This window comes from Pinus tabuliformis, chromosome X, assembly GCF_031772625.1.
Source record: "Pinus tabuliformis cultivar Carrire ecotype Pingquan chromosome X, CPIR1, whole genome shotgun sequence".
In the NCBI taxonomy this organism is placed as follows: domain Eukaryota; kingdom Viridiplantae; phylum Streptophyta; class Pinopsida; order Pinales; family Pinaceae; genus Pinus; species Pinus tabuliformis.
Window position 1 is genome coordinate 471851095 of NC_142308.1, and position 72089 is coordinate 471923183.

General features: G+C 38.5%; 1 pseudogene; it reads left to right on the forward strand.

The window, feature by feature from the left end:
• Positions 1–5228: 5228 nt before the first annotated feature.
• Positions 5229–42042, forward strand: LOC149140725 (amino-acid permease BAT1 homolog; annotated as a pseudogene).
• Positions 42043–72089: the final 30047 nt, after the last annotated feature.

The window sequence follows — 72089 nt, forward strand, 5'->3', positions numbered from 1 at the left end:
TAAAGGACTGCACCAGTACATTGTAAAAAGAAGTTTCTAATTAAAAGAAGATAGAGACGAATTGCAGCAGGTGGTTTTCACCCACATTGGGTTTCCACCTTATATCTTGTGTTCTTGTGTGTGTGATTGTCTTCAGATCTGTTTTACTGTTTCTGGTTACTGTTTATTTGATCCTAATACACAGATTAATGATTAACATCAGTAAGATAAACTAAATTATAAGTTTGCATTGCATATGCGGGTTTCCTTCTCTGTAGTTGCGTATATACGCAGTTTTATCTAACTGAAGTAGCGTATATGATCTGGGTTTGAAAAAGAAAATAAGTGACTTGATAATACTAATTCACCCCCCCCCCCCCCCCGCTCAGTATTATTTCCAACAGTTCCTGCATGACTCTGTCGGGGTACTGTCCAGGCCTGCTGGTAGCAGAGCAACATTAGAGATGAAAACTTATACTCTGAAAATATTCAACTCGTGAGCTAAACTACCCTTCTCAAATTCGAAACACTGTGATCAAGATGAACTTTTGATTGTGTTTGACTGAGTTGGCAAAAAGGTGAACCATGTATGTCCATGAGGTAAGTGGGGAAGTTGGAGTAACCAAAACAGAGAAGTTGGAGTTCTACTAGTGTGTCACCAACTGTTGTAGCGACTACAACCACCCTCCAAAATTTTGGCCTGCACCCATTTCGGAGCATCCCTTCAGAGTTTAACTTGATGGTTGCACACATTCAGGTTCACTCATTGAGCTCGTGTGAGTCTTCACACCCACCTTGCTTGATCATTTCACCCATGTTTTTGCATGTTTATGTCAAAGTCATGCTTGCGACCATGTTCTGGTTATACTCAAAGTCTTCGCTTCGTGTGTACTTGTTGTGTTTGCTATGAAAAAATTTGTCACACTCACACATGGAGTCACATTCATTGTCGCGCAAGTGTTATCACGACCGACCAATGATCAATCACAAGTGTCGCGCTTGTCGCTTACACCGTTGGTCAGTCATGTTGAGCATGTGTGTCTGGATGGTTTGAGTCCCATCGTTGTCAAGTCATGTAAGTGTGTGTTTGCAATATCACGTATTCATCTTTCGCTTGTTCACACACTAAGTCACTTTGTTGAAATTCTGACGACCGGATTCCCCTTTGACAGCCAGAACATCACCCCGCCATTGACTCGATCGAATGTCACCCAAAACAACACAAAAGCATCAAGCAAGCCATTTCAAGCTATAGTGTCTGTAAGCAAATCAATCAACCTTCATGCTAGTCAACCAAAGAGTTTGACCTAGCAGCCACCCTGGCACTGATTCCCTTAAAAAATTGCGTAGAGGTTGCAGACCTTACCCGCTTCGCTGATTGAGAAAATTGCACAGATAGGCCATATAGACACCCAGTGCCTATCCCTGTCTCCCTCAGAAAATTGCAGAGTTTTTCCAGCCAGCCCTCCCGACAATCAACCAGCTACTCACCCAAAAAATTGCGCAATTTTCATGAGAAAGTCCTCTGCTGCCCAACAGTCCACTCAACTCAAAAATTGCACAGAGGTGACCAGTGGGCTAGCCTCCCAACATCAACATAGTTTTTCCCACCTGCAGCTCCCGACAAGCAACTGATAGTTCCCCTAAGGAATTGTGTAGTTTTTGCTGCCAAGCTCCAACAACTGATTGCTAGTTCCCTCCTGGAATTGCACAGTTTTTGCTGCCAAGCTCCCGACAGCTGATTGCTAGTTCCCCTCAGGAATTGCGCAGGTTTTGCTGCCAGTGACCCAGCAGCTGACTACCAGTTCCCCTTAGGAATTGCAAAGTTTTTGCTGCCAAGCTCCCGCTGCCTGCTCATTCCAGAAATTGTACAGATTTTGCCTACCCAACCTTTCCACAACCCAGACTGTTCCTCTAAAAACCTGCGCAGTTTTGTCCTCTAGCTGAGCCAGACCCTGTAGATAGTCACTATCGATCCAGATTTCCCATATTCATCACTTAGTGACTCATGCACAATTTTCATCAGTAGTGCCTGAAGCCTCCATCCCACCTCGCAAACTTGTCACCTCTCTCGGTCACCTGCATCTGAAATGATCTTCCATTATGGTAGAATAGGAGGTTTATGGATTTGATGTCATCTTGTCATGAGTGACTGTAGACACAGGTCCATAAACAAACATGGTGTGACGACGGATGGGATGAACAAAGGGAGCACATGCAGAAAGACAGGTTCACCAATGGACGAATAGACGATGCATGCAAATAGATTTTCTCGTGAATGGATTATCATGAAAAGATGTGTTCGTGGATGGACAAACGAGCAAACATGAAAGATGTGTTCACGAATGGACAAACCTGACAAGCTTACCAACATACAAGAAAGGAGCAATGTGTGAATGCAACATCAAGCGAACCAATGACCATTGAAGACTCCACACACTTTGCCATGTGGAGGTGAAGCTGTGACACACCATGAGGAGATCCATCACCCAGCAGCACTGCAGCTCGACATGCGCACTAGCAGCAACATGAATGTACCAACACTGTCATGTCGAGTCATGTCATGAGTCATGTCGTCCACATATCTACTGTTGGCCATACTGTCAATCAATGTAATGTAACGTGGAAGTCCATGCGACCCACTTGTTGTACGAAGAGTCATGTAAAGTTGAAAAGTCATGGAAGTCAAACAGTCATGAGGGTAGTTGAACAACCACAAGGGTCAGTTTCACCCTTGGCTATAATGAGATAATTTTAAGGATGGAAGTTTATCTTAAAGTTTAGAAACCTTGGCGAATCTTATAGTCCCCAATATGTAAATTGTAAATCTTTTGATGATATTTTTGTAAAAATATTTAGGTTTCTAATTATTTATATTAGAATATAGAAAATTTAAGTGATTTTTTAGGTAAAATAAATTTATACTATAAAATTTGGGCAAATCAATTTAAAAAAAAATGGAAATTAGCGAATCTTTTTTTTCCAAAAGCATGGAAAATTAGCCCACCTGCGAATATTAGCCCCTAAAATTTTCCCTGGAGCCTATAAATATCCCCTCATTTGTACATGCAAAGAACTTTTTCACTTTAGCTCCTCCCGCATAGTCTTGAGAGTTTGTAATCTTTTCTTTGAGGAGTAAGTAGTGGCTCCAACGCCCCACCCACGGGGTTAGTGATGTATGGTGTAATGATGTGTCTTGGAATTTTCGCTTAATTTAGAAGCCTGATAACATGCTAGCACGTTTTCACACATGTACTGTAAGTGTTGTAAGACTAACCTTAAACACTTGTAATGCATGTGGCTTTAATCTGTGTTTAACACTTGAACTTATTCACTCGTTGTAATACATATCTATTAATGAAAATGTGTTGTATATGTTGTTAACATTGTTTCTCCCGTGTTGGTTACCTTCCCGAACATTAGACCGACCTTTCACATAAAACTTTCTATAACAACTATTGCACTCATGTGGACTCATCCGCTGAGTGTTGTACATGTTTTCTTCCCTTGTGTGTTGAGACTGCCGCATCCGTGTGAACTGTTCTTTCGGAAGCTATGCACGTCCTGTTGTGTTGTGTGTTCCTACCAGAGTTGGGACTTCTCCCAACCAACTTGGGACTCACTCTCACCCTCTTCCTCTACGGTGAAAGAACCATTGACACAAGAGACACTTACAATCACCAAGCACGCGAAACTCACTTCTTGCAAGACCAAACAGACCACTCCCCTATGCTGACAAGTAAGAGTTGAGGCAAATCTTTAAGATAATGGCAACCGGGCCATCGTACCAGATGGGACTACCACACCAAATGGTGTGAGGTCTAGTTGGGACTTCATACCGGGGTGATCCCCTGATGTTGGCGGGTCTAACACCGTCAACAAGTTCCAAGGGAAAAGGCATCATGACTGTTCACTAAGGATACACTTTGTGCTTGGGAGAGAGAGAGCTAGGTCCATAAGGAGGTTGCAAGGCACATGAACGAGGAACAAGGGAAGGCATCACTACCCACTAAGAGTGTGTAGTACACTCAATTGGGAGATAAAAGCTAAGGCTAGTGTAGGGCACAAAGACAAGAATCAAGAAGAGGGTCTGATGACTAAGGATGAATTGGAGAGAAGCTTTTGGGCACAGGGTGCAATCTCAACTGACAAGGAGGATCTCCACTAGGCCTTAGAAGTTCATTATGCACTCTTCCTTTTCTTGAGGGAAGGTTTGCAGAGTAAGAAAATTGTCTAAGTCTGGAAGGGTGAAAACCTTGAAAAAAACACTGAGTTAGGCGAAAAATCAAGTCTGACGCAACTCAACTTATCGGTAAAACTTAGATAGGACCTAATCCAAATGGAAATTAACCCCATGGTGTTTACCCATGGTAATGTAACTAAAACTCTCATATCGTATTTTCCCACCCATGGTAATGTAACCAAAAAAAGTTATAAATAACCAACACAATGTAGTTGAAATTATCATTATGATGTAATAGCAATTAGTTTTCTAATCTATTTTTTGTTTGGTTTATTTTTTTATATGTTTCTTCTTTATCTTCGTGCAACAATTACTCAGATATTGCCCCCCAAAGATCCGGACCAGTGGTATTAGAGCCAAGTGTGCCAATCAAGGTTCTATGAAAGTTTCAGATGCTCTCTGCCATAAATTGTTTCAATATGCAATGTTGTTGATATCCTTTGCTGAGAATACCTTTAGTCGATGCATCTAGCCATCACATGACCTACTTCAAAAACTAGAGTTGCATTTTTTTCCCATTTTCTATTTCGTTGGGTTTCAAATCCAGTCTCTTTGGATTTCAGCATTCTTTGGCACTTGTTCGTATTGTGGGTTTGTGTGTTGTATTCTCATTTTATGGAAAAATGTATTGTTAAGAGGAGAATTCGTATAGCTTTGCACAATGTACCTTTTCGAGGGTGTTGCAAACACATGATAACATTGTTGTTGTATTTTTGGTTTGTTTAGATAAATGACATTATCTTCAACAATTATTTCTTTCTAGATTTATAAATCTCTTATGGGCCATGTCAGTCTATAATCAAGATCTTAGAGACATGTGTTTTACGCTATCGTGAGTTCCATTTATCTGCAAGCATCATCGAAATTTTAATTTTATCATTCATGTGGAATGATTGAGTTAAGAATTAAAAGCAAAAGTTTAGTGTTGATGAGTAAATTAAAGGATCCAACTGCTAATGGGAAGTTTTGAGATTTTTAATTTTACTTCCCCATTTTCTAGTGTGATATGGGTGATAAGATTAATCAAATCATAGAGGAGCAGAAATTTGAGCGATTTGCATTCCTTTTGGGAGTCGTAGAGAACGGGAAATTTGAGCTACTTGCAAAGCTCTTCAATGGTGGATGATCAACAAGTTTATCTACTGTAGCATATTCGAATGGAAATGCGAATGTCACCGCTCGGGAAAAGGGCCCACACCCTTATATTGTGAAACTCCCAAAGGACCAGGTATACATGTGTGTCGTCCCGCCACAACAACATTACACTCCTTCTCAACCTCCCCACTGTCATCAGAATCCTTGCTACTGTTGCCTCGCTTGGATTTTCTGCCCACTCATTCTTCTCACGGTGCTGATATCCATCACCGCTGGTGTCTTATGCATAGTTTTCTGGCCTTAGATTGTGAGCTTATCATTGAATTGTATTTACGTTGATTGAATACCATCCTTACGCAGATAAAGTTGGCGGCTTCCACAATCCCATTCTTTATGGCTCTGAAGTCTACCCTGGTCCAGATGCGGGATCAATCTTTCGTCTTGACTACTAATGGTGTGCCGAGGCTAGCTCAGTCTAAGATGCTGAATCCATAGACGATGGGATCAATGTTGTTGAGCTACGCTTTAACGAGCTTAGATATAAGAAGGAGCTCAGAAAATAAATGACATTGTTCAAGACTCTAGCAATTTCATGTTACTCATGGGAATATCACCCCTGTATGGGTCAGGCCTTCAGTATGTCGGGCCCGTGCCTCAAGTTTGGGGATGGGTTGTGGTCTCATTTTTCATGGCATTCGTTGACATTTCCATGTTTGATATTTTCTCCTCATTTTTTACCACTGGCTCATTTTACTTTCGGGCTGCTCATTTCGCTGGGCATAGGTGGGATCGATTTGCATCTGTGTGTTGTGATTCACTGGAAACCATTGGTTTGATTGCAGGTATTGGAACTTAGGCTTATGCTGGATCACTAACCATGTAGATTATTATCTTGCTGAGATTTGGGACAAGTAAAGGAGGAGGGTATTTTGCTCCACGTAGAGTCTTTCTAGCCATGTACATGGGGCTTACAGTTATATGAGCATTTTTTTCTTTGAATGTGATTGCTTCCATCGATACCATCTCAATTTGGTGGTAGGTCATTGGAGGAGCACTTATTGTTGTGATGCTTCCATTAGTTGCACAAAACACTCAATTTGCATCATATGTATTCACATACTTTGATACATCTCTTGATTCGATTGAAATACACAACAAGGCATATGCTATAATTCTTTCTCTCCTTGTTAGTCAGTACTCTCTCTATGGTTATGAATCTACAACACATCTAACACAAGAAACAAAAGGTGCAGAAATCAATGGTCCACTTTCCATACTCATGAGTCTAGGAGTTATATTAGCTTTTGGATGGGCCTACATCTTATCTCTTACTTTTAGCATCTGAAGCGAACACAGTTCCTTCTTAAGATTAATTACTCCAAAATACTTGGAATATCAAGAGATCCATGAAGATATAAATATTATATTAAATAAAATGAATAAGAATGAATGATGATCAATTACAAATGAGGACGAGAGACTTGCTTATATACCAAGCAAGTGTCTCTTCATGAAGAGTCATGTCCTATTAGACATGCCTCTTCAACCTAATTACTAGCTTAACTAACTATTATTTATGATTATTATCTTTTACATAATATTTATATTATTTATATATTTTATTCATTACATTTATTCCTTCCTCAAAAAGCTTTGTCCTCAAAGCTTGTCGATGAAAAAGGCTTGATCTATTTTTCGGCTTTGAAAGTCTTTCTCTCTTGGAACAGTCATCTTTGTTGATACAAGCTGATATGATCTTCTTAGTGACAAACATAATTGTTGCACTGAGAAGGGATTAGACCATCCTAGATTAATCTTCTGTATAGTATTCTGATCACTAAAATTTTGTAACGACTTGTCAGCATAAGACGGAATTGATGTTACGTCATTATTTTCTGAAACATTAATTTTTTGTCTTGGTACTGACTGGTTCAAATATGTAGCATGGTTGATTCGTGATCTGTTCTCATGATTCGGATGCCGATATAGAACTTTTCTGGTTTGATTTCTCCTTACTGGGTATGTGCCAATTTTTATATTTTCTTCTGGCAAAGATGTTGTTGAGACGGTTATGGAACTTTCACTTGGGATATCCATTGTCTGAACTGCAACATCTACGTGTGTCATTTCTTCAACTGACTTGTCTTCTTGAGTTGTCATACTCACTCGATTGGTATTTGTTGTTTTGTCATCAACTTGAATTCCTACATTTGATGCTTCTTTCTTGATAAGTTGTTGTACTTTGTTTTCTAATGACTTCTTATCCTTCTTAAGTTTCTTAATTTGCGACAGTAATTTTTCGCTATGGTTTTTAAATCGAGAAAATTCTTCATTTTTGTCAACATTGATTTTGTCAATTTCTTTTTGCATATTTTTTAATACCTCTTTACCTTCTTGAGACATTACTTTTGAAATATCTGAGATATCTTCAGGTGTTACTGAATTTGGTTTTAGTGTAAAATCTTGGAGCGTTATTTTCTTCTTCTTGTAATAAAATGTTAAAAACTTCTTCTTTGTATTTAGAATAAAGGAACCTAGTGTTTCCATCCAAGGTAACCCCAAAACAATGTCACTATCGTAAAAACGTAAGGTTTTCATGGCGAATTTTGAGGTAAAAGTATAATATCCAATATTTAGGTGTAAATTGCTTATATTGTATTGTTTGCCACAAATATTTGTTTCAACTATATTTGATTCAGGAATCACCAATTGGTTAGCACATTTAGGACTAACATAATTACTTCTTTCAACAGGACAGATAGAGATTATGATGTCTCTTCCTGCAAGTGATCCTTTGATTTGAAATAATGTATCAACATATTTACCAAAGGTTTCAGGAAACCTTTCATTACTAGTCTCCATTTTACTCTTTAAATATTAAATACCTTTTTAAATCACTCTCTTTTTATATATATATATATATATATATATAAAACTTATTTATTTTTTTTATTTTATATATTCTCTTAATTTATAAAATATATTTCCACTTCTCTCTTATAAAAATTATAATATATATATATATATATATTTCAAATATTCTCTTCTTCTTCTTCTTTTTTTCACTCTTTTAATAAAAAAAATTGTATATATATATATATATATTATTTATTATAAATTATATAATTTTAACTTATATATATATTATAAAATTATAATTATATAAAATTTATATATATATTTTTGAGACCCACTTTTCCTTTTATATGTAACTATATAAGGCTTATATAGTATCCTTTTTTATAATTATAATAATATTTTTTTTTCTCAAAAAATTTGGATGAGACGTGACTCTTGGTACGGTCACAATCTTTAGATTTGAACGATTAAAATTATTTAGATCACACCCTTTTTCTCCAATGTTATCAAAATATCTTTTACTTTTAAAATGCCACGGGATATTACCATGGGTTGTTTTTAAAACCTCCTGTAAAAAGTAATATTTACCTTTCACGTAAGAGCTTTTGTATCCTTGTTTTTTCTTTAACTTTTAAAATACCATGGGCTATTACCATGGGTTGTTTTTAAAACCTCCATTAAAATGTTCTCCACGTAAAAAGTAAACCGTATTCCTTTTGTTTTTTGTTTTTTTTTTTTTGTTCCTTTAATTTTTTAAAATGCCATGGGTTGTTTTTAAAACCACAGGTTTCTCCACGTAAAAAGTTTTAAATATACTTGGTATGAGATTTTGTATCCGTTTTGTTTTTTTTCTTTTACTTTTTTTTCTTCTTCTTTTTTTAATTAATTTACTTATATATATATATATATATATATATATATATATATATATATATATATATATATATATAGATATATTTGGTTAATTTTTTTTATGGCCAAAGGCCTAGAAAAACAGAGAAAAGGAGAAACTCTTAAATATTGAGCAAAATGCTTCAATTATACGACAACAAGGTTGAAGAATTTCGATAGTCAAAGACTTGGATAGGAGAACGAGTTCTGTGCACCGGTTAAGCAACCTAGAGGACCGAACTGCTCTGATACCAAATGAAGCGAACAAAGTTCCTTCTTAAGATTAATTACTCCAAAATACTTGGAATATCAAGAGATCCATGAAGATATAAATATTATATTAAATAAAATGAATAAGAATGAATGATGATCAATTACAAATGAGGACGAGAGGCTTGCTTATATACCAAGCAAGTGTCTCTTCATGAAGAGTCATGTCCTATTAGACATGCCTCTTCAACCTAATTACTAGTTTAACTAACTATTATTTATGATTATTATCTTTTACATTATATTTATATTATTTATATTTTATTCGTTATAACATCCAAGACTTCAAATATCTATATGATACAAACAATGAAACAACTAGCTAATTTGTACCCGCACAGGTTCTATATGATGCATTTCATGGGCAATATCATAGTTCCAGTAGTGCAATAATTCTGTGCTTTGCTGAGGGCCTTTCAATAACAACCATTGTTACAAAATTGGTTTATGCTTTGTCTTCAGATGGAGGCATTCCCTTTTCAAGGATTTGGCGTAAAGTACATCTAAAGTACAAGGTTCCTACAAATGTTGTATAGTTGTGTGCAATTATTTGCATGTTGTTAGGCATTCCTATCTTGAAAGTAGAAGTGCTATTCATAGCTATCACTTCAGTCTGTACCATAGGATGGGTGTTAGGTATTGTATTTTTCGCCACCAAATTGGTTATTCAAGGATGTAATGACAAGCACAACCCCATGCCCAAATGGAGATGTAGGATCATGCTCATCACCTACATATGCTCTCATTGGATTCTATTTTTCTTCATGTATCACTAGATACAATGTTCTGGGAATCTTGCCTAAAAAGCATTAGTAATCAGAGTGGAACGAGCTTCAGATTATATGGTTGAGATGGATTGCTTAGAAAAGGAGTTTTTCTTATGCATGATAGAATAATGTGGATTTATTGATAGATTTATTTCTCTGGGCTATATGAGAATCTACAAAGATAAGTCACTAGATCTCTACTAGATAGATCGACAAGTGAAATCGAGGTTCATTATGGGGTATCTCTATTCTCGAACCCTCGTTCATCATGGTTACAGGTCAATCACCTAAAACCCTTATCTTCGAAGTCCATTTGCTAGGTTGCACATTGTCAGTATTGGTCACCAGCATTACAGGGTTTCTCTATCCTCGGATCTTTGATCGTCATGGTTATGAGCTATCCACAAACCCATGGTTCATCAACATCCATTTGCTAGGATGTAAATTGTTTATTTTTTTATGGGTTTCTTCTTTATCTTCCTGGTGCGGAAACCACTCAGAGCTTGGCCCCCCCCAAGGGTCTGGATCAGGACCCAAGACTAATAAATATACATCAAAAGTCCAGTTCAGAAACATTTTCCAAGTACAACAAATAAAATATATGCAGTTGCGATAGAAAGTGTCATCTTGTGGTTAGAAAGTGTACTATGACTCTTCGATTTCCACTTCTAATGATCCAATGACACTTAGGAAGGAACATGGACACTTGAAACATGTATGGAAATATGAAATGGCACTTGACGACCAAAAGCGGCACTTCACATGATAAGAGGTAGGTTCCAAAATTTCAGTATAGCAAAATTTTTGAGGGTGTTGTAGCAATGAAAACAATTAGCTTTGGTAATGTACTTGATTTTGATGATCTAGGGGGATGGGTATTGTGTTCATTGTGGCACATGATGTAACTATGGTGCTAGTCTCTAACATGGTAAAATTTGGTTTTGATGATCTAGGGGGATGGGTATTGTGTTCATTGTGGCACATGATGTAACTATGGTGCTAGTCTCTAACATGGTAAAATTTGGTCATTTTACGTTCTCTCGAAAGAAGGATAGTTTGATCATTTTTGTTGCAACTACTTAATCATTGTTGCATCATCACACACACACCCACCCACCCACCCACCCACACACACACACACACCCACCCACCCACCCACACACACACACACACACACACACATTTATTTATTTATTTTTACATGTTGTTTTTGGGAAAAATGAGGTCCCTTTGAGCCCATATAAAGACCCACTCCTAAGTAGCCACCTTGAAAATAAAAACTTAAAATGACTTAAAATAACCTAAGGCAAGCTAGGAACATATAACACTCTACTAAAAAATCCTATAGCAATAGAAAAGGAAACAACTCTCTATATTTCTTCTTTGGGTGATTATAACCATACACCAAAATATAGAAGATTGAATATCAGGGCCTTCTGAAGGCAAACTTGAGATGATTAGGGATATTTTCCTACTAGTGAAGGTATGAGAAGCAATTACCCAGACCTACTGATATATCCTTTACCGGTGCAAATACCCTTGGTTCGTGGGGCATCCTCTAAGAGCACTATAGCAATGGTACACCACCTGCTTCAGGTACGACAAGTATTCCGTCTTGTATTCACCTAGATGGTACCTAGAAAAGGAAGGTAAGTTTCTATCTCATATTAGAAGCCAAGGGGGATAGTCATGGGAAGGTGTTTATACAAGTTGGAGAGGGGGTATCTCTGTTCCCTTATATTGACATGGTCTAGTACTTAACTTCTATGTTAGATGAGCTTCCTTGACAACCTATATTACATTGGAATTTTCACTTGTTAATTAACTTCTATGATTTTTTTGAGTGGCATTAGAGAGTTAAGTATCCGCACCTATTTCAAGGCCCTAAATTAACCTAGACTAGTTGGTTTCCTATGACAGAAAATATTCCAGTATATTTTATATAAAGAATTGATTTTACTTGTTTTTTTATTACTCAACGATGATGGAAGTGAAACTTGCGATATTTTTAGAATCAATGAAAGGAAACCAAAGTAAGAAAATTCTAACTATATATGTGCACAAGTTCTCTTTATTTAAACAAAAATATTGATTGTGCACAAATTCTCTTTCTTTAATGAAAAGAATGATTGTGCACAATTTCTCTTTCTTTAAATGAAAATATTGATTTTCTTCAATAATACAACTTCTGTGAACTACAATTCAAATTTTGTTTTCCTTTTATTTCAATGCAAAATAGAGGAATCATTTGCAAACTTTCAAAATCAACAAACTAACGATATGATTCAACATGCTATACAATGCAACTTTCCTTAAATGCAACTAAGAAAGAAAAATGCAAGGCATGCAACATAATGCAATAGTTCCAACAATAATGCAAGAGTTTGGAAAATTATGTGGAGATTAAGCAAGATCTAACCACCAATATAATAAAAATGGTAAAAAATCACACAACCAAACAAAAGGAGTCATGATGCACATACAAAAGTATGAAAAGTACTAGCGCACTTTCGAATGCAATGGAATGCATAATGCTTACCAAGTTTTTAATTTTCTTTTCATTTCAAATGCAATGAACTAAATACAAGAAATAAACTACAAACAAAAAGAAATAAATATTTTTCTTTTTTCAAGTTGTAAATGAAACAACAACAAAAGAAAAGATAAAAAACACAAGTCAAGCCAATAACTAATTAAATGAAGGAAAAGATATGAGACCTCACCAACAGATCAATCAATAATCACGAGAGGAAAAAATGACTAACAATAGAGCCAAATCCACCAAAAATTAACCAATAAATCTAAGGAAGAAACAAAACCCTAAGGCCTACCAAAAGCCCAAAACTTAGGCTGGTATAGAAGTAACTTGTATAAACAAAGTCAACAAAAATACAAAATAGGTTCCCTTTATAGAAAAATATGCTATAAAATCACATAGAAAAAGACCAAATAAGACATAAGAATTTCTTAGGAAATTGTTGAATAGACTAGAAAGTGAATAATTGTTTCACCTTTAGGAGGGGTACGCAATTGTTGCCGAATCAAAGTGCATGCATATGCGACCATACTTGAACAAGATTTTGTATATACATGCCTGCATTCAAACAAGGTTGCATATACCTATTGTAAAAGGAAAAATAAAAAAGGTAAATCCCAAATATAAAAAATCAAGTTGTACCAAAGACTAAAGAAAATTGTAAATGACTCAGAATAAAAAAGAGAACAAAAAAAAGACCCCAAAACTGCTGTTGGGAATGGGTTACCCCAACGTCAGTTTTGGGGCTAAAAGCCCATGTTTTGGGACAATTTTGTAATAAAGTTGTAAATTCTCCGTATTTTGTGGTCGCGGAGTGTGAAGGTGTCAAGGGTCATAAAGGTTTGTCCGCCCTTATTTTGTAAAGTGTAAAGTTGGCTGTAAAGATCCACCCATGGTCCGCGGACCATGGGATTGTATAAAAAAGGAGCTAAGTAAGTAAGCTCTAAGTAGTTTTTGGTAGATAGCGAAGAATGAAGTAAGTAATTAAGTGTTCTTGGGTCTTAGTGTCGGTAGAGGCTCTAAAGCTAAATGTGCAGAGGCCTAGGGTGGAAGTCCGCAGCTAAGTGCACGGACCCTTGCAGTTGTGTGCGTAGGGTAGATAGAGTGTGTATTAATCAGAATATATCAATAAAGAGAAGTATTCTACAATTATATGTATTTATTTCTTGTTAATTCATATGGTTATATTGCGTTTTGGGTTTAATTTACAATGTTCATGTGATGCACGCATGTATGTGACTGTATTGGTTAATTAAACGCAAGTAAGAATATCTGTTTACGTGGCGCTAACTATGGTTAATTAGTAAGATAAGTAAAACACTTAAGGTAAATTGGGAACCTATGCAATACGTTATCATAGTAGCGCGGAAGTACTTGGATTGCGGGTTAAGGTTGTGCGAAGGTCAGTCGTACACCTTCGTGGAGGTATTGAAGGGCGGAATAAAGGGGAGACTAACAAAGCCCTAAATCTTAGTGACCTGCGTGAAAGTAGGAATAGAGGGTATAAACTGACATCACAACCATCTCAGGGTGCAAAAACTTGGTTCTAGCATCCCCCCATACTGTTGCGAGTGAGACTTCAGTCCGCGCTCCATGGGCTGATGCCGAAAGGACTAGTAGTGTAGGGATTTGTTTGGCTAACTAACGTTGAACCTGGGTCAAGCCCCACAAAGCCAAGAAATGGTTTCGTTGCTGGGACCAGAATCTGCATAAGAGATGTGTGATGTCATATCACTAGAATCCAACTAAGAAAGAGGTCGAAGACTGGTTGGATAGGAAGATCCATGAATTCGCAGCACAAGAGAATAGAAATCCGTGGCTGACAAAGGAATAATGGCTGGATAGGTACCTATATACAGATTCACACGAGATCATTTTCTGTTCCTTTCCAGTTGAGTTATACGAGTGGATCGCGAAGCTAGCAGATAGCCAAGGAAGGTGGAGACTTGACGGTCCTATTGTCTGGACCCCAGATTTAGTACAAAGACTGGAAGCCTCTGAGGATAAGATCACCCGTGCTATCAATCATTGGCTCAATCACATCATAGGAGGATTTGTGACTGAATTCACGGTCGATACCTCAGTTAGCTACAGTGAGGCGGAACGACGTGTTTTTAAAGGTCTGCGAGGTAAGTACTTGAAGTCTTTAAATACCTAGATTAAGATGTTATTTTGCAAAAAACGAGTTATGAAGCTACCTTGATGTTCGGAGCTATGTGAAGTGGAAAGACTTACAGAAACGAAGGAAGAAAGGGTGTTGAATATAGCCCACTGATTTCACCTTCGTTGGGTGGTGAAGGGGGAGTAGCGCAGGCTTCTCTGCGAAGTGTAGTCCAATTCAGAAAACATGGATTCCCGCAATTGCCACCTCCACCTACACCACCTCCAACTTCACCACCGTCACCTGTGACTTCACCCATACCACCACCACCTCCATCGCAGTTCAACATGGCGAATTTAGTAAAGCTGCCTTTGTTTAAGGGCTTGGGAAATGAGGACCTAGACCAGTTTTGGTTCGTCGTGAAAGCTATATAGGAAGCTGAGGGTGTCACAGATGATCACATGAAGAAGGAAACATTGGTTAGTGCTTTGCAAAATCACGCACTAACTTGGTACCTCAAGTACTCTAATGATAACCCAAACATTGGGTTGGCAGAAATCCAGACAACGTTGAATAAAGAGTTTAGTAGGCCTAATCCGAGGCATAGTTGATTGTGGGGTTCAAGGAAATCATGATGAAACCAAGGGAGACACCTTGGGAATTGGATCAGAGATTGAAGTGTAAAATTTGCGAAGCTAATATGATCTTAACAGATGGAAAATACCGCGAATGGTTCGTGGCTTTGCTCCTACCTCACCTAAGGGTTGCATTGTTACAACAGAAGATTACGACTCAGGCAGAGGCCTTGGAGATTGCCATAAGACTACATGAGACACCGATGCAAGATTCGAATATGGGGGTTTAGCAGATCCATGTGCAGTTGCAAAATCTTTTCCTTGAAATGCAAAGTTTGAAGTAGGACAGGGCAATTCGACCAAAGGTGTGTGAAGAAATATGGTGCTTGAAATGTAATGGTCAGGGGCATGATAAAGACCACTACTCGGTCTTTGCAAACTATATTGCATGAGGAGGATCGATGCCTTTGAGTCTAGAAGCCCAATCAGGACCAAGTGCAGGGCTTGCGTTGTGGTGCGCTATATGTCAAGTAGCAGGGAAATAGACAATTGATAATTTCCATTTGCTGCCGAAGTTTGTATAAACACTGCAACAACTATTCTGCGACTTATGCAGGTCGGTAGGGCATGATGAGTGCAACTGCCGAAGTTATGAATTGATGATGGATAGAACACCCGCCTATAGAGTTTAGGTAGAAACACGGCCTCCTGACCAAAGTTCTAGGATGGCACGAACAAGCTTTTAGGGGCACGGACGAGGGTGAGGCGGAGGAGGACCTGGCAGAGGTTGGGGACAACTGTTTGTTACAATTTTGGAGGACCAGGACACTATGCCCATGAATGCACTAACTCGACGCATCCGTCATGAAAATATTGTACTCAGTTTGATCATGAGACAGAGGACTATCCTACGATGATAGTGAGGACACGCGACAAAGGGGTGCTACCACCTTAGCTGACTCAGAACCTGCATATGATGAGGGCTGAGCCTCACGAGAAGGATCCAAATGTGAATATAGTGCTCTGAAGTGGAATTTCAATGGGCGATGATAAGGGGAAACAGCTCGAGGATAGCGCATGGGTTTGCAAAGCTCCGACAAAGGAGGCTGAATTTGATTTGGAGCGTGCACGCAAAATGTTCATGGAAGCAAAGAAGAGCTTCGCTGAGGCCTATACCTTAGGGAGCAAGGATAAGATTGATCAATAAATGGACCCTTCTATGCTTACGACCTTTCCAGAGACCTACATGAAGTTGCTACACGATAGCAAGGTTGTGAAGGGTTTACAAGAGCTTATAAATAGATGCGGCGGAAACACTTTGGGTGAACCGCGCATTGTACGGAAGATTGGTAAGCATAAAGAAAGGACATGACGAGAGATGAGACTAACCGCGCAGATAGGAGAATATGAAATGGATCAGGTTATTCTAGATCTGGGGTCAGACGCGAACGTTTTACCAAAGAAGACTTGGGAGCGGATGGGAAGGCCCGCGTTGCAGTGGTCTCTGATTCAGTTAATGATGCAAAATCAGCAGAAGATCATCCCTATGGGAAGGCTGCAAGGAGTAACTATAGATATTGAAGCCGTGAGCACATTGGCTGACTTTGAAGTGAAAGAAATTATGGATGACAACGACCCCTACCCTACGCTCCTTGGCATTGATTGGGCTACTGCCATGAATGGGGTAATCAACATAAAGAAGCGAAAGATGATATTTGAAAAGAAATCGCTTCATGTAATAGTACCCCTAGATCCTACTGAAGGATCTCTCTATACTGAACCAGTCCGTGATTATGAGAGCGATGACAATTTGGACTACATATATAAAATAACAACGCGAGACTAAGATTGGGTGAATTCAATAGTGGATGGATGAATTACATGGGATCACGAGAGTTCCTGCACCTCAGAATCTGATGAAGAATTAGAGCGTTGGCAGGATCGACTGCATGAAGTAACCATGCTAAGCTGTAACATGATGACCCGGTCGCTACGCTGTGTATCGTTAGAGGTAAGAAATCTTCCCACTTACAATGGCTTGAATGAGGTAGATGTATTTTTGGATGCATTTGAGAGGGAAGTACTAGAGAAGTAGCACTTCCAGGCTTTGGATTGGGTACTGCATGCTACACCTGCGAGATGGTGGGGTATGCACAAGGGTAGCTTTCACAATTAGCGTGAGTGTAGGAGGATGATGCAAACACACTTTTGGAAGCCAAAGGTACGAATGACAAATAAATATGACAGAAAGGATGATCTGTGTGCACACTTGGCCAAATGGGCTAAGGCTTATGGAGTGAAGCCCCAACCTAAATGGGTGCACTTGTTCTGTCATACCTTGGATGTTATCCCGATGAACTGGTACTTGGAGACAGAGCTCTTCCATGGCACAGGTGAATGGGATATTCTGCGTAAAGGATTCATAATGACGTTCAACTTCGAAGACGGGTTTGACTGTATTGACAAAGTGCTACAAGAAGTTAAAGCATCAATATTTAGGATACCGCGGGATCCTTTGGATCTAATTCAACACGATTGGACTACTCAGCGGAGCCATGCGTTGGAATGCTATAACGCGACTGCTGAAGGAGAAGACGAGGATCCACAGAATATTAATATCCCTAAAATTGAGGGTCACTGCGAGGTCGAGGGACCGCAGATTGAGAATCTTGATATAACTGCGCCACTGAAAACGAAATAGGAAAATATTAGTACAGAGGTGAGCCCAAATTCGTGAAGATTGGAGATTACTGGGATGACGCGACGATAGATTAGGTCGTTGAATTGCTCCGCGAATACCAGGATTTGTTCCCTACCAAGTTTATGGAGCTAAAGGGGATAATAGAAGACCTGGGCATTATGAAGATCACGTTAAAGCCCTATGCGAAGTTGGTTAAGCAAAGACCTTACCGTCTCAATTCGAAGTATAAGGAGAAGGTCCGCTCAGAGCTAGATAAGATGCTCGCGGTAGGCATCATTGAGCCCGTAGAAGAATCTGATTGGGTGAGCCCAATGGTGGTACAGGAAAAGAAGCAGAAGGATGAAATAAGGATGTGCTTAGATCTTAGGAAGTTGAATGACACTTGCATACATGATCCTTTCCCAACTACGTTCGCTGATGAGGTATTGGATAATGTAGGTGGCCAGGGAGCATACTCCTTCACTGATGGGTTCTCTACGTACCATCAAATCAAAATCACGCTTGAGGATAGAAATAAGACGACCTTCGTAACTGAGTGGGGATGTTTTCAGTACACTATAATGCCTTTCAGATTGAAGAATGCGCCTGTGATTTTTTCACGCGTAGTCATTGCTGCATTCAAGGAATTTATTCATAAGTTTCTGGAGGTGTACTTTAGTGACTGGATTATGTTTGGGATGGTAAAATTCCATGTGGCAAGTTAGTGCTTGATGCTAGATACTTGTTGAAGGTACCAGATTGCGCTCAATCTGAAGAAATGCCTATTTTGCATTCCTTTCGAGACTCTGATGGGTCATGTGGTTTGTAGATAGATTCTGATGGTAGATCCCGCGAAGATCGCAGTGATACTGAACTTGGAGGCGCCGAGGAGTGTGAAACAACTGCACACAACCTTAGGACATACTAGGTATTATAAGAAATTTATCAAGGGCTATGCCCAGATCACCATGCCTATGGAGAAGTTGTTGAAAAATGATGCCATGTTCTGTTGGAATGAGGACTGTCAGAAGAGATTGGATGTATTGAAAGAATAAATGGTCACCGCACTGATTTTAGTATTCCCGGATTGGAAGAAGGAGTTTCATGTACATGTAGACGCGTCATGTATAGCACTAGGAGTAGTACTGACACAGGCTCGCGGAGGAGAATTGGACCATCCTATAGCATTCACAAGCAGGAGGTTACCTAAGGTTGAGAAGAACTATTCCACCATCGAGCGCGAAGGGTTAGCCATGGTATACGTGCTCCAGAAGTTTAGACATTATTTTTTGGATTGACATTTTAAGATGTATATGGATTATTCTACGTTGAAATACCTGGTCAATAAGCTTGTGTTGGGGGGTGAATCTGTAGGTGGTTGTTATTGTTCTAGGAGTATGATTTTGAGGTTATTATGAAGCCTGGATGACTAAATGCGAGACCAGACCATCTGTCGCGCATCGAAACGGGGGAAGAGCCCATTAATTTGGAGGAAGGATTACCTAACGCATAGATATTTGTAGTGCACATCATGGATGGTCAATTTGAAGACATCATACACTTCCTAATGACACGAACCACCCCAGAAGGCTACACCGTCCAACAGAAGGAGTTAGTGGTGAGCGCAAAAAAAATTTCTGTCATTGTCGGACATATGTAGAAAATGGGGTCTGATGAAGTATTACAATGATATGTATCAGAGTTTGAAAGGAGAAGTATCCTTGCGGACGCTCATGGGGGTGCTGCGGGAGGGAATTATGTAAGAAGGGTGACCACATAGAAGATTCTACGTGCAGGGTTGTGGTGGCCAAACCTCTATTAGGATTCAAAAGCTTACTACAAGGTGTGTGATGTGTGACAAAGGATTGGCAGGCCATCATGAAGAGATGAGATACGTCTGAACCCACAGATGAAGTTGCAACCTTTCGAGAAATGGGCGATAGATTTTATGGGACCCATTCAGTCCCAAGGGAAGAAGATGGGAAAGTGGTACATTATCACTGCGATTGAGTATTTGACTCGATGGACGGAGGCATAGCCTATGAAGGATTGCACAGGCATGACCGCTGTGAATTTTCTCTTTGAGCATGTACTGACATGATTTGGGTGTCCAAAGATTTTGATGAGTGATCATGGTACGCACTTTTTGAATGAAACGATCAGTGCGCTGACAGAGGAATTTCAGGTATATCACCATAAAAGCACAGCTTATCACCCACAATCTAATGGGACGGTGGGAGCATTCAATAAGGTGTTGGAGAATGCGCTGACCAAGGTTTTCAACGCTCAGCGAAGTGATTGGGACCTACGCATACCCGCAGTATTATGGGCCTATCAGACGACATGAAAAAGTTGGTTGGACAGACACCCTTTAGGCTTGGAAATGGTGTTGAAGTAGTGATGCCCATGGAATACATCGTGCCTAGTCTGTGCATATCGACACTCATAGGTATGATGGATAGCGGAGCCTGTTATGGCCTAAATCTACTTCAGGTTGAGAAAGGTAGGATCTAGGGTAACATCAAACCATGCTTAACCTGGTAGCTAGCCCTACCAGGTTAGGAGAGGGCTCTCTCGTCAATCTCAGAAAAGATGGCCAATGAATCTTTATATGACTGATGTAATGACTGATTTTAGGCTAGGTATATGTACAAAGGTGTTTTATTGAATTTAAGTTGGGTTTGCTGGCTCAATTGTGAAAGGCAGATTTGGGTCCGGGGAATGGACACAGTCTTGCAGAGATCTCTATGGGGCAAGATAGGAAAATGGTCTAGCACTTCAAATTGAGTGAGATGGAGAGCTTTTAGATTGGTGAGGAGTTGGAGAGGGCATGAAAGTCTCAGGGATCCTCTTCAAACAACTGAAAACATAGATAACTAAACAAACCCTAGGTAGAGCACTGCAATTTAAATGTATTCTACCTTTATCCTTGTTTGATTTAGTTAAGATGAAGCAAAGAGAGATAATGGAATACATAAATAAAATGTAAAACTTGAAATTACAGAAGAAAGCACAATACAAAATCAAGATGCTACAAGAATCCCATAAAGTGCTGCAAACCATGGTCAATTCCTTTGCCAAACTGCTGAAAATGAATGTACAATAATGCTCAAAGCATTCACAAGAGTCAAACCTTTACCAATGACTGAAACAATACTAGATATAGGCATCAAACAACTCATGCTAGGCTTTAAGGGTCGAGTTCATGAGTTTAGGAGTTGTTTCAACAAGATCTAAATTAAGAACTGAAAAGTAGGCAGTGGAACAACATGCCTCTAAAACCTAGGAAACTGATTCATTCAATTGCAAACTACTTTTTCATGATGAATCTACCTCTATGAGTGAAAATTTAGCATATTTACATAAAAATCCATCAATTCACATTAAATTACATCATGAGTTTGACTATTAGAAGGAGAAAAGTCAAACTGTGAAGAAACTAGGCGAAAAACAGAGTTTTTGGCCAAAATGAGCAAATTTTTCCCTATGCGCCGCGCTGATTTCCCTATGCATAGTGCCTTTTTGAAGCTGATTTTGGAGGCCTTCCCGTGCACCAAATTTGCTTCAAGTGGGCTTGTTGGAAAGTTCTACTTGTCTACTTTCCAAAAATAGTATAATTTCTGAATTTGGCCTCCATTTGCCCATCCAAAATTGAGTTCTCCCAACACTGCTTCTTATGTGTCCAAAAAGGGGTAGAAAGGTCATTTTTAAGGTGTTTTTGACCTTTTTGGAAGCTCAAAACCTATCAAAATTTCTTGGACATGTGAGGGAATTCATATTTTTCCATGAAAAATCAAAAAATGCTGATTTTTCCTCAAAAGGAGGTCTCTAGCAAAAGTGCGCACCAAGTGGCACAACGCATTGGGCCAAAAAACCTGTTTTCTAGGCCAAAAATTTCAAAATTGCAAAAATTTTCCCAAATTTCTTGAAGTTTGGGCTGAGTGTTCCTTATCAGGTGTTGTGTTGGGCTAAGGAAGCCTCAGCCAAGATCTGGAGTCTATTTTTCTCTTTTCTCTTTCTCATGGCTTTCTTCAATTTAGCCTTCAAATTCCTGATTCTTGCTTTGCACACCATATTTCTTGACAAGTAGTGGTATGCCATGTTCCTCAACATGTTTTTCTCATTGTTGGCCTTCTCTAGAATTCTTTCTAAGTTCATTTTTTCCTCTCAAGCCAAGATTCACAATCAACTTGAATTTCTTGCTCAAGTGTGGTCAATTTGATTTTCCTCCTCTTAGCAGCTTGCCGGTTTGCCCTTATGTTTTGGAGCTCCATGATGGTTTGTTGATCTTCTAGCTGTTTGTTCCTCTGCTCCAAATAATTAATGATCCACTTGGCTCTTTCCAGGTTGAGAGACAAATGTTGAATGTCATCTTGCTGCTCTTGAATGATCTCTTTAAGCTTTGAGCTTTGTGAGCCCAAATCAGTGTCCTCATCTTGAATGAGGATGAAATCTGTCTCATGGCCTCCTAAAGGTCCCTCATCATGCAAGGGCTGCTTACCCTTGTCCTGTACTTACTCTGCTGATGGAGGAAATTAAACCCCTTCCACCTCGGGTGGAGATAGTACTCGTTTTGTTGCTGCAAACAACCTTCTAGTGCCCTTTTGATATGTGACAAACACTGGCACACTAGCGGTTTGTGTCTCATGAATCTCCTGCTGATGTGAAGGCCCTCCCGCCTCATGAAAAACTGTTGGGGGTACTTGAGGACCTGTAAAGACCTCATATGCAATGAAATCCTCCCATGAGATGTTCATTAAACCAAGCTGATGCAAGACCACAATTTTGATTAGTGCAAAATGATATATGCTATTATACTGCTGTTGAGGAGGCTTCTTTTGCACTAAGGTGGTCATCTTCTCAATGTTCCGGCAAATGAAATAAGGGAGGTTCATCATCCTCAACCTAGTAAAGTGCATCAACAATCTGATATGATAGGCATACATATGAGAAAATCCACCCTCACAGCTGAAATATTTAATTATGAGTTTCATCAAGGGAGCATATGTGTCTTGAAGATACTTGAAAGGAAAAACTCTACTAATATGTCTCTGAAAACCAGCCTTGATGTAAGGCTCATAATGATCTTTGTCTATTAGCTGCCTCTTATACCATTGCTCACCTACATTTGGAATGCCGGTTGCTTGAGCAATAGTCTTAGGTGTCAAGGTGAATGTCACACCTGCCAAAGTGACTTGGCCATTATGAAGATGGAACACAAACAATCTGGCTAGCTCAAGGTGATAATTGACTCTCTCCACCATCTCACAGAACTGATAACAAGATTGGTGTTGAAATCACGTGACAGCAAGAGGACAGGCCAACAGCTCGACAAGTGAAGTAGGCTCCTCCCTGTTATGTTTTCCACCCTTGTGAGGCCTCCTTGGTGCATGCATTTCTCTAGAAGAATCACTAACTGTCGCCTCATCTCTGTCATAGGAAGAATTTGACTCCATTTTTGTCAATGTTTGAGTTTTCTTAGATGAGTATGAAGAGATTTTATGGTGTCTTTAGGTTTTTGCTGCCAAGGATATGAATGTATGAGGGATTGTGGAGGGAGTCTGTATGAGGGATTTTGGAATGTTGCTAACAGGTTTTTGAGGAATAGAAAGGTTTAGGGGATGGTTTTTAGAGTTTGGGAATAGCAATTAGGGTTTGGGATAATGGGATTAGGGATTTAGGGTTAGTTGTTTAGGGATATGAGGAATATGGAATGGCTAAATGAGAATGTAAAGAGAGGGAGCAAATGAAGTGAAGGAATGAGGGAATGAAGGAGTGAGGGAGTGAGAAATGCTTAGGAGTGGAATTAGCAGCAAGAAATACAATTTACAAACCCTATGCAATTGTTTTTGAAAAAAAAATGCAAGGAGGTAGGGTTTTAATTTTTTCCCATTAAATCACCATAAGCACCAAGTTAAACTCATTCATTGGCCATGAAGGAGTGACAACTTACTTGGATAGTGAGGAATTTAGGAAATCTGTGAGTTTGGAAGAGGTTGGGAGAGGTTTCGGGCCTTGTAGCGTTGTACGCCGCGCCACCTCACAGGTATGCCACGCCCTTTGAGTGTGCCGCGCCCGTTACAAATTTGCACTGCCAATTGTTTCCCAATGCGTCACGTCGGATGAATGCATTATGCCTGGGTTTTCTCTTGTCTTGGCACAAAACTCACTCCCTTGGCTCTTGGAAGACCAATACACTTGCTCTTTTTCTCTTGAGGACAGAAATGAACTTCTAAACATGAAAAATAATTTATATACATATAGTTTTGATTTTTCATTTACAAAAAACCCACTCTTCTAATGTTTGCTTTTAACTTGCTTTTAAAACTCTGTTTTTGGGCAGTTTGCTTTATTTTTGCCTTTGATGCATTGAATGCTTTGACATTTTATTTTGCTTTGCAGGTGGTGAAGTTGCAGAGGCTTGGCAAGGTGACCAGGGCTGCCTCTGAAGTTATTACATATGGAACAAATGAAATTACATCAAATTTGTACATGAAAACATAAAAAACTCTGTTTTTCCTCAAAACAGGGTTTTGAGGAAAAATCAATCACTGAGCATGTGATTATGGAAATTATTGTTGCTGAAACTTTATTTGACCTCCTCATGCACCTGTTGACCATTATTGAGCATTTTGAAGACCTTATTGACAAAACCCTAGACCTAATGAGACCTAAAACCCTAACAATGACTTTTGTAAATTTAAAGACAAAAATTGACTACAGATGATCTAGATGTATGAAAATGGGCTAGCAGGTAAAGGACATGAGGGAAAATGTATAATATACCGCTACCATCAGATGATCCATGACCCTAATGGAATGCAGCTGATCGAGTGAGAAACCTAACATGCAATGCAAAAAGAGAATTTTATCACTGATGGAGGGATGAAGGTACTGACACTAACAATTTTGGGCAGTTTGCTTTACTTTTGCCTTTGATGGACTGAATGCTTTGACTTTTTATTTTTCTTTGTAGGTGGTGAAGTTGTAGAGGCTTGGCAAGGTGATCAGGCTGCCTTTGAAGTTATTACATATGGAACAAATGAAATTACATCAAATTTGTACATGAAAATATAAAAACTCTGTTTCTCCTCAAAACAGGGTTTTGAGGAAAAATCAATCACTGAGCATGTGATTATGGAAATTATTGTTGCTGTAACTTTATTTGACCTCCTCATGTGCCTGTTGACCATTATTCAGAATTTTTAAGACCTTATTGACGAAACCCTAGACCTAATGAGACCTAAAACCCTAACAATGACTTTTGTAAATTTAAAGACAAAAATTGACTGCAGATGATCTAGATGTATGAAAATGGGCCAGTAGGTAAAGGACATGAGGGAAAATGTATAATATACCGCTACCATTAGATGATCCATGACCTTAATGGAATGCAGCTGATCGAGTGAGACACCTAACATGCAATGCAACAAGAGAATTTGATCACTGATGGAGGGATGAAGATATCGACACTAACATTGGCTCCAATGGGGATGGTAGCTCCTTGGAGGTGCCAAGAACTATAGACCTCTGGAAAGCAGACAGTGCCTTCTTCCATTGGGCTATGGAGTCAATAACTTCAAAAAACTAAAACCAATATTTGACTCAATTTCAGGACTGAAATCTGACTCAAAACTAACTCAATTTCAAGACTGAAATCCGACTCAGACTGACTCAAACAATCCAAACCAAAACTGAAATCAAACCTTCAATTTTATAGCCTTCACTTCGGGCCCCAAACTGAATGAGTGATTATAGTACACACTTGCAATGAAGGAAATAAAACGGTATATACAGTGATACATATGACAACAAAAGATATTTCAAAGATGGTACCGTTTCAGCAGCCGACCATTGACCGACCCACCAGGACAATCTTCTCCATCCATTTCTTTCAGCAAGAAAGCATTCTGACCTCGATATGTAGCAATTCTAAAAGGTCCTTTCCACAGGTTCTCGAACTTGCCATGTTTCCCTTTGTCTTCGTTTCAGGCATCCCATTTCAGCACTATGTCTTCAATTTGAAACTTGTCCACCTTTGCCTTTCAATCATATATCTTTTTGATTCTCTCTTGCAGCTTGAAGGTATTCTAAAAAACCTCCTCTCTAGTCTGCTATAAATGGATCATTTGATTGATTCTCCGCTACAAATGATCTTCCTCACTACCAGCTTCCTGCAGAAGTTTAACAACTGGAACTGTGAGAGATGTAGGAAAAACCGTGTCCACACCATACATGATCTCGAAAGGGGACATGCCTATTGACTTTTTCTGACTCACTCTATCTGCCCATAGTGCATTGACCAATTTCTTGTGCCAGCTCTTCTTGTTTGTTTCCAACAGCTTTTTGATGATGTTGACTAAAGATTTATTCAAGGATTCCATTAAACCATTACCTTGTGGATAGTATGCAGTTGAGTGGCCCAAGGTAATTTAATATTTATTACAAAAATCAATAATATTTTTATATTTAAAAGCTGCTACATTATCTGTAATCAGCTTATTAGGACAACCAAAACGTGACAAAATATTGTTTTCAAGAAACTGAATTATTATCGTATCAATGGCCTGCCGAGTAGGAATCGCCTCTATCCATTTCGTGAAGTAGTATGTCGCTGTAAGGATCCATTTATGATGTTCTGAAGAAGTAGGATGGATCTCACCAATAAAATCTAAACCCCATTGCTGAAAAGGAGTGTTTACTTCAACCGGTTTGAGTGGAAAAGGTTGTAATTTTCTCCTACCTTGAAAAATCTGACATTCGTGGCAGCTTGTAACCGTTTTGTACACATCAAAAAAGAGAGCTGTCCAATAATATCCCGATCTCAAAATTTTATTGGCTGTTGTCTTCCAAAATAGATGACCTCCACACCTGCTTTGTGAAAATCATCCGTGACCTGTTTTGCTCTTCTTCAACCAAACAATTCAAGAAGACACCACTGGGATCTTTCCAATAGAGTGCATTATTTGTTATACAAAACTTTGCAGCCTTTAATTTCAGGGTCTTATTTTTGTTCTTAGCCAATATGGGCGGTGGTGAAAGATGTTGGAGCACATAAACAATATCCGAATACCAAGGAGAAAGTAAAAACATTTCAGCTACCTGAACAAGAGAACTTTCCTCATAGTCTTCAGGCATAGCGGCAATGAGATTTATGTCCAAGGCATGCAAATTAGATTCTGCCATCAATTTGGCTAGCCCCTGTCCTTTGATGAGCTTTGTTGGTTTGATCTCCACATCATATTCTAACAAAGCAATGATCCATTTGCCTCGTCTCCCTTCTAGATTTGTTTGCATTAAGACATCTTTAACGACAACGTTAGGAACATAGGCAAGGATATGAGAATGCAGAATATAAACTCGAAAATCTTTCAATGCCTTTACCAAATTAAGGCTCGCTTTTCAATAATATTGTACTTTAAAGCTGCATCTCTTATCATTCTGCTGAAAAAGCAATTGGTTTCTCAAGCTGGTCTCTTTTCTGCATTAAGACCACTGCCATAGTATGATTCAAAGCAAATGAAAACAAAATAAAATCTTGGGAATAATATGGGCTGATCAAAATTGGAGCTGAAGAGAGGGCTAGCTTTACCAAATTGAAAGACTTGATGGTTTCCTCAGTCCACTTCACAACACTATCTTTCTTTAACATGTTTGTGATCTCCCTCAATTTTTCTGCAAGATTTGGCACAAAACGACGTAAGAAATTCATCTTACCGTTAAATGACTGGATCTCCTTTTTACTTCATGGAAAATCAATTTTCTGAATGGCCTCCACTCGAGTTGGATCAATGCAGATGCCCTCCTTGGATATGATATGACTGAGAAGCTTGCCTTCATCCATGGAAAACAAGCATTTCTTTGGATTGAGGGATATGCCATACTTTCTACACCGCTAAAATACAATCTTCAAATGATAAAGGTGCTCTTCATCTGAATTAGAAAAAACTCTCAAATTATCAAGATAAACAACTAAAAATACATCTTTCTCATTTGCAAATGCAATATCCATAGCCCATTGAAAGGTTGCACTAGCATTTTTCAAGCCGAAAGGCATCTTGGTGTAATGGAGAGTTCCCCACAGAGTGGTGAACGTTGTTTTGTCTCTATCATCCTCATGGACCAGAATTTGGTTATAACCGGAATAAACATCGAGTAGCGACATGCGAGATGCTCCAACTACTCGTTGAAGTATGTGATCATTCTTGGGCAATGGATAGTTATCTTTCAAAGATACTTTATTCAGATTTCTGAAATCAATACATAATCGAATCTCACCTATTTTCTTACGCATGGGCACCAAATTAGAAATCCAATCTGAAAATCTTATGGGAATGATTATACCAGCTTTGTATAATCGATTCACTTCCTTCTCTATTGAGGGCAGTAGTTTTGGATTTATCCTTCTTAGCTTCTGTTGAAAAGGCTTTTGATTTGGCTTGATCGGGATGATGTGCTGAATTATACTCTTATCATATGCCTTCAAATCTGAATAGTCCCAAGCAAATACATCAGTAAATGAAGATAATAAACTAATGTATTTTTCCTTTACCTGTGGAGGCAAAGCCTTTGATAACTTGACCATTTTAGGATTTTCTGCTGATCCAATGTTTACATCTTCAACTCCTTTCTCGGTGGGTGTCAAGCTCGGTTTCTGGGCTACATCATCTTGATCAAACAACTCCTCTAAAGGTATTAGACCTTTAGGAATGACATTGTCCTTGAGCTACAAAACTTCCATCTGATTTACTTCCATATCTACTTCACCATCATCATTTTCTCCATCTATAGAAGTGTCTTTGTATTTTCCTTCATTTTGCAGAAATTCCTCAATCTCTTTATCATCTTGAAACACCTGCCAATATCTTTGGTTATCTAGGACAACAGGGTGATGTTTCACATGAATTTCAAACTTATTGTTTGAATTCATCGGAATCTTCAAATTACTGGCAGTTGTTGCAAGCAAATCTGCAATAACATTCTGAACACGAGGGATACATGTCAAAGTGTAATCTAGAAACATTCTCAAAATATCTAGCACTACATTCAGATAAGCTTGCATGCGAAGATGCTTGGCTTGGTATTCACCTTTCACTTGCTTGATAACTAACTCGGAGTCACCATATAATGAAATTATTTTAGCATTTAACTTCTTAAGGATTTTCAGACTAGCAATTAAAGCTTCATATTCAGCTTCATTATTTGAACAATCAAAAGCCAATTTATATGAACATACCCTTACATTACTTGGCACTTTGTTTGGAAGAAATGCAGGGCTGCGTATTCAAATGCCAATTCCAACACTTTCTCTTCCTACTGTGCCATCAAAGTCCATGCTCCACAACCCAGCCTCATCTTCCAAATGCTGAAACTCATTTTGCTCTTCTTCTTTTGCTTGTTGTCCATCAACTTTTTGCTACTGTCAGAAGGCTGATTGCTCAGTGGTACTATCAAGCTTTCGTCTTTCTTGATCTGGTACAGCTCTGAAATTTTCAGTGATCTCTGGAATATCTTCTACTTTAACTACTTGACTATTTACATAATTAAAACTATCAGAATATAAAACAAAATATTCCAAATCAGTATGTACATAGTTGATTGGATGATTTAGAGGTTTCTCCTTGCTAGTGACCATGTACTTCATCTTTTTCTTTCTGTATAATTTCCTCAATTGATTGAACACGAGAATAGTAGCATAGGAGAAATCAAGCTGCAATGTCCCTTTGAGTTTTTCTCCCTAAGATCTGGAAAGAAGCATGCCAAATCTAGGAGGAATATCCGCCACCACATCCATCAAAACATTCTTCGCCAGGATCTGATCTAAAGTGACAACCAAATCTTTAATAAACCCAATGCATCTGAACCTACTAGAATCAAAGGAATATAGATCATGGTACTTGCGAGTGATATCTAGACCCAATTTTTCCATGATTGCTTTAGGCATGAGATTATGAGAGGCTCCGGAATCGAACATGGCATTGTGTAATACAAAATCATGTAGTCTAAGGCTGATGTAAAATGGAGATACATCACTGTCCTCAGACTGACCTTCTAATGCTGGCCCAAAGATAAGTTCGGGCTGATCATCCTCCACATTTACCATATCAGATAATGGATCCAAATTCAAAAAATTAGACACCTGACCTTTATAGCTACTGTTTTTCTTTAATTCAGTCAAAGGAATTGACACTTTCAACTTACCAATTTCATTTTCTAAGCTAAAGGCTGATGTTTTCTCTACCTCTTTGACTGGAGCATCCTTCTTTTCAGTCTTCTCCTTTGATACAATTGACTGATTTGATGTTTCATTTGCTGATTGTGTTTTTCTGGTGTTAGGATCAACTGTCTCTTTTCCCTTTCTTTGCGCTATGGGAGAATCGTTCTTTGGCGGTGACACTTCCTTCCTCTTATGAATTGGATAGATGGGAACTTCTCTACTCTTGAGCGAATATTGTCGCTGCTGGGCTATCAAAGCATTCATGTATCCCCTCTGATATTCATCAGACTCTTCTTCAAGAACTGTTTCATTTGCCAAGATGAAATTTTCGTCTTTTTGTATAGCTGGGCTTTTTGAATACTCTTCATCTTCGGTGATATAAATGGGTAGATCATCAGGTGTAAAGAAATGATTTTTCTCACCAATTATGTTCTCATCATCATCTGATTCCGGACCATGTACAAAATTCTGCTGTAGGGGTGTCTTCACTTGTTGTTGTGTTGCTTGGTCTTGTGCTATTTGTTCTCGTTGCTTGATTATGAATTGTGGTTGCTCCTGGCCACGAAAGTTTGGATTTCTGACTTGTGATTTAGGCTTATCAGCAATTGTGAGCCTATCAAACATCTTCTCAATCTTTCGAAGCAAATCATCAGAGGAAGAAGCTTCCTCTTTTATGGTCGCCTTCTTTTCAGCCTTTGCTCTAGCTCTCTTGGCAAGCAAATTTGCCTCAACGTTGACTGTAATTTTCTGCATGTCCTCAAATGTTGCTAAATATCTCTCCCTCAATTGATACGCCATGTCAGGATCGAAGCCATCAGGAAATTTAATCAAAGACAAGCCCATAGGTGGCTTTATATCAGCAGGAATTGCATTGTAAACAATATTGAATTTGGCACAATAGTCTTGGACACTCTCACCAACAGTCCTCTTGATGTTCTCATATTCAGAAAGAATTTAAAGAGGGTTTTTCTTTACCTCCCAGTGATCCAAGAATTGTCTCTGAAGATTTGTCAATGTAGTGATACTTGCAGCCGGCAAAGCTCTGAACCACTTCCGCACTTCACTTCCAAAAGTTTGCACAAATAATCTCATAGTCACATTTTCAGCATCAATCTCATGAACGTAAAAGAAATCTTTCATCCTATCCACATGCTACTAAGCTGTAATACTTTGAGGAGTGCCATCAAACAATGGGATCTTGCTTTGGTAATCAGCGGGCATGTCATCCAAATTTTGAGGCAACAAAAGGGGTGAATATCGGGCAACCATTTCTCTAGGTGGATTTACAACTGGCCTTGGAGATGTAGGAGGAGTTGGAACAATGATAGCAGCTGATGATGTATTTGGTGTATGAGGTGTCGATGGAGGGGATGAAATACGAGATGTTTGAGGTGTTGATGGGGGAGAAGAGACAGGAGGTCTCTGATCTGATTTAGTGGGCTGCACGGGAATGGTGGGAATGAATGGAGTTTCAGTAGGAATTCCTGAACTAGATGCAATTGCAGATGAACCAAGAGTTGTTGATGCGGATTCTAAGAACTCGGGGATATTTGAAGCCACAATGGAAGTCTGAAGATTCAAGATGTATCTATCAATTGATCTATTTTCCCTTTCAGTTTCAAGATCTTTGACAAACTCTGAATTTAATACAGTGGAATCAACAACACTTTCAGATTTAGTCTCAAACAACGACAAATCAAAACGTTCATCAAATTCAAGATCTTTAAGATATTCAAAAACAACAAGACATGAACGAGATTTAAACACGAGAATCACAGAACTTTCTTGTCGGAGAATTCTTGGGATGAGATTTGGATTTTCATACACAGGAGGAGGATCAAGATCAGGATTGGCTCTGGTGTATCATCTGGAAGCCAGTGTGTTGAATTAATCCCAAAAATCAAACGGACAAAATGAACTTGTTCAGCCTATCAAATTCTAAACTCATTATCCAAAGTCTAGAATTGCTTAATGATACTGGGGTAATCTTTTAGATCATCTGTTCAGTTTATAAACTATATCGGAGATTGACTGAAGCAGCATTTATATACTTTCGCTAATGCAAAGCAAGAGCGTTTCGAAAGCTACCTAGCTAACTTCAGGCTCCGTCTGTAGTCTACAAAGCAAAACAATGATAATAAACTTTCATTTCTACAGTATGGTCACCACTATGTTATGGCCTAAATCTACCTCAGGCTGAGAAAGGTAGGATCTAGGGTAACATCAAACCACACTTAACCTGGTAGCTAGCCCTACCAGGTCGGGAGAGGGCTCTCTCCTTGTCAATCTCAGAAAAGATGGCCAATGAAGCTTGAGATGACTGATGTAATGACTGATTTTAGGCTAGGTATGTGTACAGAGGTGTTTGATTGAATTTAAGATGGGTTTGCTGGCTCAATTGTGAAAGGCAGATTTGGGTCTGGGGAATGGACACAATCTTGTAGAGATATCTATGGGGAGAGATAGGAAAATTGTTTAGCACTTCAAATTGAGTGAGATGGAGAGATTTTAGACTGGTGAGGAGTTGGAGAGGGCATGAAAGTCTCAGGGATCCTCTTCAAACAGCTGAAAACATAGATAACTAAACAAACCCTAGGTAGAGCACTGCAATTTCAATGTATTCTACCTTTATCCTTGTTTGATTTAGTTAAGATGAAGCAAAGAGAGATAATGGCATACATAAATCACATGTAAAACTTGCAATTATAGAAGAAAACACAATACCAAATCAAGATGCCACAAGAATCCCATAAAGTGCTGCAAACCCTGGTCAATTCCTTTGCCAAACTATTGAAAATGAATGTACAATAATGCTCAAAGCATTCACAAGAGTCCAACCTTTACCAATGACTGAAAAATTACTAGATATAGGCATCAAACAACTCATGCTAGGCTTTAGGGTTCGAGTTCATGAGTTTAGGAGCTGTTTCAACAAGATCTAAACTAAGAACTGAAAAGTAGGCAATGGAACAACATGCCTCTAAAACCTAGGAAACTGATTCATTCAATTGCAAACTACATTTTCATGATGAATCTACCTCTATGAGTGAAAATTTAGCATAATTACATCCAAATCCATCAAGTCACATTAAATTACATCATGAGTTTGACTATTAGAAAGAGAAAAGTCAAACTGTGAAGAAACTAGGCGAAAAACAGAGTTTTTGGCCAAAATGAGAAAATTTTTCCCTATGCGCCATGCTGATTTCCCTATGTGTAACACCTTTTTGCAGCTGATTTTGGAGGCATTCCCGTGCACCCAATTTTCTCCAAGTGGGCTTGTTGGAAAGGTATGCCTGTCTACTTTCCAAAAAAGGTGGAATTTCTGAATTTGGCCTCCATTTTCCCATCCAAAATTGAGTTCTCCCAATGCTGCTTCCTATGTGTCCAAAAAGGGGCAAAAAGGTCATTTTTGAGGTGTTTTTAACCTTTTTGGAGGCTCAAAATCTGTCAAAATTTCTTGGCCATGTGAGGGCATTCATATTTTTCCATGAAAAATCTAAAAATTCTAAGTTTTCCTCAAAAGGAGGTCTCTAGCAAAAGTGCGCACCAAGTGGTGCGGCGCAGTGGGCAGAAAACCTATTTTTTAGGCCAAAAATTTCAAAATTGCAAAAAGTTTCCCAAATTTCTTGAAATTTGCGCTGACTGTTCCTCATCAGGTGCTGTGTTGGGCTAAGGAAGCCTCAACCAAGATCTAGAGTCTATTTTTCTCTTTTCTCTTCCTCATGGCTTTCTTCAATTTGGCCTTCAAATTCCTAATTCTTACTTTGCACACCATATTTCTTGACAAGTAGTGGTATGCCATGTTCCTCAACATGTTTTTCTCATTTTTGGCCTTCTCTAGCATTCTTTCTAAGTGCATGTTTGTCCTCTCAAGCCAAGATTTACGATCAACTTGAATTTCTTGCTCAAGTGTGGTCAATTTGATTTTCCTCCTCTTGGCAGCTTGCCGGTTTGCCCTTATGTTTTGGAGCTCCATGATGGTTTTCTGATCTTCTAGTTGTTTGTTTCTTTGCTCCAAATATTAATGATCCACTTGGCTCTTTCCAGGTTGAGAGACAAATGTTGAATGTCATCTTGCTGCCCCTGAATGATCTCTTTAAGCTTTGAGCTTTGTGAGCCCAAATCAGTGTCCTCATCTTGAATGAGGATGAAATCTGTCTCATGGCCTCCTGAAGGTCCTTCATCATGCAAGGGTTGTTTACCCTTATCCATACCTGCTCTGATGATGGAGGAAACAAGGCCCCTTCCACCTCGGGTGGAGATAGTACTCGTTTTGCTGCTGCAAACAACCTTCTAGTGCCCTTTTGATATGTGACGAACACTGGCACACTAGTGGTTTGTGTCTCATGAATCTCCTGCTGATGTGAAGGCCCTCCCACCTCATGAAAAACTGCTGGGGGTACTTGAGGACTTGTAAAGACCTCATGTGCAATGAAATCCTCCCATGAGATGTTCAGTAAACCAAGCTAATGCAAGACCACAATTTTGATTAGTGCAAAATGATATATACTGTTATACTGCTGCTGAGGAGGCTTTTTTTGCACTAATGTGGTCATCTTCTCAATGTTCCGGAAAATGAAATAAGGGAGGTTCATCATCCTCACCCTAGTAAAGTGCATCAACAATCTGATATGATAGGCATATAGACGAGAAAATATACCCTCACAGCTGAAATATTTAATTATGAGTTTCATCAAGGGAGCATATGTGTCCTGAAGATACTTGAAAGGAAAAAATCTACTGATATGTATCTGAAAACCAGCCTTGATGTAAGGCTCATAATGGTCTCTATCTATTAGTTGCCTCTTATACCATTGCTCACCTACATTTGGAATGCCGGTTGCTTGAGCAATAGTCTCAGGTGTCAAGGTGAATGTCACACCTGCCAAAGTGACTTGGCCATTATGAAGATGGAACACAAACAATTTGGCCAGCTCAAGGTGATACTTGACTCTCTCCACCATCTCACAGAACTGATAACAAGATTGGTGTTGAAAGCATGTGTTGGGTCCCTATAATACTAGTGATTACCCCATTAATATTGTAGTTGCATCCCTTATTAATATTGTTGTGCCCCTATTATCCCCATGTTGTTATTACTGTGCCCCATAGAATCTCTCTATTGTTATTTTTGTGGCTTTATATTATTATTGTTAGGTCGGCTGGGTTATATTGTGACTCCTTAGACTCCTATATATAGAAAGGAGGTTTTTTCATTTGAATCATCCAAGAATTGTTCATTTATGTAATGTAAAGGAGGTTGCCCCCTCGAAGAGGCTGAATTATAAGGCGTTGATATATCTTTTCTATCTTTTTCTTGAGCTGGTTTCATAACATTTGGTATCAGAGCTTTGGATTCTAGGGTTTCGCTGCTCAAAACAGGTCATCGTGGCATTTTCACTATAACTTTTTTCTGCGACATTTCAGAAGCTAAAAAAAACCCATTTGAGAAGAAATCACGTTGAATCTTGGGTCCGAATTTCAGAGATTTTTGCGCTATATGTGCGGAGATATGATCTGAGGAATTTGGTCTTTTTGCAGACTCCTGAATTACATTCCAAACAGGTGACCTGGGGAAAATCATCATAACTTTCTCTCTGAGCATCAGATTGAAATTTCGTAAGAAGGTACAGAAATAGGACGGACTGTAGTTGCTTGTATATATTTTTCAGAGCCAAAGGTCGAAACAGTGACTCGTGGCATGTCGTACAAGTTCGCTCTATTGAACTAGTCTATAATCAGGTCATCTTGGGAGATTGTGCATAATTCTTCCTTGGAGAATCCAATTTGGATCAGACTGGTGGCATTCGAAAGAGGACATAGAGGGCTACTACAGGTCATAATTTCAGAACTTAAAGACCCGAAAGTACAGAGTTACAGACATTTCAAGATTGAGCTCCTAAAATCAAGAAAAAGCAATATGAAGAAGTTTGATGGCAAGGATCCGGTAAATTGGATACTTCAGATGGAGTAATATTTTGATCTACATGGTGTACCACTATTACAAAAGGTATGTATTGCATCTTCATATTTAGAACCGGATCAATTTTTATTGTATGAAGGGCTTTGTTCTCGTAAACAACTTGCTACGTGGTCAATTTTCACGGAGGAAATGATAACACATTATGAGGATACAAAGAGCAACACCTTATTTAGAGTAACACCACAACAATTGGAAAGAGTGAAAGGGCTTTGTGACATAGTGGAAAGCAAAATTATGGAAACTAGGAAGCATACCCCTCATAACTATAAAGATGGAAGTGTTGTTTCTCCTAGCCTTCCACAACCTACAAGGGTTACACCACAACAATTGAAAGAAAAAAGAGAAAAAGGGCTTTGTTACAATTGTGATAGAAAATGCACTAAAGGTCATAAGTGTGTTGAGAAGAAATTATTTTACATAGAATATGAAGAGGAGGAAGAAAAGGATCAAGAAACATCAAAAGAAGAAGATATACGCCAAGACCCCACCCCAGAGAAAGAAGAAATGAATCAGACCATATCTTGTAGAGCATTGGCAAGAATTACCACTCCTCAAACTCTCAAGATAGAAGGAAATATCAAGAAGAAAAAGGTGCAAGAATTGAAATATCACATCGAGAAAGAAGAAATGAAACCAACCATATCTTGTAATTCATTGGTCGAAATTACCACTCCTCAAACTATCAAGGTAGAAGGACATATCAAGAAGAAAAATGTTCAAGCAATGGAACATCACATCTAACATCAACAACAAGTCCTCCAACTCTTAAAGGATAACCTCGTGTTGGCACAGAATAGAATGAAACAACAGGCAGATCAACATCACAGCGAAAGAAGTTTTTATGTAGGTGATTGGGTATTCCTATGGCTACAACCATATAAGCAAATGTCCATCAAGCAAGCTAAGAAGGATAATAAATTATCACCAAAGTATTATGGTCCGTACAAGGTGTTGTAAAGCATTGGTACTATGGCATACAAATTAGAGCTTCCTGTAGCTTCTCAATTGCACCCAATTTTCCATGTTTCATGTTTAAAGAAGGTTATAAGCGATAAGCTCGCAGTTCAAACAATATTACTAGAACTTGACAAGGAAGGAAAAATTATATTGGAACCGGAAGCAGTCACAGAAACAAGAACTCGACAGCTACGAAATCGATCAATTTCAGAGTATCTTATCAAGTGGAAGAACTTATCTGCTGAAGATTCCACATGGGAGGATGAGAATTTTATACAGAAGCATCCAGAACTACTCAAGCGTTGAGGACAACACTTTTTTGAAGGAGAGGGGCATGTTGGGTCCCTATAATACAAGTGATTACCCCATTAATATTGTAGTTGCATCCCTTATTAATATTGTTGTGCCCCTATTATCCCCATATTGTTATTACTGTGCCCCATAGAATCCCTCTATTGTTATTTTTGTGGCTTTATATTATTATTGTTAGGTCGGCTGGCTTATATTGTGACTCCTTAGACTCCTATATATAGAAAGGAGGTTTTTTCATTTGAATCATCCAAGAATTGTTCAATTATGTAATGTAAAGGAGGTTGCCCCCTCGAAGAGGCTGAATTATAAGGCGTTGATCTATCTTTTCTATATTTTTCTTGAGCTGGTTTCATAACAACATGTTACAGCAAGAGGACAGGCCAACATCTCGGCAAGTGAAGTAGGCTCCTCCTTGTTATGTTTTCCACCCTTGTGAGGCCTCCTTGGTGCATGAATTTCTCTAGAAGAATCACTATCTGTCTCCTCATCTCTATCATAGGAAGAATCTGACTCCATGTTTGCCAATGTTTGAGTTTTCTTAGATGAGAATGAAGAGATTTTATGGTGTCTTTAGGTTTTTGCTGCCAAGGATATGAATGTATGAGGGATTGTGGAGGGAGTGTGTATGAGGGATTTTGGAATGTTGCTGATAGGTTTTTGAGGAATAGAAAGGTTTAGGGGATGGTTTTTAGAGTTTGGGAATAGCAATTAGGGTTTGGGATAATGGGATTAGGGATTTAGGGTTAGTTGTTTAGGGATATGAGGAATATGGAATGGCTAAATGAGAATGTAAAGAGAGGGAGCAAATGAAGTGAAGGAATGAGGGAATGAAGGAGTGAGGGAGTGAGAAATGCTTAGGAGTGGAATTAGCAACAAGAAATACAATTTACAAACCCTATGCAATTGCTTTTGACAAAAAAAATGCAAGGAGGTAGGGTTTCAATTTTTTCCCATTAAAGCACCATAAGCACCAAGATAAACTCATTCATTGGCCATGAAGGAGTGACAACTTGGATAGTGAGGAATTTAGCAAATTTGTGAGTTTGAAAGAGGTTGGGAGTGATTTTGGGCCTTGTAGCCCTGTGCACCGCACCACCTCACAGGTGCGCCGTGCCGTCTGAGTGTGTCACTCCCATTACAAATTTTCACTACCAACTATTTCCCAATGCGTCGCGCCGGATGAATGCGTCGCGCCTAGGTTTTCTCTTATTTTGGCATAAAACTCACTCCCTTGGCTCTTGGAAGACCAATACACTTGCTCTTTTTCTCTTGAGGACATAAATGAACTTCTAAACATGAAAAATAATTTATATACATATAGTTTTTATTTTTCATTTACAAAAAACCCACTCTTCTAATGTTTTCTTTTAACTTGCTTTTAAAAACTCTATTTCTGGGTAGTTTTCTTTATTTTTACCTTTGATGGACTGAATGTTTTGACTTTTTATTTTGCTTTGTAGGTGGTGAAGTTGTAGAGGCTTGGCAAGGTGACCACGGCTGCCTATGAAGTTATTACATATGGAACAAATCAAATTACATCAAATTTGTACATGAAAATATAAAAAACTTTGTTTTTCCTCAAAATAGGGTTTTGAGGAAAAATCAATCACTGAGCATGTGATTATGGAAATTATTGCTGCTGAAACTTTATTTTACCTCCTTATGTGCCTGCTAACCTTTATTGAGTGTTTTGAAGACCTTATTGATGAAACCCTAGACCTAATGAGACCTAAAACCCTACCAATGACTTTTGTAAATTTAAAGACAAAAATTGACTGCAGATGATCTAGACATATGAAAATGGGCCAGCAGGTAAAGGAAATGAGGGAAAATGTATAATATACCACTACCATTAGATGATCCATGACCCTAATGGAATGCAGCTGATCAAGTGAGACACCTAAAATGCAATGCAACAAGAGAATTTGATCATTGATGGAAGGATGAAGATACCGACACTAATAGAGCCCTAGAAGAGAGGCTTGCACAACTTGCTGAGATTGAGGAAGAAAGATTTCTCGCTGGATTTCACCAACAGGTCCAAAAGCAGCACGAAAAAGCATGGCATGATTGACACATTAAGCTGCGGACCTTTAAGGTAAATGATCTAGTTTTTTTATATGACAACAAGTTTGATAAATTTCCAGGGAAGTTCAAAATGCATTGGCTAGGGCCCTATGTCATTAAGGAGATTACTGACGGCGGAGCATTTCAATTGGTTAAATTGAATGGAGATCCCTTCCCAATAAAGGTGAATGGTAGCCGATTGAATCCATACATCGGTGATTTGGCCAGGTGACTGTATGAGGGTAGCATAATCTTAGCACTCTAGGCAGCTGAAAGGAGGCATGGGACTATAAACTACACTGCCCAGGTTGGGGAACTGCATGGTTGGAGGATTGTGGGGGATGAGGAAATGTCACAGAGCTCATGACAACGCGAAGAGAGCTACTCTACCCAGGGAGAAATCGCACAAGTCAGCTGGAAAGTGACCTTTAAAGTCACTGTTCATGATTTGACGATAGGAATGCGACCAAATGGAGAAGGGGCTGACATTTAAGACAAACTTTATGGGTAAGATCCTTGGAAATTTGCCGCTAATCCGGTATCAATGAATCAAATGTGGGGGGAACGGTTGGATTTGAATTCAAAATGCCCTATAAATTACAAGTGGCTGCCCAACGAAAAACACTTGGCATTTTGAGAATTAAGTTGTTGAGCTCTCAGGCGCACATGAACTGCGAAAAATTTGAAGCTTTTCTAGCAAGTTCAATATTTGAGATGTTGCCAAAGGAGATACAAGAGTTGTTGCATAGCATCATGTTGACACCCGTAGAAGCTATGAGTGCTGAAGTAGTGATAGTCGAGGGGGCTGTGTCAGAGGTTGTTAGGGAGGTAGAGGGAGCTGCTCCAGAGGTTGCAGAGGTATTATCTGAAGTCCCAAAATCACCACGGATGCCTAGACCGAAGCTGACCCCAACCAAGGAAAGTGCAAAGGAAAAAAAGTGGAAGCAGGCTGCAATACCGGTGCTCACGTCACCTAGAAGAAACCCACCAAAGGACAAGCCCACCGCACAGGAAAAGGACAGAACCATTAACTTGGAGTCGGAGGATGAAGAAATTGATGACATCCTGATGGATGATGAGGATTTGGGGGTAGAAGTGGAGGAAGTTGAAGTCGAGGGTTCTGACCATATCACTAAATTTCCCAAGTACGTCCCTCCGTGCAAGGGCAAGACCAAGGTGCCAAAAGACATTGACGAGAGCAAGGTCGCCTTGCACACCCCTCTGCTACCGGACGAGATTGTCTTTGAAGGACTACGCTTGGGGCGGGTCCCTCTGTTAAAATTGGAAGACTGGGACTTAGCTGACCATGAGAAATCAACGAACTTGGTGACAGAGCAGCTAATGCACCGCGTTATTGACACAACCATTGGGATGACTACATTGGAACCACGGAAGTGGCTCAGGGGAGTAGACAAGGTAGGTTTGCTCAACCTGTTATGGGTGCCGCACTGCAATCACACCCCCATTACAGTATTGGTAATCAAGAAGCTGCTATGCTTGGTGCACGATGGGTGTCTGTGGCTGGAGGAGCCGATACCCATCACCAACAGATTGATCCATAGGATCATGCGCCTGCCCTACATAGGGAAAAATCCGGCCATGATGTTTGGAGGTAAAGGTGGCGAGATGGCCCTCGCGGAGGCCATGAAGGAGAAATTCAAAATCGTGAAGAAGCTGCGAGGATATGCCATCTCGAGTATCTATGACCCTGCAGTCAAGGTGGCCACGCGGATTTTGGCAGGAAAGGTTATGAGGAAGTATCGTGTAGATGAAGTTCTGGCACTAGTTGTCACATTAGCAGCTCAATGCGCGAAGGAGTCTAGTTTAATTGGGCGTGCTATCTCTGTGAAGAGTTCCTTGCGAACTATCGTGAGGCACAGGATCTCAGAAAGACCTTCCACTATGCGTGGCTCTTGCTGTCTATTATGCTGGTAGCTTGGGAGCTACCGAAAGATAGTCAATTCCCCTCGGTCGCGCCAGACCTACCAGAAGCAGTGAAGTACACTTCGTTGTGGGCGACCAAGGATGCTCAGTGCATTAAGGATAGCAAGATCTTTTAGATCTTGATGGAAATGAACATCTGCATGGCTATCAATTGCAAACCATGATTATCGCCTACTGTGTTTACTAGACTGTAGGGGTACGCAGAGTTCAAGGCAGATTTTCACCATGTATCGATCAGGGCACGGAAAGACCCTAAGTAGACATGGTATGAATTGCCTTACTTGGAAACAGATGATGCGATTGATGTAGTTCTTGATTGTTGGCCAGCAGAGTGGCGCACTACCTTCGACTTGGCGGTGGGGTCGAGCAAGTTCGCCGCGCAGTGCAAAAAGGAGGAGTCCAAGCTAAAAATGGCACAGATGGTTGAGAAAAGGAAGAAGGAGGTCGTTGAAAAGGCCCAAGCGGAGCATGATGCTGCCCAACAGACGAAAAAACAAACAGGTGAAACAAAGTGTGGCTCTGACAGAGGCGGCAGGTTGCCTTCGCCTGAAACAGAGGAATAAACAGATGAGCAAATAGAGTAGCATGGAGCAGACCCATAGACCACATTGGAATGCATCCGAGGGAACAAGAAAAAGTGGGGTTGAGGAAGAAATCCAAGGCTAGTAAGGCATCGCTAGACCCAATCATCGTCACAAAAGGAGATTTGCATGACATTGGAGACACAGTGTAGGATGTGACCACGAATGTACTACAACAGTTTGAGTAGCAGCAACAACTACTATTGGGGGCCATCTAGATGGGTCTATATGAGCTGCAGACCTGTGCATCGTAGGATGGCACGGTGTCCACCAACCTTGCTATCAGTACTTCAAAAGCTAGCGAGATGCTGCGTGCAAAGGTCTCCTGAGCGATAGTGCTGCCAGATGGAGCACTGACCACGAAAAATGAAGCTGATAGGCCCACCGTCAGCACCCTCAAGGGAGTGGGGTTGAACTTGGCAGCATTCCCTGGCGAGACGGTCCACCCACTATAGGATGGAGTGATTGCGGAGCTGAGGGCTCACGAACACCGCGCTCTGTAGGTGATCACTGAGCAAAAGATTAATAATGAACAGATGGCCCTGCAGCGAGACACCGCCCTCACTTCCATGGTGGAACTCACTAACACAAATAGGTGCATGATTAAGGCTGTGAGGGAAGCTTGCCGAATGGTCCCCGAATTGGCCATTCCTGAGGAGGAAGAGGTAGATGAATAGTTCTGTAAGCTTGCTTCAGGGGTGCGTGATGCTCACACAGAGTTGGCTAAGGTTCAGTTGGAGCTGAACCTACATATTGCAGATTTATAGTTGAAGGCCCAACCTAAAACTCCACCAGAAGTAAAGGAGCAGCATGCAACCGCTATCAAAGAGGCAACAGTGGCGGTAGACAGTGTAGTAGCAGACTGCACACAACTTTTTGAATAGTCGTTCGAGATCTTGACGAGCCTGCAGGAGGACCCTAATGTACAGTGGCGGGAGACAGAGGCGCGAGAACTGCAGTAGTGCTATGAAGAAGTAAAAGGTACAACGCGAACCGTCGCTCTCACGTAGAGACTGGCGAAGTTGGAGGAGGCCAAACAATTGAAAGAATAGGTAGATGCAGCACAACACAAGGAGGCAGAGCTGAAGGCATGCTTGAAGCCTTGGTTGGATGAGGCTTATTTGGTCACGGCCTCCATTGAAGGCAAGCTTTCTAATCTGCGAGTGAATCAGCAGAAGCTTTAGGCTGACAGTTCAGGACTAGCGACCGAGCAGTCAGTTGAAGAAGCGAAGCAAGCATCCACACAGTCCACTGCTGAGGTTTCCGTCATACAGGTCGAGCTGGGAGGTCTTTGAGCCAAGATCTCCATGCCTGCAGAGTGACTCGAGAGCGAGTCACCATGTTTATGTTGGGGGCCTGTTGGGAATGGGTTCCCCCAAGGATAGTTTTGGGGCTAAAAGCCCATGTTTTTGGATAATTTTGTAATAAAGTTGTAAAGTCTCTAAATTTTGTGGTCATGGAGTGCGAAGGTGTCAAGAGTCATAAAGGGTTGTCCTTCCTTATTTTGTAAAGTGTAAAGTCAGCTGTAAAGATCCACCCATGGTCTGTAGACCATGGGATTGTATAAAAAGGAGCTAAGTAAGTAAGCTCTAAGTAGTTTTTGGTAGATAGCGAAGAATGAAGTAAGTAATTAAGCATTGGAGTCTAAGTGTTCTCGGGTCTTAGCGTAGGTAGAGGCTCTGCAGCTGAGTGCATAGAGGCCTAGGGTGGAAGTCCACAGCTAAGTGCGCAGAGGCCTAGGGTGGAAGTTAGCAGCTGAGTGCGCGGACCCCTGCAGTTGTGTGTGCAGGGCGGATAGATTCTGTATTAATAAGAATACATCAATAAAGAGAAGTATTCTACAATTCTGTGTATTTATTTCTGGTTAATGCATCTGGTTATATTGCGTTTTGGGTTTAATTTACAATGTTCATGCGATGCTCGAATGTATGTGACTGTATTGGTTAATTGAATGCAAGTAAGAATATTGTTTATGCGACACTAACTGTGGTTGATCAGTAAGATAAGTAAAACAGTTAAGGTAACTTGGGAACCTATACAATACGTTGTCACAACAGCGCGAAAGTACCTAGATTGCGGGTTAAGGCTGCGCGAAGGTCAGTCATACACCTTTGCGGAGGTACTGAAGGGCAGAATAAAGGGGAGACTGAAAGAGCCCTAAAGCTTAGTGACCTGTGTGAAAGTAGGAAAAGAGGGTATAAACTGACATCATGACCATCTCAGGGTGCGGAAACTTGGTTCCAACATCCCCTCATACTGCTTCAGGTGAGACTTTGGTCTGCGCTTCGCGGGCTAATGCCAAAAGGGCCAATAGTGTAGGGATTTGTTTGGCTAACTAATGCTGAACCTGGGTCAGGCCCCACAAAGCCAACAACCGCCAAACAAGCCTAGGAGAGAAACTATATGGAGTTTCTCCCCAATGGAGTCATAAATTTAGTTGAGAGAAAAATTCTCCTAAGGTTAAGCTCTTCTCCTCTGATATTATGCATTAAAATTAATGAAGGATCAACATCATATAAAGAAAATATGGGGAAGAGAAATAAGCTAGGGTTTCCTAATGAGGGGGAAAATATTAGAAGCATAGGGAGATAGACTTAGATCTCAAGGATTTTTTCTATAATTTGGATGCTATAGTGGGGAATGGATTTTATCATACCAAATCCATCATTTTGTACCACCAAAAATTGGCTGGGGTGTTTATGACATATGCTACAATAAGTGCTTTCTGGTCTGACCCATACACCCTACCTGAAAAAATATAAAAATGTGCACATTTATATTTTTTTGGTGCATTTTGTATACATGCAAAAATTCTATTTGGGAGAATTGTAAACATACATGACTTTATTTGATTACAGTTGTAGACATATAATAGATTCTAGAATAAGAAGAGCATATGAATTTTTAAAATTATTTTTTAATAATGTTTTTTAGAACGTCAAGCATGCCATAGGGAAAATGAATGATAAATAGGTCATCATTGCATATCAAGATACGATGTGGCAAAATATGCTATAACAATCAAATTCCAAAGTCAATATTGATTTAACATTATGAGAATGGTAAACAACATGATAGTATAATTCACAAATATTTTATGCTATATGTTTGAAGGTGACAAATACAAGCTCTAGGTAGAGGAGGAATGACCTGTTCCATTATTCACAAAAAAGAAAATCATTCCTAATAGTTCCATTATTCCTAGAATTTATGGAGCTCCTAAAGTCCATAAACCTAACATTCCTCTCAGACCTATAGTTAATACCATAGGTTCCCCTACTTACCTTTTGGCAAAGCACTTAGCCAAAAAACTCAGACCCCTGTCTGGCAATACCCCTTCTTATATTAAAGACTCCTATTCGTTTGTTCAATGGATTAATAACATAGAAATGAAAGATGAAGACCTTATGGTTAGCTTTGATATTGTATCCCTTTATACCATGATTCCTATTGATGAAGCCATTGAGATCATGAGAAACATCACTGATAAAGAAACTGTGGATCTTCTGGAACTATGCTTGAAATCCTCTTACTTCAGCTTCAAAGGTAAAATTTATGAACAAACTCATGGTGTGGCTATGGGCTCTCCTCTATCCCCCATAATTGCCAACATCTTTATGGAGCACTTTGAACACAAAGCTCTTAGGTCATTTCCTTACACCCCTGAAGAATGGAAAAGGTTTGTTGACGACATATTTGCCAAGTGGATTCATGGAAAAGAAAAACTTGACCTATTCCTCAATCACTTAAATAGCCTCTCTGACCATATAAAATTCACTATTGAAATTGAAAACAACAACCAACTTCCCTTTCTCGATATTCTTCTAACTAAAAGAGATGGGTCTCTTGGTTTCCAAGTCTACAGAAAGAAAACCCATACAGAAAGATATCTTCATGCAAATTCCCATCACCACCCTAAACAGAAGATTGGCATCATTAGGACCTTAACTACTAGGGCGGCCAGAATATCTGATGCAGACCATCTAAATGATGAGCTTAACCATCTTCACAAGGTGTTTGAACTAAATGGCTACAATAGAAATACCATCAAGAAAGCTATGCACCTATCCCTAAACAAGATTAACAAAGATATTAAAAATCAAAATTTATCCACTCCTCAAGTCTCCCTTCCATACATAAAAGGCACCACTGATAAAATCTCTAAAATTCTTAATAAACATAACATTAATGTAGCATTCACCCCTGCTAATACTATTAGACAATTATTCAACTCTGTCAAGGATCCCATAAACCCTAAACATCAAAAAGGTGTTTATGTGATTCCTTGCTCATGCGGTAAAGAATACATAGGCGAAATGGGTAGGTCTCTTAATATTAGAATTAAAGAACACACTGCTGACCTAAGAAGAGAAAGGACCTCTAGATCAGCCTTAGCTGAACACGTTCACTCTTCCTCTCATTACATCTGCATAGAAGACGTCAAACTGGTTAGAAAAGAAGACCACTATCTCAAAAGGAAAATCAAGGAAGCCATTGAAATAGAAAAAAGGAAGAATAACCTAAACCGGGATGATGGATTAAAACTAAGCAACACCTGGAAACCGTTAATTGAAACCTTAAAAGCCAATAATTAACTATATTCCCTTAAAAAACTTTAAAAAGGTAAAAATAAACAAATAATAAAATCATCAATTATGTAATATCCTCCTTAAACAATACATTTAATTAACAATCATAAACATATTTTAGTAATAGATTTCTTCATGGAATGCATATAGGTGTAATTACTCAATTCTTCTTTAAAAATAATAATAATAATAATAATAATAATAATAATAATAAAAATAAATTCTAGAAATTATAGATAAATAACTCACTAAAACCAAAAAAATAAAAAATAAATAAATAAATAAATAAATAAAATAAAAAAATAAAAATAAAAATAAATAAATAAATAAATTAAGCAATTAAAACAAATTAATCAAATAAATAAATAATTAAACAAAGAAATAAGTACATTAAATTAAATTAATAAACTTGTTAATATATATATATATATATATATATATATATATATATATATATATATATATATACAGTATACTTTGGATGCTCAAATAGATTCTGGTGCTATGAGTAGCTGCTGCAAATATAAAGCTATTCCTCATTATTATTGGCAGCCTACTAAACTCCAATTCAGGGCTATCACTGGTGATTTAATGGAAATAAGTCACATAGCTCCTGAATTTCCTATTTTCTTGAATGATGTCCAGGTTTTTGTCACTTTGTATAGTTTTGATACTGGGGCTGATGTTCTATTAGGACAAGATTTTCTGAAGAAATATTTGCCAGTCACTTTTGGACAAGATTATGTTATATTCTCCACCACTGCTGGTCCTATCACAGTCCCTGCTTCTAGTGACTATAAAATTAATGTGCAACCTGAAGATCAGGATCCTCTCCAGTATAGTCTGCAAGATCTGACCAAGATTAATAAGATCGTAAAAAATGCAGAGTTACATGGCCCCAAAACTTTGCAACAAATTTCTGATAAACTTCGTGCAGATTGTACTTCAAGTAGGCCAGATGCCTTTTGGGCAAGAGAAAAGTATTTTGTTGCACTACCTTACCGAGAAGGATATATTCCTAGGCCACAAAAACCCAGTATAAATCATATGAGTCCAAGAGAGTGGAAAAATCAAGATTGATTACTTGGGTTTACACATAGAAAAAGGGCATGTAGAACTTCAGCCACATGTGCTAATCCATCTATTAAAGTTTCCTGATATAATTGCCGATGTAAAGACCCTACAGAGATTTCTTGGATGTCTGACTTATATAAGAAAATTTTATGCTAAACAATCAGAGGATACAAATATACTGCAGGACAGACTAAAGAAGAAAGGTGTCAGTTGGACAGATGAAATGACAGCAGCAGTAATTAGTATTAAGAGTAAGCTTAATGATTTGCCAAAACTCAAGCTTCCTGATACTAATCTTCCTTTTATACTTGAAACAGATGCTTCTTATCACACTTGGGCTGCAGTTTTGCTACAAAAGCATGGAAGAAAAGAATTGAAAATTATCTTGCTGACATGCTTACCAGAGAGGGTGCTCAAGAAACCAAGGAGATCAAGATGTTCAGACCACTTAACCAGCACGAAGCTTCCACAAGTCAGTCCAGTCATGTCGAGTCTAAAAGAGTTAAGTATGTTACAGTCTGTAGTAACTGTCATTATGAGTTTTGTCTAGAATGTCTATCAAAACAGGTCCGAGTCTTGCCATTATGCTTAAGACAAATCATTCTGCAAAAATGGTTTGATTCCGAGGAGTCTAGATGGTCATATACAAAAGAGTTACCATATAGGATTAGGCCATGGCGTGTTTATTATGCATTGTCTAGGGAACCAGATCCTGTTTATTTTGGTTGTATTCAAAATACTGACTGGACATGGTCAGACTACTTTTCCATTCACCAAAGAGCTAGGATACATGGTTCGGTTAAGGTCATATTTTATGCTAATGCTATAGATCCCTCTAACAATTGGTGGAGTCCATGGTTTAAGCTATTCATGTTTACATATTTGCCTAGAGCTAAAAGCATTTTTGATAGGACTTTTGCTGAGTTTGTCAGAATCTTTCATTGGGAAATGCATGTAGCTGTCCAAAATGATTTCGTCTTAGAGTTTGAATTCATCCACAAACACACAATTGTCATTCCTAATGAAGAAGATGAGTCCTTTAAGCTTTCTGTCAGATTCAGAGGATTGATATCAGTGGACCCACATGACAGGCCAACATTCATGTTCACATTTCCATTCTTTTGTTGTACCAGAGATGTAGCACCATATTGGCTAGATGAATCTGTCCCATACGAAGTGCTGGCTCCAAACAATGAAGAATTAATTGAAGAATTAATAGAACAAGACCAATTCAGGCTTGGCCATAATAATCCAGTTGTTCCAGATACTCATGCACATGATTATGACGACAAGGCTAACAGTGACTGATTGAAGGGATCAATCAAATGAAATCCTTTCATATCCTGCTTTATTTGTACATATACTGCTCTTCGGTTTCCGTGGGATTTAGTCCGAATAAAATCTCCACTGTGTAATTACTGTTCTTTGGTTTGCGTGGGATTTGGTCCGAATAAAATCTCCACTGTGTAAATACTTTTGTATAAGAGCCGACGTCCTAGATTCCGGCCATCTTTTCACTTCAGAGATGTCATGATTCGGTCCCCATATGGCTTAGCCTCCAAGGGATGAGATAACAAGTGGTTGTCCCCACTTTCCCGAATCTTTAGGACTATTCATTACTTTTGTACAAAGTTCTTTCGTGATTCGTGATAGACATCTTGCATGATGTTCTAACGAATCTTTTAAGTTTCAAGTTCCCGGTAAAACCTTTCACCGGATGACCTGCTAGGATATTATAAATACTAGCATTGTAAGCTCATTAGGGCATTAGAGTCTTGAGAGTTTTGAGAGAGTCTGAGTAGTGTTGTAGTCTGAGTGAAGTCTCCCTGCTCTGCATCTGCGAGAAGTTTTCTCGATCTGCTTGCATCACGGAGTTTAACTCTATAGTCTGTATTGTGAATTTCGAGTTCTTTGAGTTTAGACGAGACGAGATCTCCCTGCTCTGCATCTGCGAGAAGTTTTCTCGATCTGCTTGCATCACGGAGCGCTAGTCTCATATCTGGAGTCTGTAATTATCTGAGAAGCAAATATATGGAGTCTGTAATTATCTGAGAAGCAAATATATCTTGGCACCTCTTTGCTACATATCTGGTTCTTTCTATGTTTTATGCGTATCTGAGAAGCAAATATATCTTGGCACCTCTTTGCTGCATATCTGGTTCTTTCTTTGTTTTATGGTATCAGAGCCATCTGGTTCTTTGTCCAAGAGCTGTTTTAAATTGTCTGGTTCTTCCATTGAGTAGTATTTGTCCGAGCTATTGTCCACGAGTCTAAGTTTGCGATAAGGCGCTGGTAGAGAGCTGTGAAGGTGAAGGACTACCTTGTTTGCTTTCCTGGTGCACAAAAGCTTTGATTCTCCTCTGTTCAGGTGCTTACTCATACTTTCTTTCAATGGCTGGTTATATGAATGAGTTTTCTCTTCAGAAGCCCGAAGACAGAAAGATAGCTCATAAGAATCGATGGTCTTTTATGAATAAGTTTTTAAATAAAACCAGAAATGAAGATGTTCTCTATGATGAAAAAGTATTAGTACAAGAATTTGAACCACAGCCTAACTGGACATTGCCAGAGATTGATATTGATAAGCTTTATAAAATGCCTGTTTTCCAGTTTCGAGCTGCTCAGCTATTTAGATTTACATCTGTGAATATTCCCATTTCCACTGGCCAGTCTGTATATCAAATCCCACTAATACAGCCAGAAGATATCAAATGGGGTTTAGAAAACGGTTATAGATATATCCATATCGGTATCGTACAATTTGGAATTAATCCTTTAGTCCGTCCTGGTCTAAATACTTCATGCTTGACATGTGTCCTTGATACAAGAATGAATAACTTCGATGACGCTTTATTGGGAGGATTCCAAAGTCCCCTCAATAATGGCCCTGTTTGGTCATCAGTTATCCCTAGGTATCAAGTTTCATTAACAGACCCTTATATCAATGAATTCTTGAATGCTTATATTCAGTTTTATGGCTTTAATGTTGCCCCACAGTCACAGATTGCTCAACTCCATGCTTCTTGGCACCTCTTTGCTGCATATCTAGTTCTTTCTTTGTTTTATGGTATCAGAGCCATCTGGTTCTTTGTCCAAGAGCTGTTTTAAATTGTCTGGTTCTTCCATTGAGTAGTATTTTTCCGAGCTATTGTCCACGAGTCTAAGTTTGCGATAAGGCGCTGGTAGAGAGCTGTGAAGGTGAAGGACTACCGTGTTTTCTTTCCTGGTGCACAAAAGCTTTGATTCTCCTCTGTTCAGGTGCTTACTCATACTTTCTTTCAATGGCTGGTTATATGAATGAGTTTTCTCTTCAGAAGCCCGAAGACAGAAAGATAGCTCATAAGAATCGATGGTCTTTTATGAATAAGTTTTTAAATAAAACCAGAAATGAAGATGTTCTCTATGATGAAAAAGTATTAGTACAAGAATTTGAACCACAGCCTAACTGGACATTGCCAGAGATTGATATTGATAAGCTTTATAAAATGCCTGTTTTCCAGTTTCGAGTTGCTCAGCTATTTAGATTTACATCTGTGAATATTCCCATTTCCACTGGCCAGTCTGTATATCAAATCCCACTAATACAGCCAGAAGATATCAAATGGGGTTTAGAAAACGGTTATAGATATATCCATATCGGTATCGTACAATTTGGAATTAATCCTTTAGTCCGTCCTGGTCTAAATACTTCATGCTTGACATGTGTCCTTGATACAAGAATGAATAACTTCGATGACGCTTTATTGGGAGGATTCCAAAGTCCCCTCAATAATGGCCCTGTTTGGTCATCAGTTATCCCTAGGTATCAAGTTTCATTAACAGAACCTTATATCAATGAATTCTTGAATGCTTATATTCAGTTTTATGGCTTTAATGTTGCCCCACAGTTACAGATTGCTCAGCTCCATGCTTCTACATGCCTGAGGTTTGTCTCCACCTCCATGCCTCCTCTGAATCCAAAGTTAACTGGTAGAGCTTTAAAAGAAGGTGTTATTGTTGGCCCTGGTAACACTTCTCCCCTACAGATTGGTTTTGCAGAATGTACTCTTCCAGATGAATGGAATAGTACTTATATTCCACTTTCACAGAAATATCCTCAACTGCAAACCTCTAAAGTTCCTCCGAAATTGTCTCTCATCCATCATCCTGACGGATCCACTAGTCTTTAATTTACCACTCCTTCACTTACTAGATCTATGTCATCCTTCCCTAGATCTACAATCTTGGGTGGTAGGAATCCACAGATACCCCCTGTTCCCAGAAGCTTATCATCAAGACATTCTGCTCCAAGAGAGGATCATAGAAAATCCACCTCTCAAAAACCTGAGGATTGTCAGTTCTGTGTTCCATCTTCATCTTCTACATTCCATACTGATGAATCTCCTAGCTCTGAAGTCTTTATACCTGATATCAAAAGTTTCTCACTTCCTAGAGCTCAGTCAGAAGTTACTGCAAAAATACCAGAAAGATATTTAGAATCTGGAAATTCTAGAAGGACATTTAGCAATGGAACGAAGAAAGTAGATTTCCAATGGTTATCTATGAAAGCAACTTCTGATCCAGATCAGAATGAAAATGAAAAGCTGCATAATTATACAAACTACCAAATAGTTTGTATGCTTCAGAATATTGATGATATAGCCCGAGATGTTTTAGAAATTAAAGAGCACATCAAAAAGATGCATACTGGTTATGTTGAGACATTGGGAATCCAAGATTCACACACACAAAAGTTAAATAATATTCAGTCAAACATGGGTATCATCTCCAAGTCTTTAGAACATCTTACAAATGCACTCCCCACTCCTGCTTCTCCACCTCATTATAGAGAAGTAGATGTCTTGAGTTCAAAGCTGAAATTCTCCTCCAAATCTGATGAATCAAAGCAAATTCTTTTTAAAGGGATAGAGAATATAGATAAAGCCAGACTTGAGAAGATCAAGAAAGGAATCAATCTAGCTAGAGAAAAGACAGAGTTGATGAAGAATAGACTAGCTGATCTTCCTTCTGTTGAAAGTCTAAGACTACCAAAGAACTATGTTAGCCTTAGTTCTTTGATGAAACAAAATGGCCAACCATCTGCTCCTTCAATAATGGCCATGTCAGGAGTAACTGGTGAGCAAACACAAGGTGAATCAAATTCTAAAAGAGACAGAAGTGATTCATTTTTCCATTCCAACAAAGGGAAAAGAGGTGCAGGTGATACCAATGCACATGAAGCATCAGCATCCAGCCCGTTCAACAGATATACTGAAAATCTGCAATCTGTACCTATAAGGCTAGACAATCCTGCTTCCAGAGGATATGGAAATTCATTGTTAGTAAATATTGATTGCCTTGATTATAATGAAGTAATTGCTGTTTTACATAATGTCCATGCTTGGGCATTACAGAGGAAAGCTGAAGCCAAAGTGTCATGGTCTGATGTAGTTACTCAGATTGTATGGTCTTTTACTGGCATACTAAAGCAATGGTGGGAAAGGCTTGCAGAGGAAGAGAAAGATCAAATAGTTGAACATAGTACTGATCCCTTAAGAGCACTTTTTGAAGCTTTAAAACATGAATTTGTTGGATTAGTCCCTGAAGATTCAGCCCATCATTCACAGCTATTTCTCTCCCAGAAGTTATGTGACATTGATTACTTGCAAGAATATTTTTGTGTTATGCAAAAACTTCTGTATCAGGCTAGTGATCCACATAATGTTGCCTATCTGAGATATTACATCCAGTCTATGCCTGGAAAAATTCCTGATCTAATTAACCAGTACATAGCAGATCATAAAGTAAATTTGGAAGGACAATCATTTGCAGCTATTCACCAATTGATTGTCACAATATTGCAGAAAGAATGTGCAGAGAGCAAAGCCAAGAAGAATTTTTCAAAACAGATGCACTTTAGCACAAAGCTTTGCAATAATTTCAAAGAAACCTATAATTTTGGTTGTCACAAGAAAAGTGAAAGAAAGGTTTCTAAAAGGGCAAAGTTTGATAACTCTTGCTCCTGCAAGGCTGATAAATACTTTCCTAAAAAGAAAAAATACTTTCCTTCCAAAAGATCACTTAAAGGACGAAGGGTAGTATTTAGGAAAAGATCAAAACCTTCTAAAAAAGGTGTGTGTTTTATTTGTGGTAAAGAAGGTCATTATGCTAACACTTGCAGAGAAGGAAAGGATAAAAAGCAGATGAAGATAATGAATATCTTTTCTACAATACATGATCCACAAGATTGGGATCTCATATCCCACTCTGATGAAGAATATTTTGAAGTTTCAAGTTCTTCTTCAGAATCTTCGGATAGTGAAATTCCTGAAATCAGGAAATTAACAATTGATTCAGAATCATCTGATTCTGATGAAACATTCATTCCTGATATTAAAATGTTTAGTTTGAATTCCTCAGGAGAGATACAAGCAAAGATTGCAGCAGTCAAAGCTGATCTAGCACAGTTAGATCCAGTTCAGTTTACCGCAAGAAGAAGATTGACTGAAAAACTTGAAAATCTTAAGAAACAACTGCCATCCAAAAGGAAAGAAAAATTTTCAGAGGAAGAAATAGATGATGATGACTTCATCGAAAAAGAGTTCGATTCAATGTTCAGACCTTTGCAGATTTCAGTATCTCCAGGTATGAATCAAATTGATGCTCTTAAAAAGAAGATCACAGATTTGGAATCTTCAATTCACCATACAAGGTCAGAAATGATACAGTTGTCTTCCAAACTTCAAATACTTATTTCTGATTATGATGATTGTAATTCCAAATTAACCAGCCTACTGATGAAAAATGTGCCAGTTATTGAAGAAATATCCCCAAAGAAAAATGTTGAGCTTTTTAATGTTATGGGCATCGGAGATAGAGTAGTTATTCCAATAAGAATTAAAGTCCCTAGCATTAAACAGTATACTTTGGATGCTCAAATAGATTCTGGTGCTATGAGTAGCTGCTGCAAATATAAAGCTATTCCTCATTATTATTGGCAGCCTACTAAACTCCAATTCAGGGCTATCACTGGTGATTTAATGGAAATAAGTCACATAGCTCCTGAATTTCCTATTTTCTTGAATGATGTCCAGGTTTTTGTCACTTTGTATAGTTTTGATACTGGTGCTGATGTTCTATTAGGACAAGATTTTCTAAAGAAATATTTGCCAGTCACTTTTGGACAAGATTATGTTATATTCTCCACCACTGCTGGTCCTATCACAGTCCCTGCTTCTAGTGACTATAAAATTAATGTGCAACCTGAAGATCAGGATCCTCTCCAGTATAGTCTGCAAGATCTGACCAAGATTAATAAGATCGTAAAAAATGCAGAGTTACATGGCCCCAAAACTTTGCAACAAATTTCTGATAAACTTCGTGCAGATTGTACTTCAAGTAGGCCAGATGCCTTTTGGGCAAGAGAAAAGTATTTTGTTGCACTACCTTACCGAGAAGGATATATTCCTAGGCCACAAAAAGCCAGTGCAAATCATATGAGTCCAAAAGAGCAAGAATTATGCAAAGCAGAAATTGAACAATTGTTAGAACAAAAGCTTATTGAATCCTGCAAGAGCCCTTGGGCCTGCCCGGCTTTTTATGTCAATAAGCATAGTGAGCAGAAAAGAGGCAAGAAAAGGCTTGTGATTAATTATAAGGCTTTGAATGATGCTCTTCTTCCTATTCGATATCCTCTGCCTAACAAAGAATTACTACTTGCCAAAATTGCTAATGCTAATGTGTTTAGCAAGTTTGATCTTAAAAGTGGATTTTGGCAGATTGGTATTATTCCTGATGACAGGTATAAAACAGCCTTCACTGTTCCTCATGGCCAATATCAATGGACTGTGATGCCCTTTGGTTTGAAAAATGCTCCATCTGAATTCCAAAAAAGGATGGAAGACATTTTTGGTGGGGTAGAGTACATTATTGTATATATTGATGATTTGCTTGTATTTAGCAGAGATGTAAATATGCACAAGATCCATTTAGAACAATTCTACCAACTTGTATATAAGCATGGATTAGTACTTTCAGATTCAGAAGAGAAGTTTCAGATTGGAAAAGTCAAGATTGATTACTTGGGTTTACACATAGAAAAAGGACATGTAGAACTTCAGCCACATGTGCTAATCCATCTATTAAAGTTTCCTGATATAATTGCCGATGTAAAGACCCTGCAGAGATTTCTTGGATGTCTGAATTATATAAGAAAATTTTATGCTAAACAATCAGAGGATACAAATATACTGCAGGACAGACTAAAGAAGAAAGGTGTCAGTTGGACAGATGAAATGACAGCAGCAGTAATTAGTATTAAGAGTAAGCTTAATGATTTGCCAAAACTCAAGCTTCCTGATACTAATCTTCCTTTTATACTTGAAACAGATGCTTCTTATCACACTTGGGCTGCAGTTTTGCTACAAAAGCATGGAAGAAAAGAATTGGTTTGTGCCTATTCCTCAGGATCTTTTAATGATACAGAGAAAAAGTATCCTTCTTCTCATAAAGAAATACTTGCAGTAAAGAGAGGAATAAAAAGATTTCGCTTGTTCTTGAAAAGTGTTAAATTTATTGTCAGAACAGACCTAAAGCATATGAAACAGATGTTGGCAAACAAAAGGTTGTTAGAAGAAGGTAGTACCAGAGTACTAAGATGGGCACTATGGCTAGAAGGTTTTGATTTTGATATTGTTTACAAATCTGGTGCAGAAAATTATCTTGCTGACATGCTTACCAGAGAGGGTGCTCAAGAAACCAAGGAGATCAAGATGTTCAGACCACTTAACCAGCATGAAGCTTCCACAAGTCAGTCCAGTCATGTCGAGTCTAAAAGAGTTAAGTATGTTACAGTCTGTAGTAACTGTCATTATGAGTTTTGTCTAGAATGTCTATCAAAACAGGTCCGAGTCTTGCCATTATGCTTAAGACAAATCATTCTGCAAAAATGGTTTGATTCCGAGGAGTCTAGATGGTCATATACAAAAGAGTTACCATATAGGATTAGGCCATGGCGTGTTTATTATGCATTGTCTAGGGAACCAGATCCTGTTTATTTTGGGTGTATTCAAAATACTGACTGGACATGGTCAGACTACTTTTCCATTCACCAAAGAGCTAGGATACATGGTTCGGTTAAGGTCATATTTTATGCTAATGCTATAGATCCCTCTAACAATTGGTGGAGTCCATGGTTTAAGCTATTCATGTTTACATATTTGCCTAGAGCTAAAAGCATTTTTGATAGGACTTTTGCTGAGTTTGTCAGAATCTTTCATTGGGAAATGCATGTAGCTGTCCAAAATGATTTCGTCTTAGAGTTTGAATTCATCCACAAACACACAATTGTCATTCCTAATGAAGAAGATGAGTCCTTTAAGCTTTCTGTCAGATTCAGAGGATTGATATCAGTGGACCCACATGACAGGCCAACATTCATGTTCACATTTCCATTCTTTTGTTGTACCAGAGATGTAGCACCATATTGGCTAGATGAATTTGTCCCATACGAAGTGCTGGCTCCAAACAATGAAGAATTAATTGAAGATTCCAAATCTGTGATCTTCTTTTTAAGAGCATCAATTTGATTCATACCTGGAGATACTGAAATCTGCAAAGGTCTGAACATTGAATCAAACTCTTTTTCGATGAAGTCATCATCATCTATTTCTTCCTCTAAAAATTTTTCTTTCCTTTTGGATGGCAGTTGTTTCTCAAGATTTTCAAGTTTTTCAGTCAATCTTCTTCTTGCGGTAAACTGAACTGGATCTAACTGTGCTAGATCAGCTTTGACTGCTGCAATCTTTGCTTGTATCTCTCCTGAGGAATTCAAACTAAACATTTTAATATCAGGAATGAATGTTTCATCAGAATCAGATGATTCTGAATCAGTTGTTAATTTCCTGATTTCAGGAATTTCACTATCCGAAGATTCTGAAGAAGAACTTGAAACTTCAAAATATTCTCCATCAGAGTGGGATATGAGATCCCAATCTTGTGGATCATGTATTGTAGAAAAGATATTCATTATCTTCATCTGCTTTTTATCCTTTCTTTCTCTGCAAGTGTTAGCATAATGACCTTCTTTACCACAAGTAAAACACACACCCTTTTTAGAAGGTTTTGATCTTTTCCTAAATACTACCCTTCGTCCTTGAAGTGATCTTTTGGAAGGAAAGTATTTTTTCTTTTTAGGAAAGTATTTATCAGCCTTGCAGGAGCAAGAGTTATCAAACTTTGCCCTTTTAGAAACCTTTCTTTCACTTTTCTTGTGACAACCAAAATTATAGGTTTCTTTGAAATTATTGCAAAGCTTTGTGCTAAAGTGCATCTGTTTTGAAAAATTCTTCTTGGCTTTGCTCTCTGCACATTCTTTCTGCAATATTGTGACAATCAATTGGTGAATAGCTGCAAATGATTGTCCTTCCAAATTTACTTTATGATCTGCTATGTACTGGTTAATTAGATCAGGAATTTTTCCAGGCATAGACTGGATGTAATATCTTAGATAGGCAACATTATGTGGATCACTAGCCTGATACAGAAGTTTTTGCATAACACAAAAATATTCTTGCAAGTAATCAATGTCACATAACTTCTGGGAGAGAAATAGCTGTGAATGATGGGCTGAATCTTCAGGGACTAATCCAACAAATTCATGTTTTAAAGCTTCAAAAAGTGCTCTTAAGGGATCAGTACTATGTTCAACTATTTGATTTTTCTCTTCCTCTGCAAGCCTTTCCCACCATTGCTTTAGTATGCCAGTAAAAGACCATACAATCTGAGTAACTACATCAGACCATGACACTTTGGCTTCAGCTTTCCTCTGTAATGCCCAAGCATGGACATTATGTAAAACAGCAATTACTTCATTATAATCAAGGCAATCAATATTTACTAACAATGAATTTCCATATCCTCTGGAAGCAGGATTGTCTAGCCTTATAGGTACAGATTGCAGATTTTCAGTATATCTGCTGAACGGGCTGGATGCTGATGCTTCATGTGCATTGGTATCACCTGCACCTCTTTTCCCTTTGTTGGAATGGAAAAATGAATCACTTCTGTCTCTTTTAGAATTTGATTCACCTTGTGTTTGCTCACCAGTTACTCCTGACATGGCCATTATTGAAGGAGCAGATGGTTGGCCATTTTGTTTCATCAAAGAACTAAGGCTAACATAGTTCTTTGGTAGTCTTAGACTTTCAACAGAAGGAAGATCAGCTAGTCTATTCTTCATCAACTCTGTCTTTTCTCTAGCTAGATTGATTCCTTTCTTGATCTTCTCAAGTCTGGCTTTATCTATGTTCTCTATCCCTTTAAAAAGAATTTGCTTTGATTCATCAGATTTGGAGGAGAATTTCAGCTTTGAACTCAAGACATCTACTTCTCTATAATGAGGTGGAGAAGCAGGAGTGGGGAGTGCATTTGTAAGATGTTCTAAAGACTTGGAGATGATACCCATGTTTGACTGAATATTATTTAACTTTTGTGTGTGTGAATCTTGGATTCCCAATGTCTCAACATAACCAGTATGCATCTTTTTGATGTGCTCTTTAATTTCTAAAACATCTCGGGCTATATCATCAATATTCTGAAGCATACAAACTATTTGGTAGTTTGTATAATTATGCAGCTTTTCATTTTCATTCTGATCTGGATCAGAAGTTGCTTTCATAGATAACCATTGGAAATCTGCTTTCTTCGTTCCATTGCTAAATGTCCTTCTAGAATTTCCAGATTCTAAATATCTTTCTGGTATTTTTGCAGTAACTTCTGACTGAGCTCTAGGAAGTGAGAAACTTTTGATATCAGGTATAAAGACTTCAGAGCTAGGAGATTCATCAGTATGGAATGTAGAAGATGAAGATGGAACACAGAACTGACAATCCTCAGGTTTTTGAGAGGTGGATTTTCTATGATCCTCTCTTGGAGCAGAATGTCTTGATGATAAGCTTCTGGGAACAGGGGGTATCTGTGGATTCCTACCACCCAAGATTGTAGATCTAGGGAAGGATGACATAGATCTAGTAAGTGAAGGAGTGGTAAATTTAAGACTAGTGGATCCGTCAGGATGATGGATGAGAGACAATTTCGGAGGAACTTTAGAGGTTTGCAGTTGAGGATATTTCTGTGAAAGTGGAATATAAGTACTATTCCATTCATCTAGAAGAGTACATTCTGCAAAACCAATCTGTAGGGGAGCAGTGTTACCAGGGCCAACAATAACACCTTCTTTTAAAGCTCTACCAGTTAACTTTGGATTCAGAGGAGGCATGGAGGTGGAGACAAACCTCAGGCATGTAGAAGCATGGAGCTGAGCAATCTGTGACTGTGGGGCAACATTAAAGCCATAAAACTGAATATAAGCATTCAAGAATTCATTGATATAAGGGTCTGTTAATGAAACTTGATACCTAGGGATAACTGATGACCAAACAGGGCCATTATTGAGGGGACTTTGGAATCCTCCCAATAAAGCGTCATCGAAGTTATTCATTCTTGTATCAAGGACACATGTCAAGCATGAAGTATTTAGACCAGGACGGACTAAAGGATTAATTCCAAATTGTACGATACCGATATGGATATATCTATAACCGTTTTCTAAACCCCATTTGATATCTTCTGGCTGTATTAGTGGGATTTGATATACAGACTGGCCAGTGGAAATGGGAATATTCACAGATGTAAATCTAAATAGCTGAGCAGCTCGAAACTGGAAAACAGGCATTTTATAAAGCTTATCAATATCAATCTCTGGCAATGTCCAGTTAGGCTGTGGTTCAAATTCTTGTACTAATACTTTTTCATCATAGAGAACATCTTCATTTCTGGTTTTATTTAAAAACTTATTCATAAAAGACCATCGATTCTTATGAGCTATCTTTCTGTCTTCGGGCTTCTGAAGAGAAAACTCATTCATATAACCAGCCATTGAAAGAAAGTATGAGTAAGCACCTGAACAGAGGAGAATCAAAGCTTTTGTGCACCAGGAAAGCAAACACGGTAGTCCTTCACCTTCACAGCTCTCTACCAGCGCCTTATCGCAAACTTAGACTCGTGGACAATAGCTCGGACAAATACTACTCAATGGAAGAACCAGATAATTTAAAACAGCTCTTGGACAAAGAATCAGATGGCTCTGATACCATAAAACAAAGAAAGAACCAGATATGCAGCAAAGAGGTGCCAAGATATATTTGCTTCTCAGATACGCATAAAACAAAGAAAGAACCAGATATGCAGCAAAGAGGTGCCAAGATATATTTGCTTCTCAGATAATTACAGACTCCAGATATTTGCTTCTCAGATAATTATAGACTCCAGATATGAGACTAGCGCTCCGTGATGCAAGCAGATCGAGAAAACTTCTCGTAGATGCAGAGCAGGGAGATCTCGTCTCGTCTAAACTCAAAGAACTCGAAATTCACAATACAGACTATAGAGTTAAACTCCGTGATGCAAGCAGATCGAGAAAACTTCTCGCAGATGCAGAGCAGGGAGACTTCACTCAGACTACAACACTACTCAGACTCTCTCAAAACTCTCAAGACTCTAATGCCCTAATGAGCTTACAATGCTAGTATTTATAATATCCTAGCAGGTCATCCGATGAAAGGTTTTACCGGGAACTTGAAACTTAAAAGATTCGTTAGAACATCATGCAAGATGTCTATCACGAATCACGAAAGAACTTTGTACAAAAGTAATGAATAGTCCTAAAGATTCGGGCAAGTGGGGACAACCACTTGTTATCTCATCCCTTGGAGGCTAAGCCATATGGGGACCGAATCATGACATCTCTGAAGTGAAAAGATGGCCGGAATCTAGGACGTCGGCTCTTATACAAAAGTATTTACACAGTGGAGATTTTATTCGGACCAAATCCCACGCAAACCAAAGAACAGTAATTACACAGTGGAGATTTTATTCGGACTAAATCCCACGGAAACCGAAGAGCAGTATATGTACAAATAAAGCAGGATATGAAAGGATTTCATTTGATTGATCCCTTCAATCAGTCACTGTTAGCCCTGTCGTCATAATCATGTGCATGAGTATCTGGAACAACTGGATTATTATGGCCAAGCCTGATTTGGTCTTGTTCTATTAATTCTTCAATTAATTCTTCATTGTTTGGAGCCAGCACTTCGTATGGGACAGATTCATCTAGCCAATATGGTGCTACATCTCTGGTACAACAAAAGAATGGAAATGTGAACATGAATGTTGGCCTGTCATGTGGGTCCACTGATATCAATCCTCTGAATCTGACAGAAAGCTTAAAGGACTCATCTTCTTCATTAGGAATGACAATTGTGTGTTTGTGGATGAATTCAAACTCTAAGACGAAATCATTTTGGACAGCTACATGCATTTCCCAATGAAAGATTCTGACAAACTCAGCAAAAGTCCTATCAAAAATGCTTTTAGCTCTAGGCAAATATCTAAACATGAATAGCTTAAACCATGGACTCCACCAATTGTTAGAGGGATCTATAGCATTAGCATAAAATATGACCTTAATCGAACCATGTATCCTAGCTCTTTGGTGAATGGAAAAGTAGTCTGACCATGTCCAGTCAGTATTTTGAATACACCCAAAATAAACAGGATCTGGTTCCCTAGACAATGCATAATAAACACGCCATGGCCTAATCCTATATGGTAACTCTTTTGTATATGACCATCTAGACTCCTCGAAATCAAACCATTTTTGCAGAATGATTTGTCTTAAGCATAATGGCAAGACTCGGACCTGTTTTGATAGACATTCTAGACAAAACTCATAATGACAGTTACTACAGACTGTAACATACTTAACTCTTTTAGACTCGACATGACTGGACTGACTTGTGGAAGCTTCATGCTGGTTAAGTGGTCTGAACATCTTGATCTCCTTGGTTTCTTGAGCACCCTCTCTGGTAAGCATGTCAGCAAGATAATTTTCTGCACCAGATTTGTAAACAATATCAAAATCAAAACCTTCTAGCCATAGTGCCCATCTTAGTACTCTGGTACTACCTTCTTCTAACAACCTTTTGTTTGCCAACATCTGTTTCATATGCTTTAGGTCTGTTCTGACAATAAATTTAACACTTTTCAAGAACAAGCGAAATCTTTTTATTCCTCTCTTTACTGCAAGTATTTCTTTATGAGAAGAAGGATACTTTTTCTCTGTATCATTAAAAGATCCTGAGGAATAGGCACAAACCAATTCTTTTCTTCCATGCTTTTGTAGCAAAACTGCAGCCCAAGTGTGATAAGAAGCATCTGTTTCAAGTATAAAAGGAAGATTAGTATCAGGAAGCTTGAGTTTTGGCAAATCATTAAGCTTACTCTTAATACTAATTACTGCTGCTGTCATTTCATCTGTCCAACTGACACCTTTCATCTTTAGTCTGTCCTGCAGTATATTTGTATCCTCTGATTGTTTAGCATAAAATTTTCTTATATAATTCAGACATCCAAGAAATCTCTGCAGGGTCTTTACATCGGCAATTATATCAGGAAACTTTAATAGATGGATTAGCACATGTGGCTGAAGTTCTACATGCCCTTTTTCTATGTGTAAACCCAAGTAATCAATCTTGACTTTTCCAATCTGAAACTTCTCTTCTGAATCTGAAAGTACTAATCCATGCTTATATACAAGTTGGTAGAATTGTTCTAAATGGATCTTGTGCATATTTACATCTCTGCTAAATACAAGCAAATCATCAATATATACAATAATGTACTCTACCCCACCAAAAATGTCTTCCATCCTTTTTTGGAATTCAGATGGAGCATTTTTCAAACCAAAGGGCATCACAGTCCATTGATATTGGCCATGAGGAACAGTGAAGGCTGTTTTATACCTGTCATCAGGAATAATACCAATCTGCCAAAATCCACTTTTAAGATCAAACTTGCTAAACACATTAGCATTAGCAATTTTGGCAAGTAGTAATTCTTTGTTAGGCAGAGGATATCGAATAGGGAGAAGAGCATCATTCAAAGCCTTATAATTAATCACAAGCCTTTTCTTGCCTCTTTTCTGCTCACTATGCTTATTGACATAAAAAGCCAGGCAGGCCCAAGGGCTCTTGCAGGATTCAATAAGCTTTTGTTCTAACAATTGTTCAATTTCTGCTTTGCATAATTCTTGCTCTTTTGGACTCATATGATTTGCACTGGCTTTTTGTGGCCTAGGAATATATCCTTCTCGGTAAGGTAGTGCAACAAAATACTTTTCTCTTGCCCAAAAGGCATCTGGCCTACTTGAAGTACAATCTGCACGAAGTTTATCAGAAATTTGTTGCAAAGTTTTGGGGCCATGTAACTCTGCATTTTTTACGATCTTATTAATCTTGGTCAGATCTTGCAGACTATACTGGAGAGGATCCTGATCTTCAGGTTGCACATTAATTTTATAGTCACTAGAAGCAGGGACTGTGATAGGACCAGCAGTGGTGGAGAATATAACATAATCTTGTCCAAAAGTGACTGGCAAATATTTCTTCAGAAAATCTTGTCCTAACAGAACATCAGCACCAGTATCAAAACTATACAAAGTGACAAAAACCTGGACATCATTCAAGAAAATAGGAAATTCAGGAGCTATGTGACTTATTTCCATTAAATCACCAGTGATAGCCCTGAATTGGAGTTTAGTAGGCTGCCAATAATAATGAGGAATAGCTTTATATTTGCAGCAGCTACTCATAGCACCAGAATCTATTTGAGCATCCAAAGTATACTGTTTAATGCTAGGGACTTTAATTCTTATTGGAATAACTACTCTATCTCCGATGCCCATAACATTAAAAAGCTCAACATTTTTCTTTGGGGATATTTCTTCAATAACTGGCACATTTTTCATCAGTAGGCTGGTTAATTTGGAATTACAATCATCATAATCAGAAATAAGTATTTGAAGTTTGGAAGACAACTGTATCATTTCTGACCTTGTATGGTGAATTGAAGATTCCAAATCTGTGATCTTCTTTTTAAGAGCATCAATTTGATTCATACCTGGAGATACTGAAATCTGCAAAGGTCTGAACATTGAATCGAACTCTTTTTCGATGAAGTCATCATCATCTATTTCTTCCTCTGAAAATTTTTCTTTCCTTTTGGATGGCAGTTGTTTCTCAAGATTTTCAAGTTTTTCAGTCAATCTTCTTCTTGCGGTAAACTGAACTGGATCTAACTGTGCTAGATCAGCTTTGACTGCTGCAATCTTTGCTTGTATCTCTCCTGAGGAATTCAAACTAAACATTTTAATATCAGGAATGAATGTTTCATCAGAATCAGATGATTCTGAATCAATTGTTAATTTCCTGATTTCAGGAATTTCATTATCCGAAGATTCTGAAGAAGAACTTGAAACTTCAAAATATTCTCCATCAGAGTGGGATATGAGATCCCAATCTTGTGGATCATGTATTGTAGAAAAGATATTCATTATCTTCATCTGCTTTTTATCCTTTCTTTCTCTGCAAGTGTTAGCATAATGACCTTCTTTACCACAAATAAAACACACACCTTTTTTAGAAGGTTTTGATCTTTTCCTAAATACTACCCTTCCTCCTTTAAGTGATCGTTTGGAAGGAAAGTATTTTTTCTTTTTAGGAAAGTATTTATCAGCCTTGCAGGAGCAAGAGTTATCAAACTTTTCCCTTTTAGAAACCTTTCTTTCACTTTTCTTGTGACAACCAAAATTATAGGTTTCTTTGAAATTATTGCAAAGCTTTGTGCTAAAGTGCATCTGTTTTGAAAAATTCTTCTTGGCTTTGCTCTCTGCACATTCTTTCTGCAATATTGTGACAATCAATTGGTGAATAGCTGCAAATGATTGTCCTTCCAAATTTACTTTATGATCTGCTATGTACTGGTTAATTAGATCAGGAATTTTTCCAGGCATAGACTGGATGTAATATCTCAGATAGGCAACATTATGTGGATCACTAGCCTGATACAGAAGTTTTTGCATAACACAAAAATATTCTTGCAAGTAATCAATGTCACATAACTTCTGGGAGAGAAATAGCTGTGAATGATGGGCTGAATCTTCAGGGACTAATCCAACAAATTCATGTTTTAAAGCTTCAAAAAGTTCTCTTAAGGGATCAGTACTATGTTCAACTATTTGATCTTTCTCTTCCTCTGCAAGCCTTTCCCACCATTGCTTTAGTATGCTAGTAAAAGACCATACAATCTGAGTAACTACATCAGACCATGACACTTTGGCTTCAGCTTTCCTCTGTAATGCCCAAGCATGGACATTATGTAAAACAACAATTACTTCATTATAATCAAGGCAATCAATATTTACTAACAATGAATTTCCATATCCTCTGGAAGCAGGATTGTCTAGCCTTATAGGTACAGATTGCAGATTTTCAGTATATCTGCTGAACGGGCTGGATGCTGATGCTTCATGTGCATTGGTATCACCTGCACCTCTTTTCCCTTTGTTGGAATGGAAAAATGAATCACTTCTGTCTCTTTTAGAATTTGATTCACCTTGTGTTTGCTCACCAGTTACTCCTGACATGGCCATTATTGAAGGAGCAGATGGTTGGCCATTTTGTTTCATCAAAGAACTAAGGCTAACATAGTTCTTTGGTAGTCTTAGACTTTCAACAGAAGGAAGATCAGCTAGTCTATTCTTCATCAACTCTGTCTTTTCTCAAGCTAGATTGATTCCTTTCTTGATCTTCTCAAGTCTGGCTTTATCTATATTCTCTATCCCTTTAAAAAGAATTTGCTTTGATTCATCAGATTTGGAGGAGAATTTCAGCTTTGAACTCAAGACATCTACTTCTCTATAATGAGGTGGAGAAGCAGGAGTGGGGAGTGCATTTGTAAGATGTTCTAAAGACTTGGAGATGATACCCATGTTTGACTGAATATTATTTAACTTTTGTGTGTGTGAATCTTGGATTCCCAATGTCTCAACATAACCAGTATGCATCTTTTTGATGTGCTCTTTAATTTCTAAAACATCTCGGGCTATATCATCAATATTCTGAAGCATACAAACTATTTGGTAGTTTGTATAATTATGCAGATTTTCATTTTCATTCTGATCTGGATCAGAAGTTGCTTTCATAGATAACCATTGGAAATCTGCTTTCTTCGTTCCATTGCTAAATGTCCTTCTAGAATTTCCAGATTCTAAATATCTTTCTGGTATTTTTGCAGTAACTTCTGACTGAGCTCTAGGAAGTGAGAAACTTTTGATATCAGGTATAAAGACTTCAGAGCTAGGAGATTCATCAGTCTGGAATGTAGAAGATGAAGATGGAACACAGAACTGACAATCCTCAGGTTTTTGAGAGGTGGATTTTCTATGATCCTCTCTTGGAGCAGAATGTCTTGATGATAAGCTTCTGGGAACAGGGGGTATCTGTGGATTCCTACCACCCAAGATTGTAGATCTAGGGAAGGATGACATAGATCTAGTAAGTGAAGGAGTGGTAAATTTAAGACCAGTGGATCCGTCAGGATGATGGATGAGAGACAATTTCAGAGGAACTTTAGAGGTTTGCAGTTGAGGATATTTCTGTAAAAGTGGAATATAAGTACCATTCCATTCATCTGGAAGAGTACATTCTGCAAAACCAATCTGTAGGGGAGCAGTGTTACCAGGGCCAACAATAACACCTTCTTTTAAAGCTCTACCAGTTAACTTTGGATTCAGAGGAGGCATGGAGGTGGAGACAAACCTCAGGCATGTAGAAGCATGGAGCTGAACAATCTGTGACTGTGGGGCAACATTAAAGCCATAAAACTGAATATAAGCATTCAAGAATTCATTGATATAAGGGTCTGTTAATGAAACTTGATACCTAGGGATAACTGATGACCAAACAGGGCCATTATTGAGGGGACTTTGGAATCCTCCCAATAAAGCGTCATCGAAGTTATTCATTCTTGTATCAAGGACACATGTCAAGCATGAAGTATTTAGACCAGGACGGACTAAAGGATTAATTCCAAATTGTACGATACCGATATGGATATATCTATAACCATTTTCTAAACCCCATTTGATATCTTCTGGCTGTATTAGTGGGATTTGATATACAGACTGGCCAGTGGAAATGGGAATATTCACAGATGTAAATCTAAATAGCTGAGCAGCTCGAAACTGGAAAACAGGCATTTTATAAAGCTTATCAATATCAATCTCTGGCAATGTCCAGTTAGGCTGTGGTTCAAATTCTTGTACTAATACTTTTTCATCATAGAGAACATCTTCATTTTTGGTTTTATTTAAAAACTTATTCATAAAAGACCATCGATTCTTATGAGCTATCTTTCTGTCTTCGGGCTTCTGAAGAGAAAACTCATTCATATAACTAGCCATTGAAAGAAAGTATGAGTAAGCACCTGAACAGAGGAGAATCAAAGCTTTTGTGCACCAGGAAAGCAAACACGGTAGTCCTTCACCTTCACAGCTCTCTACCAGCGCCTTATCGCAAACTTAGACTCGTGGACAATAGCTCGGACAAATACTACTCAATGGAAGAACCAGACAATTTAAAACAGCTCTTGGACAAAGAACCAGATGGCTCTAATACCATAAAACAAATAAAGAACCAGATATGCAGCAAAGAGGTGCCAAGATATATTTGCTTCTCAGATAATTACAGACTCCAGATATTTTCTTCTCAGATAATTACAGACTCCAGATATGAGACTAGCGCTCCGTGATGCAAGCAGATCGAGAAAACTTCTCGCAGATGCAGAGCAGGGAGATCTCGTCTCGTCTAAACTCAAAGAACTCGAAATTCACAATACAGACTATAGAGTTAAACTCCGTGATGCAAGCAGATCGAGAAAACTTCTCGCAGATGCAGAGCAGGGAGACTTCACTCAGACTACAACACTACTCAGACTCTCTCAAAACTCTCAAGACTCTAATGCCCTAATGAGCTTACAATGCTAGTATTTATAATATCCTAGCAGGTCATCCGGTGAAAGGTTTTACCGGGAACTTGAAACTTAAAAGATTCGTTAGAACATCATGCAAGATGTCTATCACGAATCACGAAAGAACTTTGTACAAAAGTAATGAATAGTCCTAAAGATTCGGGCAAGTGGGGACAACCACTTGTTATCTCATCCCTTGGAGGCTAAGCCATATGGGGACCGAATCATGACATCTCTGAAGTGAAAAGATGGCCGGAATCTAGGACGTCGGCTCTTATACAAAAGTATTTACACAGTGGAGATTTTATTCGGACCAAATCCCACGCAAACCAAAGAACATTGATTACACAGTGGAGATTTTATTCGGACTAAATCCCACGGAAACCGAAGAGCAGTATATGTACAAATAAAGCAGGATATGAAAGGATTTCATTTGATTGATCCCTTCAATCAGTCACTGTTAGCCCTGTCGTCATAATCATGTGCATGAGTATCTGGAACAACTGGATTATTATGGCCAAGCCTGATTTGGTCTTGTTCTATTAATTCTTCAATTAATTCTTCATTGTTTGGAGCCAGCACTTCGTATGGGACAGATTCATCTAGCCAATATGGTGCTACATCTCTGGTACAACAAAAGAATGGAAATGTGAACATGAATGTTGGCCTGTCATGTGGGTCCACTGATATCAATCCTCTGAATCTGACAGAAAGCTTAAAGGACTCATCTTCTTCATTAGGAATGACAATTGTGTGTTTGTGGATGAATTCAAACTCTAAGACGAAATCATTTTGGACAGCTACATGCATTTCCCAATGAAAGATTCTGACAAACACAGCAAAAGTCCTATCAAAAATGCTTTTAGCTCTAGGCAAATATCTAAACATGAATAGCTTAAACCATGGACTCCACCAATTGTTAGAGGGATCTATAGCATTAGCATAAAATATGACCTTAACCGAACCATGTATCCTAGCTCTTTGGTGAATGGAAAAGTAGTCTGACCATGTCCAGTCAGTATTTTGAATACACCCAAAATAAACAGGATCTGGTTCCCTAGACAATGCATAATAAACACGCCATGGCCTAATCCTATATGGTAACTCTTTTGTATATGACCATCTAGACTCCTCGGAATCAAACCATTTTTGCAGAATGATTTGTCTTAAGCATAATGGCAAGACTCGGACCTGTTTTGATAGACATTCTAGACAAAACTCATAATGACAGTTACTACAGACTGTAACATACTTAACTCTTTTAGACTCGACATGACTGGACTGACTTGTGGAAGCTTCATGCTGGTTAAGTGGTCTGAACATCTTGATCTCCTTGGTTTCTTGAGCACCCTCTCTGGTAAGCATGTCAGCAAGATAATTTTCTGCACCAGATTTGTAAACAATATCAAAATCAAAACCTTCTAGCCATAGTGCCCATCTTAGTACTCTGGTACTACCTTCTTCTAACAACCTTTTGTTTGCCAACATCTGTTTCATATGCTTTAGGTCTGTTCTGACAATAAATTTAACACTTTTCAAGAACAAGCGAAATCTTTTTATTCCTCTCTTTACTGCAAGTATTTCTTTATGAGAAGAAGGATACTTTTTCTCTGTATCATTAAAAGATCCTGAGGAATAGGCACAAACCAATTCTTTTCTTCCATGCTTTTGTAGCAAAACTGCAGCCCAAGTGTGATAAGAAGCATCTGTTTCAAGTATAAAAGGAAGATTAGTATCAGGAAGCTTGAGTTTTGGCAAATCATTAAGCTTACTCTTAATACTAATTACTGCTGCTGTCATTTCATCTGTCCAACTGACACCTTTCTTCTTTAGTCTGTCCTGCAGTATATTTGTATCCTCTGATTGTTTAGCATAAAATTTTCTTATATAATTCAGACATCCAAGAAATCTCTGCAGGGTCTTTACATCGGCAATTATATCAGGAAACTTTAATAGATGGATTAGCACATGTGGCTGAAGTTCTACATGTCCTTTTTCTATGTGTAAACCCAAGTAATCAATCTTGACTTTTCCAATCTGAAACTTCTCTTCTGAATCTGAAAGTACTAATCCATGCTTATATACAAGTTGGTAGAATTGTTCTAAATGGATCTTGTGCATATTTACATCTCTGCTAAATACAAGCAAATCATCAATATATACAATAATGTACTCTACCCCACCAAAAATGTCTTCCATCCTTTTTTGGAATTCAGATGGAGCATTTTTCAAACCAAAGGGCATCACAGTCCATTGATATTGGCCATGAGGAACAGTGAAGGCTGTTTTATACCTGTCATCAGGAATAATACCAATCTGCCAAAATCCACTTTTAAGATCAAACTTGCTAAACACATTAGCATTAGCAATTTTGGCAAGTAGTAATTCTTTGTTAGGCAGAGGATATCGAATAGGAAGAAGAGCATCATTCAAAGCCTTATAATTAATCACAAGCCTTTTCTTGCCTCTTTTCTGCTCACTATGCTTATTGACATAAAAAGCCGGGCAGGCCCAAGGGCTCTTGCAGGATTCAATAAGCTTTTGTTCTAACAATTGTTCAATTTCTGCTTTGCATAATTCTTGCTCTTTTGGACTCATATGATTTGCACTGGCTTTTTGTGGCCTAGGAATATATCCTTCTCGGTAAGGTAGTGCAACAAAATACTTTTCTCTTGCCCAAAAGGCATCTGGCCTACTTGAAGTACAATCTGCACGAAGTTTATCAGAAATTTGTTGCAAAGTTTTGGGGCCATGTAACTCTGCATTTTTTACGATCTTATTAATCTTGGTCAGATCTTGCAGACTATACTGGAGAGGATCCTGATCTTCAAGTTGCACATTAATTTTATAGTCACTAGAAGCAGGGACTGTGATAGGACCAACAGTGGTGGAGAATATAACATAATCTTGTCCAAAAGTGACTGGCAAATATTTCTTCAGAAAATCTTGTCCTAATAGAACATCAGCACCAGTATCAAAACTATACAAAGTGACAAAAACCTGGACATCATTCAAGAAAATAGGAAATTCAGGAGCTATGTGACTTATTTCCATTAAATCACCAGTGATAGCCCTGAATTGGAGTTTAGTAGGCTGCCAATAATAATGAGGAATAGCTTTATATTTGCAGCAGCTACTCATAGCACCAGAATCTATTTGAGCATCCAAAGTATACTGTTTAATGCTAGGGACTTTAATTCTTATTGGAATAACTACTCTATCTCCGATGCCCATAACATTAAAAAGCTCAACATTTTTCTTTGGGGATATTTCTTCAATAACTGGCACATTTTTCATCAGTAGGCTGGTTAATTTGGAATTACAATCATCATAATCAGAAATAAGTATTTGAAGTTTGGAAGACAACTGTATCATTTCTGACCTTGTATGGTGAATTGAAGATTCCAAATCTGTGATCTTCTTTTTAAGAGCATCAATTTGATTCATACCTGGAGATAC